The 72,089-nt window shown below is 30.4% G+C and overlaps 5 protein-coding genes and 2 non-coding genes across 9 annotated transcripts; 3 read left to right on the forward strand and 4 right to left on the reverse strand.

The window, feature by feature from the left end:
- The first annotated feature begins 6,439 nt into the window (after positions 1-6,439).
- On the forward strand, positions 6,440-8,939 carry LOC8262620 (protein COP1 SUPPRESSOR 2). Its single transcript, XM_002519317.3, has 6 exons — positions 6,440-6,660; positions 6,758-7,012; positions 7,124-7,244; positions 7,748-7,821; positions 8,090-8,247; positions 8,496-8,939. The coding sequence occupies exons 1-6, from the start codon at positions 6,548-6,550 to the stop codon at positions 8,654-8,656; spliced, it is 882 nt and encodes a 293-aa protein (XP_002519363.1). The 5' UTR covers positions 6,440-6,547; the 3' UTR covers positions 8,657-8,939.
- Positions 8,940-9,280: 341 nt separating this feature from the next.
- Positions 9,281-14,920, reverse strand: LOC8262614 (subtilisin-like protease SBT1.8). Its single transcript, XM_048371882.1, has 3 exons — positions 14,676-14,920; positions 10,969-12,653; positions 9,281-10,067 (listed from the first exon to the last, which is right to left on the reverse strand). Exons 2-3 carry the CDS (start codon positions 12,578-12,580, stop codon positions 9,433-9,435), a joined length of 2,247 nt encoding a protein of 748 aa, XP_048227839.1. The 5' UTR covers positions 12,581-12,653; positions 14,676-14,920; the 3' UTR covers positions 9,281-9,432.
- A 13,801-nt stretch (positions 14,921-28,721) lies between these two features.
- Positions 28,722-28,793, reverse strand: TRNAD-GUC. The gene has a single exon. It is a non-coding gene; the product is annotated as a tRNA-Asp (tRNA).
- Positions 28,794-29,136: 343 nt separating this feature from the next.
- Positions 29,137-29,220, forward strand: TRNAL-CAA. The gene has a single exon. It is a non-coding gene; the product is annotated as a tRNA-Leu (tRNA).
- A 97-nt stretch (positions 29,221-29,317) lies between these two features.
- LOC8262618 (C-type lectin receptor-like tyrosine-protein kinase At1g52310) lies at positions 29,318-33,964 on the reverse strand. Its single transcript, XM_002519313.4, has 6 exons — positions 33,800-33,964; positions 33,506-33,603; positions 33,350-33,407; positions 32,504-32,929; positions 31,782-32,352; positions 29,318-30,182 (listed from the first exon to the last, which is right to left on the reverse strand). Exons 2-6 carry the CDS (start codon positions 33,581-33,583, stop codon positions 29,657-29,659), a joined length of 1,659 nt encoding a protein of 552 aa, XP_002519359.2. The 5' UTR covers positions 33,584-33,603; positions 33,800-33,964; the 3' UTR covers positions 29,318-29,656.
- A 13,838-nt stretch (positions 33,965-47,802) lies between these two features.
- LOC8262619 (disease resistance protein RPV1-like) lies at positions 47,803-53,382 on the forward strand. Of its 2 annotated transcripts, none has more exons than XM_025157389.2 (5): positions 47,803-48,603; positions 49,692-50,820; positions 50,920-51,351; positions 51,436-52,344; positions 52,462-53,382. In XM_025157389.2, exons 1-5 carry the CDS (start codon positions 48,098-48,100, stop codon positions 53,128-53,130), a joined length of 3,645 nt encoding a protein of 1,214 aa, XP_025013157.2. In that variant the 5' UTR covers positions 47,803-48,097; the 3' UTR covers positions 53,131-53,382. The 2 variants fall into 2 exon arrangements, with proteins under 2 accessions (XP_025013157.2, XP_048228075.1); XM_048372118.1 differs by having other exon boundaries at positions 49,719-50,820.
- A 1,304-nt stretch (positions 53,383-54,686) lies between these two features.
- On the reverse strand, positions 54,687-58,314 carry LOC8262674 (ubiquinol oxidase, mitochondrial). Of its 2 annotated transcripts, XM_048372044.1 has the most exons (5): positions 58,156-58,314; positions 57,829-58,095; positions 57,603-57,731; positions 55,733-56,221; positions 54,687-54,963 (listed from the first exon to the last, which is right to left on the reverse strand). In XM_048372044.1, the coding sequence occupies exons 1-5, from the start codon at positions 58,207-58,209 to the stop codon at positions 54,904-54,906; spliced, it is 999 nt and encodes a 332-aa protein (XP_048228001.1). In that variant the 5' UTR covers positions 58,210-58,314; the 3' UTR covers positions 54,687-54,903. The 2 variants fall into 2 exon arrangements, with proteins under 2 accessions (XP_048228001.1, XP_002519357.1); XM_002519311.3 differs by having other exon boundaries at positions 57,829-58,311.
- Positions 58,315-72,089: the final 13,775 nt, after the last annotated feature.

Raw genomic sequence — 72,089 nt, forward strand, 5'->3', positions numbered from 1 at the left:
TTCAAATTTTAAATCATTTTTATATAAATTTTATAATATATATAGATATAATATCTATTTTTTTCATCACAATGGATATTGGAAAGAAAACATGAGGTATGTAAATTCTGATATAACATATATTCTTATACTGAAGGACAGTAAATTTTTAAACCTCATTGTTAACAGTACATAGTATACTATGAGTATATAATTTACACCAAATTTATTTTGAATATATAAAAAGTATCATTAAAGTATATTATGAGTATATTTTGAGTATATAAAGGGTATTATCGTAGTATATTATGAACATATTCAACTTATACTCAAACATACTTATATCTAAAAATACTTTTAATGACAAAAAGATTAACACTTACAAATTTAGATTAAAGCAATAAAGTTTCTAATTATATATAAATCATTTATAATAAATTCAAATAAATAAAATCTACAACTTAAAATATGTCTAAGAGAAAATGATACCTACTTAGCTTAAAATTCTTAAAAATGACTTTATTACATATTCTTTAAGGTTTAAAAAGTTGTAGAAGATGAATATTAGATTTCAAAACTCAGATTTACAGAAAACTAAAAAATTAAATCTGTTTTGTAAAAAGCCTAGGAAACAATACATATGTATATATTTTTAAATTTAGTAAAATTATGTTTATATTGTGCATGTTTTATATATATATTGTGAAATTTTTGTATATTAACTATTATATAAATATAAGTATATAAATGGAATATTATCAATTATATATTATATAGAAAAAATAATTTTCTAAAAGAATATATAAATATAAATTATTTTTAATATATACGGTAGATAGTATATATTAAGTATATAACAAGTTTATTTCAGGTATAACTCTAATTTCTTATTGAATTATCTTGCTCGGAATTTAAAATTATCTATTAATATTCTTTTATATATCAATGTAGAAACAATACATATTATTATATCTTATTACAATGAATATTGGAAAGAAAATATGATAAATATAAACTTTGATGTAACGAACATTTTCATACCAAAAAATATCAACTTCCAAACTTCATAGAAATAATATCAAATCAAATCATTTAATACCCAAAATTTTTTTTAATAATAATTATATTAATAATGATTAATAAATAATTTTTTTATTTAAATTAATTTAATTTTATTTTTATTTGGTTTAAATTGGAATGAATTAAGTGGAATTGTAATGTTAGACAATTAAATGAGTTATTTTTCTATACCCAATTAGTTGGATCTTTAAGAAATTAATTAAGCAGATTATTTGAGAAATAAATTATATTTTGGTGATTCAATTTTTTTCCAAATGTATATATAATATATATAAATAAAATTATATATTGGAAAATTATGGAAGAATTTGTAAAGAATATTTTTATAAAAGAATTTTTGGAGAAATTGATATTTTAATTAGCTAGATGTATTAAATTTTAAGTTGAAAAATAATTAGCAAATTGATTAATTAAATTAATTGCGCGTTAGGACTAAATTGAAAATTTATTTTGGAATGAGGATTAAAAGAATAATTTTATTGTTATGGGGGTTTAATGAAAATTTGTATGTTTGGTATTTTTATAAATAAATGTGTCGACAAGGGTATATATGTAATTGTGTATTTTCAATAATTCTAATTTGGCCCAAATTAAATAGTTAGGGGCTTAATTGAAAGGCTAAAAAAAAGTTTAGGGGTTAATTGATAATTTTACAGGGCGAAATTGTTGTAATTAAAAAAGTTGAGGGACCAAAAGGTAAGAAAGAAAACTTCAGGGACTAAATGTCGATATGGAGAAGACAAAAAGAGTATCGGGGAGAGAGAGCGGGACTGGAGGAAGAAGGGTGGGCACGGCTTGCGCACGTGGCGGTGGCAGTGTCGGCCGGAAAGCGAGGAAGAGGCAGTGACTTCCGGGCTCTTTTCTGACCGTTTCCGGCAACCTTGTCGGCTGATCTTGGTGGTGATCGGCTCCCCTCGGCGAGGGCTCTCTTTTGGTAGCAGCGGCGACGCCAATAGTGGCCGGAGACGAAAGATCCGGTGGAGAGAGAAAGTAGGGGGCATCCGAAATTTTTTGGCTTTTCCGGCAAGCTCCGACGGGGGATGGATGATTGGAGGACATATCTGGACTCCCCTCAGCTCAAGCTTCACAATGGCACCGGTTTCGTGGCGATCGAACTCCGTTTACAAATCGACGACCGAGATCGTCCGCAAATCTCTCCGGATGATCAGGGGTCGGATCGGAAAATCGAAAACGGGGATCGTCATCAGCACGTCATTTTGAGTTCGATGGTGTGTTCGGATCGTCGATCGGACTCCGACGGCTGGAGGCAAGTCGACCGAGCGATCAAGCGTCTCGATAATCTGTCAGTTCGGCTCGCTCCACCCGAGGCAACGGAGCAGAGCTAGGAGGTCGCCAAACTGTGAGTTAAAGTCATATATCTATTATGCACGTGTCATGCACAATTTTAAATAGTTATCGTGATTAATTAATTACAAGTTTAATTATTAATTTAATTATTATTCATATGTATTATGCTTTTTAATTACTATTTATGTATGTTATCCCTTATCATTGATTTTATCATTGCATGATGACTCGGGACGAAACGGTAGTAGAATATAAGAGTTTGATAAGTGTTCCGATATAAATCTGAGAGTGATGGAAAATGGTAAATAGGTAAATTTAAAAAGAAAAGATTAGGACTTGCCTTGGTCGAGCATCGCTCTCTAGGCTTAATAGAGTGTGTTTACCGGAGTAAAGGTCCCTGGTCGAGCATTGCTCTCTGAGCGCCGGCTTATTTAGAAACCTAAGTGACCATACTGGAGGTAAGGTCCCTAGTCGAGCTTCGCTCTCTGGGCGCCAGTCTTATTGGAATAAGAGAGCTGAAAGGCTAAGGCTGATAGCGAACATTAAGTGGTCGGACTGGAGTTAAGGACCCTGGTCGAGCTTCGCTCTCTAGGCACTAGTCCTGTTGGAATGAGATTAGTCCTAATGTTAGAGTTGAAGCTAGTCAAGATGTCCGTATTGAGGTTGATCGAGATGTTAGTATTGGGATTAGAGTTCTATTGAAGTACTCCGTCCTATTGTGTGTGAAAATTATTTTATTCAAGCATGACATGACACGTTTATTTTTGCATGACTTAGTATTTAATTCAAATTAAATAAATGTATTATTGAAGTGTTTGCAACTGTTAGTCTTCCCGCGACTCTTATCTAGTAACCCGCCTCCTTCATCATCGGGTGATGTAATTTATTTGGTATTGTTAACTTGTAAAATCTTAGATTTTCCGCAGTAGAATTAATAGACTTATCTGTTGTAATTCCTTGTAGTTTTGGGTATCGCCTAATTCTTCTGGCAGACTGAATTAATTGTGTAAAATTTAATGGTTATGATAAATTGTGAAATCAATAATATTAAATGAGATGAAATTTATTTAAGTCAGTGAGTATCAGTCTTAGTACGGGATTTGGTGGCCTTACACATACCCATTCCCTAGTGCCGGTCACGGCCCACAGATGGAGTCTTGACAAAAATTAAAATGGAGCGATAGAAAATAAGTATATAAAGGTACACAATAAGGATATATTTTCAAAATCTAAAAACTATTTAAAAAGGTCTATTTGATATATATATATATGCTTTATCACCTCATTTTAGTTTTTTTGTCCAATTTCAAATAACAATAGCCAAAAAGAGAAAATATGAAGTAAAAAACTCAAAAATAGGTTTTAATAGGATTATTGCTGCTAAAACCTAAAATTAAGACGCGTGGACTACTATTTACACAGGATTCGCAAAAAATTATAAGGCCTAAAGGAAAATTAATTAGTTTTTTTTATAATTATGGACCATTATTAGTTATTTATTTTATTTAAGATAATTAAGAGTTGTTAGAAGATAACTCTTAGAGATTTTGTATTTAAAGGATGAGTCTGCAAAAGGAATCTCTACAATGCTAGATAAGTATTGGAGATCATATACAAAACTCAGATAGTCTGCATCTGTCTATTATTTCTCTCTCTGAAATTTTCTTTCTAGTTCATTTTCTCCAAACACTTTAGTTTTTATTTTTGTTATTCTTTCAAGATCTAAGGAGGTTTCCAAGAGGTAGAGAGTGAGGATCAATCATCTTCTTACCTTTTAAGAAATTTTCGATCTGGAGGGAGCTTTTATTTTTAGTCTTATTTTTATGTCTTTCTATTTAATTGCTATGATCATTGGGCTAAATATGTTAGGCTAGCTTCTTTAAGTGTTTAGTTTATCCTTTTTACTTATGAATGAACCTTATTTTCTCTTTTATTTGATGAATGATTTCATATATTTATTAGTTTCAGTTGTTATTTTTAGTTGATCATCATATTAATTCAACAATAATAACTATAAAAATATTTAGGTTGAATTTATTAAAAATATCATATTCACTTCAATTTATATTGATAAAAAAAACTTTAATTGCATAATTAGCTTGAGTAATTCAAGAGAAAAAAACATTACAATATTATTCATTAGATCTGTGCTTAAGGTTGAAAAAAAAGAAGTAAATAATTAGCTAGGCTAAATACTGTTTTTATCATATTATTTTCATAAATATCTTATTTGCATATTTATTTTAGTTTATTTTATTTATTTTATGAATATTATATTTTCTCAAATTATTGGTTTAGGTTTAGATTTATTTTTATTGCTTTCATGCGATAATCAGTCTATATAATAGTGACCTCATAGTTCCTTAGTATAATCCAGATAAATATACCGCTTATTATAAGAACAATTTATACACATACAAATGCGAACTTACAAACATCACTTTTTAAAAATTTCATCAATTCTTATTCAAAAAGAAAAAAAAATCATCAACCATATCTTTTAATACTAAACCTTAAATTCTGAAAAGAATTATGTTAGTTTGTTTTACTCGAACCAAAGAGATTTGAATTCAAGTTATAAACTACTCAAGTTTGATTTTAACCTTATCAAAGTTGAGTTTAAACTCAAGAGTTTACGAGTTGGTTAACCTGAATAAGAAATTTAATAATTATTGTGTTTAGCATTTTATAGTTAAGAACGATTACTAATAATTGAGTTTATTTTAATTTACTTAAATTAAATTTAAGCATTAATTTAGATTAATAATAATTATTTTTCTTTATACTTACTCAAAAATAGGTTTTTATTATTAAGAGAAGGAATGGCTATGTACCAATATTCTGAAAACTATAATGAAATGTTAAGGAAGGTGTGTTCAATTAAAATTTTTAAAAACTTTGATGAAGTTTAAAAGTTAGGATTCATTCAATAATGACTTTAAAAAACTTTGTACAAGTCATATAAGGTATTCAATATAGATTTTTATAAAGTATTTAAAAGGTCATTAACTTTTATAGATATAAACTTTCATATACTTTAATGATTTTTTATATATTGTTATGAATAAAAAGTTTTAAAATTTCTCTTTCCCTTTCATAGATTTCAATAGTTTTTTTTTTTGAAAACTCATTTTTCTTCTTTTTAAAATCTCCTACGTTATCATTTTCATTTTTCTTTACTATATTCTTCATCTTAAGAGATATAAGAAATGATAAAATTTTAAAAATTAAAATTTAATTATTAATAATATTTTCTTGTACTCACACATATAAAATTAATTAAAATTTTTTAGATTAATTTTAAAAGGGTCTTATAAGAAATATGAATTTAAAATGAAACATTTAATGAATTGTTTTGAGCAAACAACCTCACTATATATAGACTTCCAGATTTTATTATGAAGATTATTTAAATAATTTTTCATGTTGGTAAGCATAATTTTCAATTTAAGTATTTATCAAATAATTTAGTAAGCGTGACTATTATTAGTTTAAGTATTTATCAAACAAATAATAAAAAAAATAACGAGTATGACATAAATTTGGTGGTTTAATTAGAGACAAGTTGTAATATGATAATTTTATTTTAAAAAATTATTCTCTTTATAAAAAAAATAGTATTCATGTTGTGAGATAAAAGAATTTAAAACTGGTATGAATTTAATACAATAATGAAATAAAATCTGTTATTTTGCATATAATATTATTTTGCATATAATATTATGTGGAATAATGTTTAAAGTAAACGGAAAAGAATGAAAAAAATAATAAAAGTAAAATAATTAAATTTATTTTTAAATAATTAAATAATAAATAAATAATAATATATAAAGATCAATAAAAAAAACTATCAATGTCTATAAAAGTATTTTTATGTAAAATCTATAGAAGTGATTCATTAAATTATAAACTCTAAAAAAATTATTAAAAATTTAAAAATTTTTTAAAAGTAATTTATTTAAAAAAAATATGTAAAATTTTTTAAAAATCTTAATTAAATACGATGTCCTAAGTTTGTATATATTTACCAAATAATAATTTAAAAAAATGATGTTGGACGTCAAATAAAAAGGTTGGGAACAAAAGTAAGGGCTAAATTGACAAAAACTGGAAAGTTGAGTTCGGGGAGTTAAAACGCAGCGTTCCAAGCAGTTCCAGGATCGAGCAAGAGAAAAGAAAAATGCTGAAAAAGAAGAAGAATTTCAGGAAGAGAAGCATCGAAGAAGCAGAAGATCCTGAGAGCAGCAGAAACAACAATAATGCCACGCCAGATGATGATGAAGAAGAAAGGAGGTAATTAATATTAATTATTATTCTTATATTTTACAAATTTGAAAATTCAGATTTTAGGGTTTTGAATTAAGAATAAGAAATGAATGATTGGGTGCAGATTGGCATTGGAGGAAGTGAAATTCCTACAAAAGCAAAGAGAAAGGAAATCAGGAATACCAGCAATATTGACTCCATCATCATCAGCATCATCATCAGCAGCAGCAGCAGCAGCGCAGCTGCAGCAAAATAGTAGTGGTTTAGTATCTTCCAAAAAAGTAACCGAGAAGAACGATGGGGATGGAGAGAAAGAAGACCTTGTTCTTCAGGATACTTTTGCTCAAGAAACTGCTGTTATGGTTGAAGATCCTAACATGTACTCTTCTTTACTGTCTAAATTGTTATGGATTTTGTTTATCCTAATGCCCTGTTGAAGGGTCTTATGAGAAGTGATTGATATGTTGTGGTTATCTAACAAAACAAACAGGCTGATGTATGTTGAGCAAGAATTGGCAAAGAAAAGCGGAAAGAACGTTGATGCAACACAAGTTGAAAACGAGTTAAAGCGCGCTGAAGATGAATTGTACACAATTCCTGAACATCTTAAAGTATACTATCCCTCAAGATTTTTTTTTTTCCTATTACTTATGATGTTGTAGTAGAGTTGCTGCCTGCTATTCTTGTTTCGATCTTATGAAGAGAAGACAAGTTACCAATATGGTGTTAGGTATTTGCACTGGATAATGGATGCCGAGTAACAAAATATCTAAATTTGAAGCATTTTCTGTTTCTACTCTTCGCTGAACAGATGCGCCTAGTTTATATGTGGCTCCATTTTAATGTAGGTCTCTTTGCAGTCTGCTGCATTGTCCTTCTCGAGTTCATTTGCAAACTTTTATGTGCACAAGTGATGGGAAACTTTTTCTTTCTGTTCCTCCATGTGTGTTCTTTCTCCAAGTCTATGCTTCTGTGTCTGTGTTCTTTTAAGTATTAATTTTTTTGTTTCTTTGATGCTGGGTGTTTAGGCGCTGAAGACTTTCTGCCATTTTCTTTCTTTAACATTTATTATGTCTTTCAATTGATTCCTTCACCTTTTTATTTGTCTTCTCAGGTGAAAAGGAGAAACTCGGAAGAAAGCTCTACCCAGTGGACTACTGGGATTGCAGAGGTTCAGCTACCCATTGAGTATGCCCTTTTCTTTATTTATTTTCTTATTTATTTCTGATTTTTATTTTGGCTCCTTTGTCTCAATGTTTATATCCTTAGAATGGTATTTTCTAAAAGAACATATAAAGTAAAGATTTGCATTGAGCTCTGAAGGATTGTCTAATTGCTGGTTTTACATGGCTGTTGAAACATGATTTGATGTGCATCTTAATGCTGTAGAAAGGCTGTAAAGTCACCTTGCAATTTTTATGGAGGACTTAGTAATACTTTTCTTTCATGGTTCCAGATACAAACTGAAAAATATTGAGGAAACTGAGGCTGCCAAAAAACTTCTACAGGAGAAACGGCTAATGGGTCGAGCAAAATCAGAATTTAGTATCCCATCAAGTTACAGTGCAGATTATTTCCAACGTGGCAGGGATTATGCTGAGAAACTGCGAAGAGGTTGCTTACAGTTCTTTGATTTTTCTCTTTAATTGCTCGAGTGTATTTTATATGTTATTTACCTCATCATATTATGAAAATTAATATAAAGGCTTAGTTAGTTTGGACTGCTTAGATGGTATTATATTCCTATGATTCAAATGACTTTCTCGTATTCTTTTTGGTCCATTCTTTGGAGAGCTTTCTGATGTTTTTCAAACATTTTTGTTCCTTTCTTTTATTTTCTGACAATATTCAGAAACTTGCAGAGCATCCTGAGCTGTACAAGGACAGGAATTCACAGGATGAGAGTGCTGGATCCAAACCAGCTGATAACAACACTGATGCGACTCGTAGAGAAGCTGCAACTGATGAGTTCATGCTAGAGCGTTTCAGAAAACGAGAACGCCATCGGGTCATGCGGAGATAGCATGCACCTTTTTGTCAAGCATGGTTGTCCTGCTGGTTTATCATATTCCTTGGCGCTCTTGAGTGCATTTTTGTAAACTGACATAAATGACCATCTTTATGATAAAACCTACCTGCAATTAGACCATCTCCACAAGGAACAGCTCAGATTACTGATTTTGTGGTTTGGGTGGAATTCAGCTTAGTCCTTGGCAATTATGCTGAAGGGAGGTTGTGTCATGTCAATTTGGATGGACAATCTGTTGCAGTGACTATTACCAATGATATTCATGATTTTTCTTTTTTGTTTTGGCCTAAATACAGTTGTAACATTTTTTTTTTCATTATGGTTCTGTTAGGCTGTTAGCTGTCTAGTGCCTCAAATATTAATATACAATATCTACCTTATTCATTAATCATTTTGTGCATCTAATTGTGGGCAAAAGAAAAATTGAAATGGCCGTTGCCAGGGATCGGAACCCTGGTCACCCGCGTGACAGGCGGGAATACTCACCACTATACTACGCCGACCTTGTTGTTATCCTCTTGTTTAGCAATGCAGAAATAGGTTTAACCACTGATCCAATCCGTTAACTTTTTAAATTTAACAACAGAAATTTGATGCATGGTTCAGTGGCTCTCACCCTACCCAACAGAAGTGCTTTAGCTGCATGCAAAATAAATACAAGTACAACTACGTTCTCTTGAAAACTTAGAGAGCACCAACACAAAATTAGAGGCTAAAACAGCTAGCTAGCAAGCACATGCTTATTAACATGCATTGGACATATTTTTATGTCATGTCCATGCAAATGCAACTGGGCTGCTCACTTTGTATTTGGCATTGCTCCAAACAATTGAACCAAACGCAGCACCCCCAGCTGGCTTTTTTGCATTTCTCTTGGCTGCAAATGTGGCTGTGTATCTCAGCTTCTCCCCTACTTTCTTAAACACAAGCTTAGCTGGTGCCACGGTCACTGCCACCTCAGACGGTGCAGTCACTGCCACTCTGTACGTTGCTCTGGCGGTGCCTACATTTGTCAATTCACGACTGTATCGCACAGCAGTAGTCTTCTTCCCAAACAAGACTGAGAATGATGGGTAATTTAGCTCACCAAGATCACTGAATTTCCTTGGACAAGTGAGATTAAGGTCATAATTTAATGAACATAAGAATGTGACGTAGTCCTGTGGGGAGATATCATAAACAAGGCCAGGAGAGAGGGCTCTCTTCGGGTCTACATGACCAGACCCATAAGCCCATGGGTTCGAAAATTTGGCAGTTACAGCATCCTGGAGAGGAGTGTTGGTGCTGTCAACAGTGTAGGCTGTGGTCATGAGAGCTGATCTGAGTGCGCTTGGGCTCCATGTTGGATGTGCTGCTTTTACTAATGCTGCTATCCCACTTACATGTGGACATGACATGGATGTTCCTGACAAAAGAAAATTTGTCTAAAATGCATACAATATATATATATATATATATATTCTATTAACACCCTATATTTTATAATTCACCTATTACACATTTTTACTTGCAAAATTAATAACTTATAAATATTTAACACACAATCTTAAAAGAAAAAAATTCTTAACTAGTTCTAATATATATATCACAATGTATATATCACGATTAATAAGAAATTGATATATACATATGAGTGTTTTGCACTTTGATATTAAAAAGATGGATACATATTTTATATTTAAAATAAATAAATATGTATCAATCATCTATCAATTTAGTATAAAGATAGGAACATACGTCGGATTTAAATAAAAACTTTTTATGAAAAGATTAAATATGAATATTATCATTCAAATAATATCTTTTTAGTTCTTGTGATTTTTATAAAATATCTTTTTTGATCTTTTTATGTTTTTTAACATTTGATGAATTACGTATAATATCTTTTTAGTCCCTATAAATATCTTTTAATATTTTACAAATTATCTCTTTTATCCCTCTATTTTTTTGAAGAGTATAAAATGTATTTATAACTAAATAGAGACGGTCATCCGCATATAATAAATTTATTAATAATTTAGATTCTTTTAAAAAAATAGTAAAATTATTACATCATCTTATCATATAAAATTTGGATTACATTACAAAATAACATTTTTATTATATGCATAGGAGATTTTATTAAGTATTCCACGTTCTAATTTATGATTTTTTTTTTTAAAAATTAATATATAAAAATTTGAGGATATTAGCCTTTAACATTTGGAATAACCATTTAGTTTTGATTAAAAAAAAATAAAAAATGAAGCAGAATTCTGAACTCAGTGGTAAAGCATTATATGCAAATATATATAGTGGCAAAATACCTGATGCAATGAGAAACTTAGTGATCCTCTTGTCTTCCTTCAACCCAGTTGGACTAGCACCCTCAGAAAATGCAGCTAGAATGTTAACCCCAGGAGCCATAATGTCAGGCTTCAAGATCTGTGGAGTCACTGGATTCGGCCCTCTCGAGCTGAAAGCTGCCACCATCGGTGAAGGCCGGACGCCCACCACCGTTCCACCAAAGCTAAGTAGGACTGTAGGATTAGGGTCAGTCTTAACATACTTCTTAATCAGCTTTCCGCCTTTCTTCCCCACTGCCACAGTCGGCAGCAAGTGGTTATGAGCCACTAACTCCTTCACAACCGTATTATCCACCAGTATCATCCCAACACCTCCGGCTTTATGCACCACTAAACCTTTTTCTATAGGTGAGATTTTCCCTTGATCGCAGATCACCACTTGACCACGCACCAGTGTTGGTTCAAGAGTTCCACGCAGGCAAAAATTACTCGAACTATTACTTCCTTTATGATACACTAGATTCACTGGCTTACGCTTGCCCATCCCCCTTCGTCTTCCTCTGGAAATCGAGACCCCGGCCACCCTCTGTTTGTTACCCAGCAAAGCATAGGCTGGAAAGTCTCTGTCTATGCTTCCAGCAGCTACAGTCATAATCCATGGAGCTACATTACTTACGGAGGATTTTTCAGGTCCCCTGTTACCAGCTGAACAAGAGACTAAAATGCCTGCCTCCATTGCTGAAAATGCACCTATAGCAATGGGGTCAGCATAATATGGAAGAGGTTGAGAAGCTCGAGACTCGAGCGAGAGTGATAACAAATCAACACCATCTAAAATAGCTCTGTCAATCCCTGCAACTATATCAGACTGAAGACAACCGGTGCTCCAGCACACTTTATAGCTTGCCACCCGTGCACGAACAGCCATCCCTCTGGCGGTGCCTCTTGCATATCTAAACATACTTGCATTCGCTACAGGCGAACCAGCGACTGTGCTAGCAGTATGCGTTCCATGCCCGTCGTAGTCCCTGGACGAGACAATTTCCTTAGACTGAGTTGCTCTTTTGTGTCCTTTTACAAAATAACGAGCTCCAATCAGCTTTTTATTGCACAGTTTGTGATCAAAATCTTTAGTAGACTTGCATTTTCCTTTCCAACGTTTTGGGATTGCTGGCAAGCCTTTGTCGTCGAAACTTTTTGACTCTGGCCACACACCAGAATCAAGAACTCCAACAATAACATCCGCAGAAGCTTGCTCAACATCATTAAAATTACGTCCATCACTCAAGCCAAAGTTGGCATCAATGCCGAGGAATTGTGGGGTGTGGGTGGTCTGAAGGGTGTAGATTTCTTCTTCAAATACATTAAGGACAGAATCCATCTCTCTAAGAGCATCAGCTTCTTGAGGGTCGAGATGGGCCGCGAAGCCATGAAATGCGGCGGTGTAAGTGTAGAGGAGGGAATCCGAAGAGGAGGAAGTGACAAGGGATTGATACCAGTGATGGTGTGTGGGGTATGAATTAGGCTTTGCGTTGTGATTCACGTGAACAATGTAAGTTTTCTTGGCAATGGCTGGCAGTGAGAAGGAAAGCACGAGACTGAAGAAGTAAAAAGTAGTAGCCATTGAACCCATTCTTATTCTCCCTTTTAACAGGCCCTAGGCTCTTTGCTTGAAATAAGGCTACAATAATTCAGCTCTGTTTCACCTAAATTCCAAAAAGAAAAATTGATTCTACATTGAAGTAATATATTGAATCTAAGTGTACATTTCAACATAAATATTAGATTGATAAATAAATAGCACGTATATTTATTAATTTTTAAATAATTGAATATGTATTAATTATTTAATATTAAAATAAAAATAACTCATATATATATATATATATATATATATATATATATATATATACATGTTATTCTCGCATAATTGTTACGGTGTATTTACATTTTCTTAATTTAAAGTTTTTAAAAAAAATATTTTCATTTTAGGGTGAAATTATACATAATTTTAATTTTAGAATAATTTTTGATAATTAAAATGGGTTGAATTGAAAAAGAAAAGTTATCCGCCTCTAAGTTAGATAGACAGAAATTTTGCAAGTTCTGTCCGCCACTCTTCTAGGCAGATAGAGGGCTGAATTTTGTCTGATTTTTTTTTTTTTGTCTTTTTGTAATTTTTTTATAGCTTTATTGTATTTGTTTTAAATTTTTTATAATTGTAACAATCTAAAAATTAATATAATTGCAAGATGATTTCTAAATTTTGTAGGTAGATTTAATTATTTATTTTAAAATCTTTAATATATAATTCATTAATAATTGAATAACTTTTATGAATTAACTACTAGTAAAGTATATTTTAAATAAAAAAACTATAATTAAAATTAATATCTAACTAATTATGTATTCATGCGTTACACAACCGTTGTAATTATTTTTTAATTATAAATAATAATATAAATTGAGTCTATAGATAAAATTTAATAAATTTTTAATTTTTTATAATTACTTGTAATATTTTGAAAAATAATAATACATGAATAAATTTTAAACATCTTTGAATATCTTTCTTAAAATTCTTTTAATATTTTAATGTTTCATTCATTTCAACAAATCTTTTATTATAATTATTTTAAGAATATTTATTAATTAATCTTTAGTATTATATAAATTAATCCTATAAATATAATTAATATTACTATTTTTTATTTTTTTAGGATTAGAAGTTATTACACAATTAGAAAACTAACTTATTAATAAATTATTATTTAAAATATTATTATTTTTTAAAATTAGAATCATTATCTAATTAGAAATTGATTCATTATCTATTATGATATTAAAAATATAATTAAAATATTATTTTCTAGGACTAAAGTTATTGTTTAATTAGAAATATAATCTATTAATTAGTAAATTAATAGAAAAATAATAAATTTCATATAAACTTAAATTTCATGTATTACAAATAAATATATATGTCAAAATAAAAATTTATGTGTCAAAATAGTTACACATATCATAAAATTTTATTATATATATGTCACTTTTTTTTCCTTAAAGTTGAAAGACTGTTCGGCAGTTGAACTAGCATACAGGGACTGTTCGCTAGTCCAACTAATGGACCGCTTCTGTCTATCAGTTGGAGTGACGGATAGATCCCTGTACCTTTTGACGTTATCAAAAATCACTCTAAAATGAAATTTTTTTAAACTACCCTAAGAATAGTGTTTTCTAAATTTTTATTCTAAAATGATAAATACTTTTTCTCTAACATCCTAACTAGGGAAATACCCCTGTATCTGCATAGCATAAATAATAATATAATATTTTATAAATTTTTTTTATCTAATTTAGGTTTAAAACTCCCTATTTATTTTAATTACGAGTTTAAAAATTCAACATATATTAATAATTTAATATTAAAATATAAAATATGTATGATTTATCCAGTCGCCGGTTGGCGGTATATATATTCAGTGCAAATAAGAACCGTTCTTCTCAAGTATTTCGTTACTTCCTTACTTCTCTAGTCCCTTGATAAAATATAAATGCCCTTGAAACATACAAACATTTATAATTGCACCCAAATACTCATAACCCAATCTTCAATTCTTACCCTCTACACACACATAGATATATTTATACACACACAATTTGCATAACCATCATCTCACAAGAAATTGAAATTGAGTATAAAGGAAGCTAAAAGGCAATTAACTTACTCCATATTTCAGAAGTCACAAGCAACGAACTCTGTTGAAGAAGAAGTTGTTCAAGAAGAAGAAGAAGAAGTTAAAAGCATAGACAACCAGCAGGGCCCCCTCTCGACGGGTTCAAAATATACAGGCAACAGAAGGGGTTTTTGGTGTTGTTGCATGAAGGACAGCTTTTCAAAATTTATGACACCTCAATGTAAGTGACAGAAAAGAGATGTTGCATGCATGTATTACAGGTGCACAAATTAAGTGTCTATATATAAACACTCTTTCAATTTTATCGTTTTGCTTGAACAGAGAAACCAAAGAAAAGCTGTGTGTCTCTTTCTTTCTTTCTTCTCATGGTAAAGCATAATGAAATTAAATGTAATTAAGTAAGTAATTGAATGAAAGTAATAATAGAATGTAATATGTTCATTATTCTATCGCCCTGTTTGGTTGTGATAAAAAAATAAATATAATATAATGTAATTATAATTTTTATTTTAATATTTAATTATTTATAATAATTAGTATAAAAATAAAATATTAAAAGAAATTATTATTTATAATAGTCACCAAGCGACAAAATTTAATCATCAGTCGTCCATCAAAATTTGGTCATCAGTTACTGGAATATGATCATCGGTCGTTGGCGTTGAAATCAGGTCACTAATTGTCGGATGGTGGTAGCTCGAGTGTTTAAATTATATTAATAAAAATAAAAATAAATATATTATAAATAATTATAATTATATAAATTTTATATATTGAGTATTATATTAAATTAAAAATAATTAGTTACGTTTATATCAAAAAATAAATTTAATAAATAAATAAAGTATTAAAGTATATAATATAGTGGTAATTTTATTACATGTTTCATTACATCATACTAAAACATGAGTATTGATACAAAGCGAAAAAAATAAAATTAGATTTCGTGGTTATATATAGCTTTATAATGTTGGTCAAAGAGTGACGTACATAAGGCAAAGTTGTGTTGTTTTATTGATTCATTTAAACATCATAAACTTATTATGTTTTGGTTTTTTATTTTTTTTCTTTTTTTCTTAAAGAGGAAAACATAAAAGATTTGCATGTTTTCTTATTGTTTTAGTTTCTTTTTTTAAATATATTATCATTATTTTAATTGTTTAGTAAAATTAATCCAAGATTTAATATATTATTGTCATTTTTAGGATGTTGGTATTTGAGTTCTTCTTTCTCAACTTATATTTATTGAGAATGGTCTATTAACACTTTTATAGACTTTTTAATAAATTACTTTTAATAAGTTCGTGAATTTTTTTAGTAATTTTTGTGGAGTTCATAAATTTTATAAATAATTTTTATAAATTTTACTTAAAAAATCTTTAATAGATATTGATAGAGTTTTATTAATTTTCATAGACTATTATTTTTTACTATTCAATTATTTAAAATTAAAATCAATCATTATAATTTTTCAATTTTTTTTTCGGCCTTTACTTCATGTGTTTCACTTGATGTTATTTGTAACTTTATACACAAGTAACAAATTTTATTATTGTTATGTCAAATCTAAATCCACTTTTAAATTTTTCTGCCTCACATCATAAATATTATTTTCTGTCAAGAAAATAATTTTTTTAAAAAAATATATCATATTTTATCTCCAATTAAACCACCAAATTTATGTCATCCTTGATTTCATTACCTATTTAATAGATACATAAACCAACAATAATCACTCTTACCATTACAAACAATTATCTAAATGACTTACCTAATAAAACTTATAAATCTATAGTAGAGTTATTTGTTCAAAATAGTCCTTCAAAAACCAATAGATTATTCATTTTAAAATTAAATTAAAATTTTTTATTAATTATTATTTTGTATTTATGAGTTTAAGAAAATATTATTAGTAATAATTTTCAAAACTTGATTTTCATCTAATCTCTATTTTTCTTAAGCTAGAGAAAATATAGTAAATAAGAATAATGACGATAATGTAAGAGAACTTTAGAAAAAAAATGAATTTTCAGAAAAGAAAAGGTCTATTAGAATTTTGAAGAGAAGTGAAAGAGGATTTTTGAGATTTTTTTTATTCATACCACTATGATTCTAAATATGTAAAGTCTATATCTATAAAAGTTAATTACTCTTTGAATATTAATTTACTTTTATAGACTTTATAAAAGCTATAACTTAATACGCTTTAATTTTGATAGACTTTTTTATTTTTTAAAACTCATGAATTATATAGAGTCTTTTAAACTTATTATTGAATAGACTCAGAGTTTTAAATTCTATCAAACTCTTTAATTCTCTTAATCCAATGTACTTCCCGCAAAGTGTATATTATTGAATACACTAATTGTATGCACCATAATAAATATGTGAATAATAATTAGTTTTAGAATTAAATAATTGCATACTTCAGTATTTGAAATTAATAAATATGTATCAGTCATTTATTCGTTTGATGTATAAGTAGAAAATATGCTTTATTTAAATAAGAATTTTCTATTCTCATAATAATTTGGTGCATTTAGGAGAACTAAACCTTTAGTTTACAAGGAGAAGAAGTAACCTCTTTTACCAACTAGACTAACTCTTTTAATTGTCTTAACTTTTTTTTTTTTTTTGCTAATACTTACTTACATTTAACTGTATAGACCGCAATAAATAAACAAAATAATATGTATAAACATAAATTTTATATTTTAACATTAAATAATTAATACTTACATGCTCAATTATTTAAGACTGTATGCATCAAATTTTAATAAAGTCATTATTTTATTATTTAAATTTTTATTATATAACTATTAGTTTAGAATTCACCATTTGCATTGGGAGGATCTTGGCCGTTGACATAGCCATTATCATCCGATCAAGATATTTAAGAGAAATTCGCTTAGCAAACTTGAGATAAGGTCCGGAAGGATAAGAATTTGACCTTCTTATCCTTTGTTTTATAGCAATAGTTAGTTTTATAGCAAGTTAATTAATTTCTAAAAGAATAATTAATTAATATTATTTTACTTGCTCTAATTTTTAATGTAACTTAATTTTAAAGATTTAAATATTTTTAAAATATTTACATTTAAAGTATAATTATTAAATTACTAACATTAAAATAAAAATTTATAGTTAAAGATATTAATTTTATTATTATTCAGTTAGACACTCTAATTAAACTATATAATAAGTAAGAAAAAAATTCTTTGATTTGATTAAAAAAGTCAATTTTAGACACGTAATAAGAAATTTAAGGATCAATTGTACCTTTTTACTCAATTTGTCATAGGACTGCACTACTTTGGATAGAGGGTTATAGTTAGATTTTCATCAAATTGTATTAATATTTATATAATCTATGCATAATCCTTTTATATTTTTTAATGTTTTGATAAAATTAGCATATAAACCATGTCTAATTATGTACAAGTTAGATAGTTAATTCAGATGGTTAATTCATTTAAATCTGATTTTTTATCATATTATAAATTAAATGTCTAATAACATGTAGATACTTTTGATTATAAAATATATTTAACAAATTTTAATTATAGTAAAGGTCTAACTAGTATAATATAGCAAATTAAAAGGAAAGTTATAATTACCCCTGACGTAAAGCTTATTGCATATATAATATTAGGGCAAAAAATATAATTGTGATATTGAATTTTAATATTTTTTATAATTAAACTCTTCATATTTCCAACGGTTGATTTGGTCTTTATACTTAACGAAGTTGTGTCAATAAGCCTCTAAGTAAACAATCGTTTGTGCGTGTATTCTAAGCACTGGTAAAATCACGTGGGAGCAATAATTTAAATATAAAAAAAAATTAGGATTAATATTTTAGAATAAAATAAGAATGACTCTATTACATTAAAACTCACCGTTTTTATAAAGGCCAACACACTCCGTTTTGAATATAATCCATAATTCTTAAACCTAATCCAAAATCTTTTTTTGTAAATCTCAAAATCGCAAAATCCCTTTTTCTGTTAAAGGAAATCCTTTTCTATTAAAGAAAACTTAAAAGAATTTCTTTAAATCCTAATTCCTGTCGGCTTTACTGTTGGTTGTTGGTATTAGAGCACTAACAGGTAAGGATCGAATTTATTGAATAATGTATTGTTTGTGTTGCTGTGGTCCCCTTTATTCTATTATTTTTCTGCAACTGGGTTATTTTATAAACCTTTGAAATTGATATTGTTATAGTATTGTGAGCTTCTCGTCCCATAATGCTTGTTTTGCCCTTATTTCTTAATGATTCAACATTACTTTAATATCATTATTTTTGGAGTATGTGCTTATTTTTCTTCTGTTTTGTTGTATTGTTGCTTTACAGAATGGATAAGGTCTTTATTTATCTGAATGACCACCATATGGGTAGTTTTATTAGGAATGGCAGTAACACTAAGTATGTGGGTGGGGTACTTGTATGTGTAGATAAAAATTTCAATTTAAATGTAATGTCCTATCCTAACATTATGTATTATATGAAAAAGCTAGAGTATAATAAGATAGGAGGTAGTTATTACAAATGCAAATTAAGTAGGGAGTTTATTTTAAACAACAGTTTCAAATGCCTAATTAATCTAACTAAAAATATATTGAGTGGTTCTGGATTAAACCTTTATATAGACCATTCAGTCCTAACAAATAGTCCAACTACTAGGTGTAAATGAGCAACCACTTGTGGCTGTATTGTCTAGTAACAATCCAACTGCATCTCCTTTTATATATAATGTGAATACTTCAATCGAAATTGAGAGAGACAAGTCTTTGCATGGATGTAATTACGTAGGCAAAAGTAAAGAGGCAGAAATAGGTAGCAATAGCAAATCAGTAGTTAGTGAATATGAAGAGGAGTGTGAGGTAGAAATTGTACCATACAACTTTTGATGAGTTTGTGGTACTAATTGAGCAGTTAATTAATAACGAAGATGAAGAGTTACAGGCTGCTAGGGAGAAAATAAAAGAATTTCATGAGAGGAGAAAGGTGGGTAAGAAACATAATATGACAGAGCCAGTAGTGGATGAACCACCTATGAATGAAGTGTCTGAAATAGAGATTGATGAAGTCAGGGGGATCTTCTTATGAGAGTCATAGAAATAGCTCCTAATATTTTGATAGTTGTGATGATGGTGAGTACTTTAGTGATACTGATGTGGAATGTGGTGAAACTACTTTAAGAAGAAGAAGAAGAAGCACACTAGTTAGGTTTGATGCTGAAGCAAAAATTTCAATTTTTTGCTTAGGCATGGTGTTTATTAATATGAACCAAGTGAGGGATGTAATAGCAAGGTATGTTATTGTTAAAGGGTTAGAAATTATGTTGAAAAAGAATAAGGCACATAGGACAAGGGCTAAGTGTAAGGGTGCACCTAACTGTCCTTGGTTGCTTTTTATTTTTAAAGAATGATATGATGAAAACTTAACTATGAAAACTTATTACCCTTCTCATAAGTGCTACAAGGTTTCAAAGAATAGAATTGCAACTAATAACTTCCTTGCAAAGCTATTAAAGTCTAGGTTGATGACACAACCAAAAATGAAATTGAAAGATTTAAGGGCTTTGAGTAGAACTAAATTAAAGCTATCTATTAGCTTCACAGTAGCTAGGGCAATTAGGAAAAAGGTACATGATAAGTTATTGGGTGACTATAGGGATAAGTATGCTAAACTCTATGATTATATGCTAAGATAAAAGATAGTAACAAGGGTACTACATGTTTTGTCAAACTAGACAAATTTGATGAGTGTGATAGTAAGAAATTTAAAAGATTATATGCGTAAAATTAAAAAGATTTTATATGTGTTTGCAACACTAAAACAAAATTAGGTAGATGGGTGTAGACAAATTTTAGGGTTAAATGGTTGTTTATTGAAGAGTATAGTGAAAGGAAAACTGCTTTGTGTTGTAGGGAGGGATGAAAACAATCAAATATTTCCTCTTGCATGAGTTGTGGTGTAGGTTGAGAATAAATACAATTGGCCATGGTTTTTGAGGTGCTTGAACCCCTTAGCTATGGTGAAGGATACTGCATAATTAGTGATATGCAGAAGATATATGTTTATCCTTAATTAAATTTGAATTCCTATAGTATATGCTACATTAACCACCTATACTAATCATTGTTATTTTTAAGGATCTTGATGCTACAATTGAAGATGAATTACCCAAAAATTGAGCATAGAATGTGTGCTAGGCACATCTATGCTCAATGGGCTAAGAAATGGAGGGGAGAAGAAAGAAAGATAGAATTTTAGAGTCGTGCAAAATCAACTTTTGAAGCACAATTGAAGATGAATATAAGTAAGTTAAAAGAGTTAGGGATTGAAATTGTAGATTGTAGAATTTTATAGAGAAAGGAAAAAAGAGAAATGTTCTCTTATACTTTTTCTATATATCAAACATAGGAGAAATACAACTTATATATATTAGCTAAAGGATAGAAAAAGAACTTAGATAGGAACTAATTTATCTTATCCCTAAACCTTAGAATATTTATCCATATCTCTAACAAACAAAAACTAATTAGTTATTCTAACTTATCAACACTCCCCCTCAAGTTAGAGCAAATATATCTGTCATGCCTAACTTGCTAACTTGAAATTCAAATTGTTGTCTAAATAACCCTTTAGTTAAAATATCTGCCATCTGCTGTGTAGTTGGTACAAATGGAGTACAAATAATTCCTTCTTCAAGTTTTTCTTTTATGAAGTGCCTGTCAATTTCAATATGTTTTGTCCTGTCATGTAAAACAGGATTATGAGCAATCGATACCGCCTTGTTGTCACAATACAACTTCATAGGTAAACTCACGGATCTTTTAAGCTCTTGTAGAACCCTTTTCGACCAAAGAATCTCACACACTCCCTGTGCCATTGATCCGAATTCGCCTCAAAGACTACTTCTAGCAACTACATTCTACTTTTTACTTCTCCATGTGACTAAATTACCCCAAACAAATGTGCAGTATCCAGAAGTTGACCTTCTATCAGTGATTGAACCTGCCCAATCAGCATCCGTGTACATCTCAACTCCTCTTTTTTCATTTTTCTTGAAAAAAGTCCTTTTCCTGGTGTACTTTTTAAATAACGAAGAATTCGATATACAGCTTCAAGATGTTCTTCATATGTGGAATGCATAAACTGACTTACCAAGCTTACAGCGAAAGCAATGTCCGGACAAGTATGTGATAAGTAAATCAGTTTTCCAACCAACCTCTGATATCTTCCTGTGTCTAATGGAACACCATTCTTTACCTCCCCAAGTCTAGAATTAGCTTCAATTGGAGTTTCAGAAGGTTTACAACTACTCATTCCAGTTTCTTTCAAGAGATCTAGAATATATTTCCGTTGTGAGACAACAATGCCTTTCTTTGACCTTGCCATTTCCATTCCAAGAAAGTATCTTAGCTTGCCTAAATCTTTCATTTCAAACTCCTTGGCTAGGTTTTTTTTCAATCTGCTTATTTCAATTATGTCATCTCCAGTCAAAATTATATCATCTACATAGACAATTAAAACAGAAATTTTGTCTTTAATAGAACTCTTTATGAAAAGAGTATGATGAGATTGACTTTGATTATAACCTTGACCTTTAACAAACTTTGTGAACCTCTCGAACCATCTCTAGGAGATTGTTTAAGGCCATATAAAGATCGCTTTAGCTTACATACCTTGGTTCCAAATTTCTGAGCAAAACCAGGTGGAGGTTCCATGTATACTTCCTCTTCTAAGTCACCATTCAAAAAGGCATTCTTCACATCTATATGATTCAAGGACCAATCTAGATTAGCTGCAACAGACAAGAGCACTCGAATAGTATTGAGTTTCGCCACAGGAGAAAAAGTTTCATAGTAGTCCACTCCATATATTTTAGTAAATCCTTTGGCTACTAGACGAGCTTTATATCTTTCCAAGGATCCATCTGAATTGTACTTCACAGTAAACACCCATTTACATCGGACAAATGTCTTCCCATCTGGCATATCCACTTCTTCCCAAGTAGCATTTTTCTCTAAGGCTCTCATCTCCTCCAAAATAGCTTCTTTCCACTCAGGAATATTTAGAGCCTCCTGAACACTATTTGGAATAACCATACTAGACATTTGTGAGATAAAAGCACAATATTTTTGTAAGATACAAAATTTGACAAAGGATGTTTAGTACATGACCTAACACCTTTCCTAAGAGCAATGGGAAGACTAAGTTGACTAGATGGATTATTTGTAGGAAGTTTTGGAGACTTACTATAAATTTCATGATCCAACCTCTGATTAGATTCTTGATGGTGCTGTGGGATGGTGGCTCTTTTTTGTGCTTGATGTTCCTTTGAATATACAAGACCTTTAAACTTTTCCGCATAGATATCAGTTGTTTCAATATTTTGATTTTGAGATGACCTTATCAAAGGCTGTTCAGTATTTTCAATATTTAAATCATTTGTTTCCACACTTTCTTTATTTTTCGACCCATTTTCTTTTGAAACATGATTAGACTCCCAAGAAATACCATTATTTGAAAAAAATTCAAAAGTTAAATCAGAATTTAAATCATAACCAGAATCAGTTGAGACATCTTCACTAGTGTTCTCCCCCTGAAGATGAAATTTGTCAAAGTATGATTGTCCTTCAAAAAAAGTGACATCCATAGAAATAAACATTTTTTTTAAAACTGGATCAAAACATTTATAATCTTTTTGATTTGCAGGATAGCCTACAAAAATACATTTATGTGCTTTTGGATCAAGTTTTGAACGTTTGGGATTATGATTATGGACAAAAGCCACACTTCCAAAAAATTTTAAAGGAATGTTGCTAGTTAGCCGAGTTATAGGAAAACATTCACTAAAAACTTTAATTGGTTTTTTAAAATTTAAAATTCTTGTAGGCATTCTATTAATCAAATATATGGCTGTTAAAACTGCTTCTCCCCAAAGATACTTTGGAATTTTAGTTGTAAAACTAAGAGCTCTAACAACCTCTAGGATATGTTTATTTTTTCTCTCAGCTACCCCGTTTTGTTGAGGCGTGTTACTACAAGAACTTTGATGAATAATCCCTTTTTCAGCAAAAAAATTGTCCTAACACATTGTTAAAGAACTCTTTTCCATTATCACTTCGAAAAATTTTAATTTGAGTATGAAATTGTGTTTGAACCATATTATAAAAATTTTTGAACACACTTTCAACATCAGATTTCTCTTTTAAAAGAAAGACCCAAGTAACTCTATTATGATCATCAATAAAAAGGATAAACCAGTATTTTCCAGAAAATGTCGGCGCTCTAAAAGGACCCCAAACATCACTGTGAATCATGGTAAATGGCTTGGACTGTTTATAAGGTTGCAATTGGTAAACAGTTCGGTGATGTTTAGCTAATTCACAAAATTCACATCGGAAAAACAAAGGATTTTTATTCATGAATAACTTTGGGAACAAATACTTTAAATATTGAAAATTTGGATGTCCTAGCCGATAATGCCATAACATAATCTTAGTGTCACTTGAAACAGAAATAGAATTGAAACAAGTTTGCAGGTCTTGCCTTCCAAAGGTTGACTCATCATTGAAGAAGTAGAGTCCACCATCCAATTTAGCACCCCCAATCATCTTCCCCAAGGTTAAATCCTGAAATTTACAATAGGAAGACTTAAAAATCACTTGACAATTATAATCAGAGGTTAACTTACTGACAGACAAAATATTATATGACAAATGTGGAACATGTAAGACATTCTTAAGAACTAGAGAAGAGGAAATAGGAATTGTTCCTTTCCCAGCAACAGTGGCTAAGGAACCATCTGCAATTTTAACCTTTTGATTTCCTGCACAAGGTATATAAGAGGAAAAAATTTGCGAATTGTCAGACATGTGATCAGTAGCACCTGAATCTAATATCCAAGTGTTATGGGATTTGGAACAAGCTATGGCTGCAATGAAAGAATTACCCGATTGTGCAAAAGAACAAGACAAGTCAGATTTTTCTAAAGTTTGGGACTTAAACATTTTATACAGTGCTCTATCATTCCTTGGTAAAAGGAAGAGATTCAAAAGAAGACTGCCCCGGATTAGTATTGCTAGCTTGAAAAGCTCGTACATCTCCTCCTAACTTGGTGTTATCGTCACTGTTTTCTTCTTCCGATTTTCCATGCAATTTCCAAGTATCTCGAGTATGCCATGGTTTTCGACAATGATCACGGGGTTTCGCTTTCCCCCCGAGTTTGTACCTCGAGTTATAAGAGCAGATCCACAAGATCTATTTTTGGTTCATCATTTTCAACATCACTTTTCGTCGTGCTTCTTCTCTACGCACTTCGAAAAACTTCTCTAATAGTTGGTAAAGGGTTTTTCCTAATATACGTCCACGAACCTCATCAAGATCTTTGTTTAAACCAGCCAAGAAAACAAATACTCGTCCTCTTTCAATTTTCTTTTTGTACCGAGCACTGTCATTAGGATTCTCCCATTGTTCATCTTCAAACATGTCCAATTCCTGCCAAACAGCCATCATATCATTATAGTAAGTTGTTACCTCTCGATTACCTTGTTGCATTTTCCACATATGGGTGTTTAATTCGAATAACTGCGAATGGTTATCCAAATCTGAATAGGTTTCTCGAACTGCTTCCCAAACATCCCGAGCAGTCTGCAAAAACATGAATAGTTTTCCAATAACCGGATCCATTAAGTTAATCAACCAGGCAGTAACCATTGAATTTTCTGAGCGCCACTGCCTATATTTCGAATCATCGGTTGTTGGTGGTTTTATCTCACCATTCAAGTATCCAAGTTTCCCTTTTCCATCAATCACCAACCTCATGGACTGAGACCATTCAAGATAATTCTTGCCATTCAATTTGTGAATGGTGATTTGAAGAGAATTTTCAGGAGGAACAGGTGGAAGTAGCTGAGAAACTCCCCCTGATGGTGTCACGCCACTGCTAGCTTCTGAAGTGGTTGAACTAGAGCCAACCATGGCAGTCTTAAAATTCATGATCAAGCCCTAAGCTCTGATACCATGTAGAATTTTATAGAGAAAGGAAAAAAGAGAAATGTTCTCTTATACTTTTTCTATATATCAAACATAGGAGAAACACAACTTATATATACTAGCTAAAGGATAGAAAAAGAACTTAGATAGGAACTAATTTATCTTATCCCTAAACCTTAGAATGTTTATCCATATCTCTAACAAACAAAAACTAATTAGTTATTCTAACTTATCAACATAGATGATGCTTTAGAGAGACCGATGGAGACATGGCATAAAGCCTTTTTTAGTACCTCCATTAAATGTGATGTCGTTGATAACAACATATCAGAGACATTTAATGGATGGATATTAGAGATTAGGTGTAAACCTATTATAAGTATGTTGGATGAGATTAGGGTTAGTATCATGAAGAGATAATTAAGAAGAAGAAATTTACACAGATCTGGATAAATAATATCTCACCTAGGGTAATGGAAAAGCTTGAAAAAATTAAGGAGTTGTCATATAATTGGTATATGGAGTTTAATGGGGATGAGGGATTTAAGGTGACAAACATTTCAAATGCTGCTAGTAGACATACAGTCCATTTGGAAAAGGCCACATACACATGCAGGGAATCGAACTTAACATGAATTCCCTGCCAGTATTGCATATGTGCAATGTATAGTAAAGATGGTAGTCCTAAAAGCTATATTGCAAGCTAGTACAGAAGGGACACATACTTGAAAGCTTATTCATTCACTATGCAGCTTGTGAAAGGTAAGATGCTAAAGAAGGAGATAAGACTGTTAACAATAGAACCACCAAATGTAAGGAAGATGCTTGGCAGGCCTAAAAAGACCAAGAGAAATTACAAAGATGAAATAAAAGAAGTTGAAAAATTTTGGAGAATGGGAAGAGTAATAACTTGTAAACACTATGGGAGCAAAGGCCACAATTCTAGAGGTTGTCCTATAAAGCCGAAAGCACACAGGTACTCTCTTATTTTATTGTGAGTGAAGCATAAATTTTTCTCTTTTATATTTGTGGTGTATTTTACTTTTGAAATATAGAGTTCTTTAAAACCAAGGGTGAGGAAACCAAAGACACTGACTTTCATTCTTCTAACAAAGATTTAAGAAAGCAAGCTATTGAGAATTTGAGAAATGAGTATAAAGCCAATAAGAAACTCAAAGTGAAGAGGAAGAAAAAATTAAATGAGTCAAACATCAGTAGTAGTGTCACAGATTCAATTTCTTCAAGGTACGACACAAGTGACACTAGAGTGTCTGTTTCAAGAGTGAAGAAGTAGAAAATGCAAGCTTATGGTTGCTATATGAATCCTAATACAGGATTAGGCATCTTGAATGTAAGTTATTTCTAGTAATTTTGTTTGCCTTTCATAATTTATGTGTTTTAGTTGACTTGCTTTTTTTTTTGGTGATTTTTGTAAGTTATTTTATTTGTTGTTTATGTTTGTAGCCTAGAACATCATCCTCAAGATTCTTTTACATTACTAAAGGCAAAGAAGAAGTCCAAACTAGCTCTCAGTTAATCCCAAAAGAAATAGCAATGCCATTTACAATTACTAAGAGGCAGACACAATGAAGATGTATGATGTTTTGGTGATTTTTGTTGTGATATTAGCAATATTGTTTTTATAATGAACAATATATTTTTGTAGTTATGCTCTTTTAATGAAGATATTTTTGTGATTTCTATAACGAACAAGTTGTTTTGCTATATTTGAATAGTCAATAAACAAGTTATGTTGCTACATTTCACCAATCAATGAATAAGTTATTTTGCATTCATAGTTTACATGTTCTTAAAGCAATTTCTAACCAATTATTGACATAAGAAATTCAATAATAACAGAAACACTAACTGTCTTCATCATTAATAATAGAGAATTGGAAGATTACATTATTAATACTAGTTGCTTTAGTAATTAAAAAAGGCAAAAAGATTACAGTAGCATAATAGTTGGGAAATTACAATACATCTACAGTAAAAACTTAGCATGCATTGCAATTGCCAAAGCAACAAAGAATAAAAACTTGTACAAATCCCTACTTCTCTTCAAAGCCTGCATATTTTGAGTAATCTCAATAAGGTTGGCCCTCAATAGCACAGTCTCTTGCTTGATAGCCTTAGTTGCACTTGAAGTGACCATTTACATCTCTTACTTAGCAGCTTCAATTTTCCCCCTTAACTAAAACTCAAACCCCCTAATTTGAGCGTTAAAATCATCCTTCATAAGCTGCCTTTCATTCTTCACATCTTCAGAGTTAAGCATTTGAAACCACTCTAACCTTGCAAGCTTATTCATGTCCCTTACTTCTTTTAGCAGCATCACATTGCACTCACTAATTTAGTTATCATACTATTCAAAATGATCGCAGTAGGATTGCATAACAAAAATAAGAAAAATGTTATTTCTCATTTCTCACTTCAAACCAAAAACTTACAAAATATATAATTATATGTCCTTGCTATGATCAACTTCAATTTCTAGCCACAATTACATTTTAAGCTTAAAGGATTCCTAGAACTACTGTCGAACAATGTATGTGCTTTGACTTTAGCTTCGAAATTTCACTCTGAAGCTAATACTCGAAATCTTCACAAAAGGATTTCAATTTGAAAGCAAAATTATTTCTTTCCTAAAATCAAATAGGTTGATAACCCTAATCTAATTCACTTCTATCTCTTTCCTTTTTTTATCAAAATTTTGAAAAACTATTTTCTATTATAAATTTGAACAGCGTCAGAATTTTTAGATTGGGTGTTAACTAAAGGTCCATATGACACCAATCATGCTTTTTGCCTGATTTTAGTGATAATTAGTTATTACATAAAAAAAAATTATATTAGAAAAATGCAAGTTAAATATCTAATTTTGATTTTATTAAGTTATTATTATTATTATTATTATTATTATTATTATATAGCTTAAATATTTCTTTCACATAAAAATAATATAATTTATTTTACTTGCCTATAATCTAATTCTTTTTATAGTGTACATAAATATTAGTAATTCTTGATTATAAAAGAGAAAAATGAAAATAGTTAAATAACGCCGTTGCCGGGGATCGAACCCGGGTCACCAGCGTGACAGGCGGGAATACTCACCACTATACTACAACGACCTCGATGTCCTCCCGTTGTCATTCATTTATAGCCGATAACAAGGCTAGAACGATTGATAGCAGCTGTTTAGCAGGCTCTCCCTTCTAAGAAAATGCAGTAGACTGTGGCACCACAGGGATGCGTTCACTGTCTTGAAAGAAAATATTGTAAGTACATGCACCCTTTTGTGTCAAACGTTCTCAAAGCAGGGTACGGAACCCTTTCATTCAGTCTGGTTCTGGTAATGTTAGAAGACAGGTGAATTCTAGAAGTCACATCCGGAACACGTACTAATAAAGTGGCTTGGGACAATTTTGTGAAGAAGAAGTATTTATAATACTCAGCCAAAATCTAAGTATAAGTGTCAGGATGGCCGAGTGGTCTAAGGCGCCAGACTCAAGTTCTGGTCTTCGAGAGAGGGCGTGGGTTCAAATCCCACTTCTGACATTTATTTTTTTCATTTTCAAGATATAACAATCACAAAATCTAACGATATTTGGAATTAAAATTCGAATTAAATGGTTGAAAATATGACAAACTGAAATTCACAAACAGTTTTTGCAATTAAAGATAAAGTTTATTGACTATTGATGTGATTCACCCTATAATATTCAAGGGTCTTTCTGGTTACTGCACCTTTTCCTACAAACTGAAATTGCTCAGAATGATCTCTATTCTAAATATACAAGTTACAAGCCAAAGCATTCTTAACTTAAACAAGTGGGAATTCTACAATAGCATTTAAAAAAGAAAATATGTGTTTCTGTCTCCACTACAATCTACGTCAGTGCTAAGCTCTTTGCTTCTGCAGCAGATCAAATATTTCATTGCAGATATCTTTGTAGTTAGTATGGAAATCCGAGTTGTCCCGCTTAAGTTTGCCTCACTTTAAACTAGATGATTGAGCGAGTTGCTGTAGCTGATGAACAACATGAGACATTCTTGGCCGCATCGATGGGACATGCTGCGTGCAGGCATAGACCAGGTCCACCACCTTCTGAATAACACCAGGTTCTGGAATTTCTGAAGAAGACGAATATATCAGAGGATCCAAGAGCTCAGGGTAGCGGTGTGCCTGGACCAAAGGCGTAGCCCACTCGAATATACTCTGCCAACCCACTGAATCAACTGCTTGTGCAGGCCTCCGCCCGGTTACTATTTCTAACAGCAGCACCCCAAAGCTATAAACATCACTCTTTGTTGTAAGCTTATTTCTGTAGACAAATTCTGGTGCAAGGTACCCATATGTGCCGCCTGCCATCACCGTTCCCTCATGCATCACCTCCCATGGCACAAACTTGGAGAGACCAACTCCCATCAAGTGTGCTCCAAATTCTTCATCAAGCAGTACATTACTAGCACGAATGTCCCGATGCACAACATGTGGCTTAACTTTGTCATGCAAGAACCTATTTAAAGGTGAAACCACAAATAACAGTACCAAATAAGTCATTAAAAAAAAAGTTTGCATGGGCTGAAAGAAACCACATATCAAACCCTCAATAATACTCTACATCTTGTTATACTTCTGTTAAGATCTTATTCAATAATGACACTCTTGTCCTTCCCTTAAGCTCCATTGGGGGTCTGAGTTGGCTACTTTTTGTACCTCTAGTTGCAGCCCCATGCCATTTTATGAGCAATTCTCCAAACCATGGTCAATCAGTAGTAGGAGAAGAAAATAATACTAAAAAATAAAAAAAGGGCAGTTTGGCAGAATGAGTTCAAAATAGTTTGCCGTACGGGCACTTATCAGCAATCAAAAAGATACTAATGTTATATGCCCAGCCCAGGATAGCCATGATGAAATCAGCCAGTAGAAATAACAAAAGAAAAGAATCCTTTATGGAAGGAATATTATTGGCAGTGCTAGATTATGTCAGTAGAGAAAAGAGATGTTTGTCATTAAGTTACTTTGTCTTTTAATAGTTTGTTATGCCAGCTGTTATAGGCACAGAAATTGTTATAGATTCTGTTAGCCCTCTAGCCGTTATAAGGAGTATTAGATTGTATTGCGGAATCATCTTGGAATTAATACAATCTCCTTTCCATTCCTTCTCTACTTTCTACAATCTTCTTCTTCTTCTTCTTCCCTATTCCTTCTTCAACCCCTATGTCTACTGTTCAGGAATGCAACAACTAAGCCTAGGAAGAAATTACAAACAAGGCCGCAAGAGATCTCATAAGCCATGATACCAGGAAAATATTATTATCTCAAAATATTCATATTCCTAATAGTGCCCATGAAGAGTTACAATAAAAAAACATAAGTCAAACAGTTCTGGGAACTAGAAGTACCAGCATAAGGAAATATAGATGACATATACAGCCATACAGGTAATGTGGCAAAACCAGTGCATGATGGATGACCAAAACTGACTCAGTCAGAACAAATATACCAAAAGCTGAAGACATTAACAGTACTCGAATAAGTCAAAAAGTCATATGTTACTATCACAATGGATAACCAGATAGAGTAATAAGGCTCCAGATAGATGAGATCAACCAGACAATCAGTAAGCCTAGATAACTTAAGTCAGAATTCAAAAGTAATGTATGGTCAATACAATGAGAAATGCAAATTTAACAGTAGAAGAAGAGATAACATGCGACATATCCTGAAAAGATTCAAACTAGTATGTTGCACTTTTAAAGATTCAAACTAGTATGTTGTATTTTATAATGGATTTTATTTTTACAGTGGAACGGTCCATCCTTCACAAAATTCACATCCTAGCAGAGATTACTAGCAATAAAGAACTCATAAAAAAATAAGGCCTCCATGGGAATATGGTGCAACCGAGAACATACTGAAAGCTTTCCCAAATCAATGATATATTTATACATATATAAGTGCACCAAGTAGTTAATAGGACATTGTATGAAAAGATGTTCACCTTTTTATAAATGACTTAAATCTCAAATATTGTCATTAGAACAGCAAAATAATATTTTTCAACAGTATGCAGTTTGTAAATAAGTTAAAAGCGTTAGTGATATATACGTACGCAATTCCTTGGGCAAGTGTAGTAGCTATTTTCATCCTCATAGTCCAATCCAAGCTCCTACCACCTCTTGATATGTGGTGTAGCCATCTATCCAAGGGTCCATTAACTACAAACTCATAAACAATGTAGCGATCACCGTGATCATAGCAACATCCTTTAATAGCCACCAAATTTGGATGATGAAGCCTTGCAACCCTTCCAATCTCAGAATAGAACTCCTTCTTTCTTTGGAAACTGGATCTCTTCAACCTTTTTACTGCAACCCTTGATCCATCAGGTAGGAGCCCACTATATGTGCCACCTGTTTTAGCATCTCCAGGAAGGCGATTTCCTTCACTAAAATTCTTTGTAATGGACCTTAATTCCTCATTAGTAAAGACTTTCCATGATGGTGGAACTAATGCAGAAGCTGCTGGATTAGATAATTTACGGGACTTTCTACGCTTCCGGCTCCGTCTATATGCAAGAAGCCAAATCACCACTGCTAATGCAGTGCAGAGAATCAACCCACTGACAACTGCAAGGATAATAAGATACTCCCTATGACAATGCATGTGGTAACATTTGTTCTCTGGCAAACAATACAGAAAAAGAAAGATAAAGTATGAGACTTTTTAAAACAATCAAACTATATAATGGTAATGTGAGCAAGTGCATATTTTCTCAGCGGGATAATATATTTGGGAATATCAGTTTATCTATGACATGTTATAAAGTCATACCAGCATCTAGCATGCATATAAACACATGAGACTTGTTGCATCTCTCATCCACAAGATGTGTGGTTCTGTTATTCACCAATGTACAAAATTCAGCTGTAGCATTATTGTGGCATGACAAGTTGGTGCACTTTGAATCGAAAGATGCTCCAGACAATATTGACTCATTCCAATATGATGTATTATCAAACCATTTCCAATTAGAACCAACAGTGGAGTTGATGACTCGTTCACCAACCCAACAGCCATCCACAATTTGGCCACACAGCTGTTTGGCAAAGGTTAGTTCTTGAGATGATGTCAATGCTGCCAAGTGTCCACCATAGCTTGCACAAAGAGCTTCTGAATCGTCCCATGACTTTGATTTCTCAAAATATTTTAAGCACTTTTTCTTATTTGGACTTATGTCCCAGCCAGAATGGCACCATCCTGCCAAATAGAAAAATTAGCGTTAAGAAAAAAAAGACTGCATGTTCCCCTGAAAATCAAAATTCACGAAACTAGGACATGCTGAAACATATAGTACTTTTCAAGCCTTTTTTTTTAAAAAAAAAAAGACTAACATACGGTACTTACTGAGAACTTCATGACAGACATCCAACACATGTTAACACCACAAAATGACACAAAAATTAACTTCATTATGCCATTTTTCTTCTGCAAATCAGTTTAATGAGTCAAAGTATTTCAACAATCCATCTTCGAGAGTTGCATCTTAATGGAATTACTTTTTCTAAGACACTGCTATTTACACTGTTAATGCATCAAAATTGAGCTTATAATGTATGATGGCTTTACTAGTCAAAGTCTTATAAATGAAAATCCAAAGAAAAGCAATATTACTCACACCTTTATTGCTTTCATTCCTGGAGGCTATTAGTGGACTATGAATTGTATCATTAGATATCTGGAAAACCAAAGTATAGATTCAGCATATAAACCCACAAAACCAAAAACATTTAAACTCTCAAAGCTTGCATAATACATTTCATTCCATAAACTTACGTTCTCTGGAGCCACAAAAGAGAGCACAACAGCAATCAAAAGCACAGAAAACTGCAAATGGGTCAATTTCAAATCCATCACAGCTCTTTCCTCATACCCTACAATAGAAATTTAAACCCAAAAAAAGCTGGTGATTTATAGGCAAAAACTGAACTTACCCAATTGAGAAACAAGCTTAAAAGTTCAGAATTCACCCTAACAAAAGAAGGAATAAACCAGAAAAACCCTAATTTTCTGCTTGGCTACCCAGAAATGGAAAAGGAAAGAAAGAAAAAATAAATAATTAAAACTTACCAGCAGAAGAAAGATGGGAAATTTGAGCTGTGAAATGAGATTGGTTAGTAGAAATGACTCATTGTGTGTTGGGATATGAATTACATTCAGTATTCAATATTCATAGTCATAGTCATAGTCATAGACACAGTCAGTTAATACTTTGTAAGGACTTTATGGAGGTAGTTAGGAGTTTCGGACAACATCACCTACACTTTTAAATTTCTCAAAGGAACAACTCATTTTTGGCCCTCGTTAGTTTTAATCTTTTCCGGATTAGGTCCTTGGATTTCCATATTGAATTTTTATATTATTATTATTATAAAATTTAAATCATTTAACTGCGATAGTTACGAGTATGTATTATACGTTAAATTAATATGTATAGAAATAATTTTAGATTTAATAGAAAATTTTTTATATTTTATTTTATGATATTGAGTTTCTATACTTTTATTTACATAATATTAAACCTTTGAATTATTATTTAAAATTTAAATTATAAAAATGATAAAAATTTATTATAATTTAGATCTGAATTATATTTTTATTTTAATAATAAGTTATGAATCTAGTTAGAACGATAATACTTGATTTTAATTATTTAAATTAAAATTTTAATTTGTTAAACTAACTCAGTTATATTAATTAAGACATAATATCTTAATTAGTAAAAGTAAGAGATGAACGAATAGAAAAAAATATATAAGTTATTTTTAACAACATAATTGTGAAAAATTCTAACTGTTAATAAATAATGAAAATTAAGATAAACTATATACATATTAATACTACTTATTAATTTTAGAAATATTTAGTCAGAATGTTAGTCAAATTACATAAATATTAATTCAATATATTCACAATAATGACCAAATAAAATATGTAAATAGTTAAAGAATTTGAATATTTATTAGAAAACACATTCTTAAGATTTTTGTTATTACATAACTGAAAAAGTAACTTTTATTTTTATTTTTAAATAAAGTATATAATTTACTCAAATTTCTAAATTATTAAACTAGTCTTCAAATTAATTTTAAATAATTTTAGTGTGTTAAAGTAAAAATTCTTTAAAATATATAATTAATAACTTAATTGGTTAAAAATTAAGATATAAGAATTTGATAGTAAGATTAAGAAATACATAGACCAAATAACATATTTTGCATACCGAGTTTTTTATTAAATGAAAGTAAAATCTTATTTTTAGTATAAGTTAATTCTAGCGTCTAATTAAAATAAAAAATTTAATATTTTATTTATTTACTTATATTTTTTATTTTTTAGCATAATTTAATTCTAAAAAAATCTAAACATATTAAAAACATGTTACCCAGTAGCGAACTAGGGAGTTTTATGTGCAAAACTAATATAATAACCACTATGCCACACTAATTAGTTAATAAAATTGGAGTAAATACTCCTTTAAATATTTAGCTTTATTAACAATTAGAATCAAATGTCATAGGGACATGTTATCTATTAGTACTAAACTATAATTTTAGTTATTTTTACTTCAGACTTTTATAAATCCTATTAAATCTAAAGCTTTTCTTTTCAAAGGTTTCTATTTGTGGTTAAGAAATTCAGTATATTTTCACTACAAAAGGTAGGATTTATATGGTATGGTCATAATTATTGCAATATTTTTATTCTTATTGGGATGTGATTTTATTTTATTCTTTTGTTGGATATGCATATATAGGTTTGATTTATGGAATGCCCTTTTGAAATAGATGGAAAACTTGAATGGAATTGTTTCCATGCTATTTGTTGGTATGTTAGATTAAAGACACACATGTCCATGTTTCTTTCTTTTCATTTTGGTGATAAAAATACAATTTGTTATTATTATTTTCTAGTTAATGAATTCATCTTATTTGAATGTTTTTTGTTTTTTATTTCTTCTTAAATCCATCTTTCGTCTTGCCTGTGATTTTTTTTTTTATTTGTGCATAAATTTCATAATGTTGCAACGCTAGCTAATTATAATACTATTTTGGGATAATATCATTTTACGATAATATATGCAGGATCAATGGGCATTCGTATTTTCATACTTTTGTTGGTCATACAAATTTAGAAAAAAATTAGTCTATTTTATTTTATTTTTCTAGCATATCTTTTTGTGTGCTTGTTGTAGAATTTTAAAATATTTATTAGCTTTTTTATATGTAAAACAATTTTCAATTTCTATTTCTTTTAAAAAAAAACTCAATGTCAAATAATTGCAAATAACTATTTAATGTAAGCAATGGAAATCATGATATAAACTAGTCTACTATAAATGGTGTGGTATTGTATTGATAACATGTCTATGAAAATTCTAAACCATGTCTTAGTGAATCATTACAACTTTTATTTTGGTAGAAAAGACAAAAGATTATTAAAAGCTAATTGTGAGCGGCTGACTTTTCGTGCTATTTGTTGTTGGTTTAGGGTCCTCTCTTCATACTAAGCCCGTTTCAAAATGAGCTGTTCGGTTGAAGGCCCTAAGATTACGAAATAGCCTTAAGACCATTCAGAGAAAGAGTCGACACTCGATGAGATCATAATAGTTAGGTACGAATAGGAAAGCTCTTTGAAAGCACCCATATCCACCTAGGGGATAAAGCCTAGCCTCCATTAGAGTAGACAAGCCTTTGCCTATCCTAATAAAATCATCTTAGCCTAAGTTTACCCTGTATTCATTTTATTCACCAACCTTTTTTTATCCTATTCGCATGTGAGGTGAGAAAGGCAAGAACAAACCTAAGGACAGGGTGCTTTGGTTCTTTGACTAATCCTAGATGGGAGGCACATTGGTACCTTTACTAGTCCTAATCAGGAGGCTCTTTGGTGTCTTAGGTTTTATCTTTAACATGCCTTAGTGCCCACATCATTTGAAATTTTTTATTAATCCTTATCTAAGTGTCGAATTCATTTTAGCCTTAGCATTTGAGGTAAGAACATGCGAAACGCGGGGGGCTTACTTTGGTAAGCTTCTGTTTTATTATCTTTGTATGTAGGGTGATTACAACAATTATTAAGTCATGTTTTATCCTTTATTCATATGTGAAATGATCCTAAGCATTAAATTATACATACATAGAAAGAGGGAAGAGAATAGAATCGTAAAGGGATTAAGGAAAGCAGGGGTAATATAGAAAATTCTATACATACAAGTGGCCCTAGTGGCCTTAGTACAAATCATTAATTGATCATAAAAGTAAATAAATAAACACTTGGTCCTCCTCGGAGGGGCGAACCTTCATGGGCTAGCTACTCTACATTAGGGGTTAGAATTAAACTATGATAGAAGCACAATAAAGTGAAACAAATAAATGAGTAATTTAATTAAAAATGGAAAAGAATGAAATAAGGTAGGAATAAAAGCAACATAATAAAATAAATTAAAATATCTTATGTCTCATCATAAAGGCTGACCTCGCGTGAGATTAGTCCCCTTAGGGCATAGAGAGGGCTCACAAAGTCGGTTAGTCCCCTCAGGACATAGAGATGGCTTACAGCGTCGGTTGGATGCTAGCCCATTTATTATGGAAGAGAGAGTGAGCTCGTGCGAGCAAAACTGTAAATCCTAATTACGGTCGATATGATATCATTTAACCCTAGAAATCTTTAATTGGGTTCAAATGGTCAATAAACTCGCGCGAGTACAAGTTAAACTAGCACGAGCTCAACCTAGTCCCTGGAATGTACTAAACATGACTCCAAGGGCTAAATGACGTTAGTTTGAGGCCTTGGGATCCCTAACCTCGCACGCACAAAAGGTGATCTCGTGCGAGCTTAATGGTTCAGGTCCCTGTGGCCATTAAACGATATCGTTTTAGTCATGAAGCAGAAGCATATAAATGAAATGGCAAGTAATTTATGGGTGAAGGAGTTTGACCTCACGCGAGTATAGGTTAAACCCACGCAAGCTCAACCTACCGAGAAGATGACAGAGATCATAAATGGCATATATTTATTTTAAATAAAATTATTATATATGGAAAAATGTGCGTGGATAAAAATTAAAAATGATGATGCACAGGATGGAATAAATGGACAACAATAATAAATAAACAAGATAAAAGAAGAAAAAGAAAATAAACAAAATTTAGATGCAATGAGTATGAAGAAAGTGAAAACGGAGTTAAGAGTAATTTCTGCCCTCAAGTGGCTAACTTTGATGTTTGAGAAAGAATTAACCTTCCAAAATCTAAAAGAAAATATAATAACCTTTCATCATGAAAAAATTTCCAAAGAAGAGAATTTAATATTTTTGTAATTTTCCTAAAAAAACCTTCTTTTAGCAATAAATTTTTAAAACTAATAAAAATTTCTCTCTTTTCACAAAAGCTCTTAATTTTTAACACCAAATCTCAAATTTCCAAATTTCCAATGCTGGACACAAATTTTCAATTTGTCTTTTACAGGGTTTTCCAAGTGTTGTCCCTTTATTGGAGGGAAAAATCTCGCCTAAACCTACCAGCCAACGGATGAGCGACACATCAGCTAAGAGTTGTTCTCTATCTAAGCTAAGCTCGCGCGAGCTCAGGGATGAACAGGCACGAGGCCAGATGTCGAGCCCATGCAACCAAGTCAACTACTTGACTCCTGCTCATACACGTTGGTGTCTCGCGAGTTTAGGTTGAGTGTGCGTGAACTTACCTTAAGCACACGTAAGGTTATAGGTCCCACGCTGTCTGGACAGACTTGCGCGAGCTTAGCTTGAGCTCGCGCAAGTACAACCTTCTAGATCCATCACCATTATTTTCGTTGGCATTTTTATTCATTTTAGTATTTATTTTTCCTTCGATAATTTTTCTAAGACATCAGATTGCGGGTCTTTTTTGTCTTTCACTTTTGCGGCCAACTAAATCTTCTCATCATCGGGCTTTATATAACTTTAGTCTCTGATTTCTAATGATAACACCAATATTATATCTCTAGTTAATCATTTCTTTTTCTTATTTTAATTTCAACCAACAGTTTTGTTTTATTTATATTTCTCTTTTTAGCTAAATTGAGATATATAAGTTAGACCAAATGACCAATTGTAAATGTTAATCATAATATTAGAGTACCAATAGATCCATTGATTAATTACTTGCTAGCTCGAAAAGTTAATTAATTATTTTTTAATTAGACAACTCAGCTTGATGGGGCCGTTGGAGTTGAGAGAGTTAGATGCCTAGTAAGTTTAATAAAGGCTTTTATGTAAGCTAGTTTTTATCTTATTCTTGTGGGATGAATTATTCAATTACTTTGGATACTTAAATTTAATTATTTAATAGTTTTATTTTTTAACATGGTCTATTGTAGGGCGCTATGTAAAGATTATTGGAAATAATTCATATTCATAAAAATTGAAGTTTAAAGTTTAAGGCCTAAAAGCTTCTAGACTTTTTTTAAAAAAATTTATCAATATTGAACAAGTTAAATAAGTTACAAATTGTAGTAAATTATATTATTTTTTAAAATTATACTTAAAATTTATATGTTAGTAAAATTTTTTTTGATTGAGAATAATATCATATCAATTGTTTGCTTCTTTTTCATTTTCATTATAAGTTTTGATTTTGATCTTACTTTAAATTGCTTTATGCATAGTATAATCTATTTATGCAAACTAAAATAGGAGATTTTATAAATATATTCATTATTAATGGTCTTTAAGGTGATTATTGTCAAATTATATGACTATTAGCAAAATTAATAATTAAAAAATTAAATTACAGAGACAAAAATTATCTCTAATAATAAAATTCAAAGAGATGATAGTTATCCTCAAAGGTGAAGTAAATATTGAAACCTAAAAAAAAAAATCATCTCCTAAATTAAAGGCAAAAAAATCCCCTAAAGTAGGGACAAAATCGTCTCCAAAAAAAGAAATAAAAATTATCTACTAGGAGGTCAAAATCGTCCCTTAAAGTAGGGACGGTAATTATCCTCAAAGATGAAGGATGAAAATCGTCCCTAAATATAGTGATAAATTTCGTATCCTCAAAGGTAAGCGATTAAGATCAGCCCCAAATATGGGGACATATGTTGTCCATTTAATATGGACGATAATCGTCACTTCTTATAAGTACGATAGTCGTTCCTATAACAAGGGATGATAATTGTCTCATAATATGGAGACAATAGTCGTCCCATCAAATAGGGACGCCATTAATATTATTGGTCCCCTATACAATAGGGGATTAAGGCAATATATTCGATATGTGGGGATGATTTTAGTGGTTTCTAATAGAATTAGAGATAGTTTTTAAAGGTTTAAAGGATAAATTTTATCATCCCTTATTTTATATTTATTTATAGTGACACTTATTTTTTGTTTAATATTATTAAATTATTATATAATTTAATTTAAATTTTTTAAATAAAATAAATAGTTAATTATTATTTTTATTAGATACTAAAAATAAACTATATTAAAAATAAAAATTTTACTCGTATTGATCTCATTTGAATGATTGATAAAAAGTTACATTTTTAATATACAAGATTATCATGATTTTCATCATTGATGGTGGACTTGTCAATTTGGTATCTAGATTATTTCACTAAATTAAAAAATTATTATTTAATCTAATTTTTACTTTTTATATAGTTTAACTATAATATATAATAAAAATAATAATACAATGATATTTTTTAGCTAGAAATATTTATTTTATATTAATAACTAAAATTAAATTATATTATTATTTAATATATTAAGTAGTCTTAAAATTTTTAAATTTGCTTGAATTAGATTTTATTAAATAACAAGATTAGAGAAAGAAAACATATTGAATTTATTATTTTAATTAGACACTAAAATTAACTTGTATTTAAAATAAGATTTTACTCTAATTTAATAATAAAATTAATTTTGGAGAAATTGTGATACTTGATAATAAGTTCAAGGATCTAATTGTAATATTAAATTACTTATTTAATCCTTCGACTAACATGAAAGAGGATAATAGTTAGTTTTATTAAAACTCGAGAGGATTTTATCGTAATAAAATAAATACAAGAACTGACTCATATATTAGACTAAACCACATAAGGTAAATAATATTTAACCCATATTTTAACTGTACAAAATTACTTTATTTGTATACCTTAACTCGGCATCTAAAACATCAACGTTTGACTTAAATGAGGAAGTTGAAATTTAAATAGCATGTGTGAGGGCTTCAGTTTCAATATAACATCATATTTCATGTTTGACGATTTGAATATAATTGAGAGGTGATATGAGTTATTTAGTATTTTAATTTTCTATTTGTCAAATCTTCAAATCATATTTTACAAACTTTAATCCTTTTTTTTTCTCTTTTTTCCTCCTACTTGTTTTTTTTTCTTATCTGCTGCATAATCTTCTCTTTTCTATTCATTATCTATGAAAAATTCATTTGTAGAAAAATCTATGGATAAGATACAGATATTGAAAATGACAAGCTGAAATTAGTCATTCATTCTTTTTTTATGTTCTTATTTTCTTTTTAAGTTTATTATTTATAGAGAAATTGATTGATGGAGCAGTGAATGGATGTGAATTTAAAAATTGCAAATGAACAAATTATTTATGCAATTGAATGCTCAAAGTAAATCTGGATTTATCTTAAAATATAAGTAATTAACATTGAGGTTCATTATGTATAAAATATAGTTTCATCGTTATATTCATAATTTTGATAGCAGTTTTATTTTTGAAATGAAATATGTTCATTATATATGAACTAGAGTATATCATTTTATTTATAATTTTAACAACAGATTTATTTTTAAAATAAAATAAGTTCATTATATATGAACTACAAATTCATCATTTTGTTCATAATTTTGATAACATCTTCAATATTGAAATAGGATAAGTTCATTATATATATAATGGAGGTTCATTATGTGTGAATTATAGGTTTATCATTATATTTAATATGTTTTCTATTTTTACAGTTGATAATCAAAATAATATAACTGTTGAGGATTTACTTGTACTATCTGTCAAATTTACTGATGAAGCTTCTGATTTATACAATGAGTATGCATTCAAGTGGGGTTTAGTATTAGAAAAAGTAAGTAAAGATATAGAGCATATGACAAAAGACTATGAGTGATAAAATTTTATATTATTAGATTTATCAGTTCCACTAAAATCAATAATTTTTTTTTTTTTCATATTACTCAAATGAACATCTCCTCTATATGGTCATTATCATTATTATCAATTCTAGGCTTTTTTCTGCCTTTATAAATTTTTCTTATTAAACATTTTTCTTTGCAATATTTTCCACCTATTTTTCTTCTATAAAATAATAATTTTAAGAAATAAGAACTAATAATGCAAGAAAATAATCTATTAGATGGGTTTTATTAATAATGAACCTTATATCATTAATAAATGAATATACAAGTTTTAAATAATGAATATATCATATGTGTATAAAAAAAATTTATATTCATAGGCTATAATCAACAAATTTATTATCTACAAATAACAAGTCCATTATAGTATGAGTTGAGGTTCATCAAAATTTTAAAAAATATTTCATTAACCATGGGTTATAATGAACCGATTCATCATCTACTAGCAACAGATTCATCAAAGTATCATTTACGATTCATCAAATATATAAGACATGTTCATGCTTCTAAAATAGATTCATTATAAAATAATTCTACATGCTAATTTAATCTATAATAAAGAACTATATAAAAGAATTAAAAATGACATTTTTAGATTTAATAGAAAATTGCATCATTTATATAAATTATAGATACATCATATCTTTTAAAAGCATATTCTATATATAAAAAAAGCAATACATTCATGATTAACATAAATAAATATTACTTTTTTTAATTATAGACTATAGTTTCATAATTTTTAAATCTTAGGTTTACCACTAATTTTGCATGCAATGTGTAATACCGCGAATTTAAATTTTAATTGCTTTAACTTTTATCTGGGTAATTTAATAAATTTTTAAATTTATATTACATTAATTATTGATGAGTCAATATTTTATATTTATAATGAAATAAATAATAATAATAATAATTGGGTCAAAGGTGTCATTGTAGTAACTTTTTGGAGGAGAAACTCTTTTGTATTTTTTCATCTTTTATTATTAAATAAAAAAAACATATCAAATTTTTTTCCTCCCCTCCGTCTCCTCTCTCCCAGTCACCCTTTTCCTCCTTCTCCTTCACTCCCTTCCATTTTCATTGCCGCCTGCCACCCCTTTCTTGTCACTGCCGCTTCTTCTCCCTTCCTCCTCGCTAGCGATGTCTTCTTCCTCTGTTTCTCTCCTTCCCAATGACGCCACCTCCCTCTTCCCTTACACTTTTTTTCCTAGTTGCTTTTCTCCTTGCCGCCTTCTGTTCCTCACCTACCGTGGGCTCCCTCTTCGCCGCCATCTCGTTGCCGTCATCCACGCAGTCTCCAACCATTGAGGAGGAGTTGCTCGCGAGGAGGAAGTTTCCTCCCCTGCTGCCGCTACCGAAGCAACCTCTTGCTAGCATCGTTTCACCGATCTGACGCTGAAAACAGACTCCTACACCCTGATAACCTCAAGGTAGCCCTCGCCTGTCGATTTTCCTCTCTCGGCAGTAGTGGGTGAGTCTCGCCGAAGCTAAAACTTTCCAATATCGATCTAGTGGCTTTCAACGAGTTTCAAATGAAGATGTTTGCATATTTGGACTCCTTGCAACTCAAGCTAGGCGCTTCCGGATTGACCCTGATGTTTTCAAGATGCCCAAAAATTTAGATTTCGAATCGATATAATTTTATTTAGACTTAGATTATTTTGAAGTTATTAGAAAATTTTTTGGTGTATTTATTTGTTAGTTATAATTAATTAATTAGTAGCCTGATTTTAAAATTATTGTAGATTAATTTTCGAAGGAGTTAGTATTTCATTATGTAAATTTAAGCTGTGAATAATTGAATTAAATGTGTAGAATATTATGTGATTGTATTGGAAACAATATTATTATTTTTTCTGGACTGTTATTTTATTTGAATTGTGATTTGAGTTGTGTTGCGAAGCCAGAAAAATAATATAGTTTTAGTGGCCCGACTCTCATTAAATAAATATGAAATATTTAAAGTGTTTCTAGCAGGTTCTGGACCCTTTATATGGGGGGTACATGTCCATAATTTAGGGGAGGTTTTACCGAATTTTCGGTAGAATTTCCGAATCAGAATTTCTTAGGCAGTCTATTCTATGAGTCTAGGTCTAGAAAAAATTAAAAATATCTTATTAATTGAGTTATTTTAGTGAATAGATAATCCGTCCATACAACCAGCTCCACCCAAGGTGTAAGAGCAAATTGCGGAGCGCTGCAGAACTATGAGTTAAAGTCATATATCCTTTATACATGTGCCCTGCTGAATTTTTATATACGATTAATTATTTGTATTATTATTTTATATATTTATTTATTTATTTGTTATGATGAATATTGTTGGAAATTCTTATTAATTCTTATTTTATATTTTGATTTCTAGATTTAAACTATTTATTTATTATTTATCTAATTAATTACTTTATAAATTTTAGATTAGTTATTTATTATTCATCTAAAGAATCATTTTATGGAATTAATTATTTATTTACTATTTATCTAAATAATTAAATTTACGACCGTAATTATGTGATGTTGAATATTATTTAATACGATATTGATTAATAGTTAAGTTGCTTGCTATTTATATATCATTATCAATATTATAATTTCATATTGACTCTGGATGAGACGGTAGTAGAACATACTACCTGATGGGTAGCATCAGGACCGCGTGTGCATCGGTCTTAATCAAAGACATGTAGTAAAAGAATATTTTTGGGAGTTGCTCTAGTTGAGTATAATTCTTTGGACTGTGAGAATTTGATTGCCGGAGGAAAGGTCCATGGTGAGCGCTAGCTTTATTGGAAATCAAGTGATCAGGCTGGATTTAAGGACTCTGTTAAGCTTCGCTCTATGGGCACCACTCCTATTGGAATAAGAAAGCCAAAAGGCTGCTAGTATTATGGTTAGAGTTCTGCTGAAGTGATCATCCTTTATGAGTTAAAAATCAATTATTTTTAAATTATGCTATGATATTTACTTATTAGTTTGTGATGTACCATATTATTTTATCAACCATTGCACATGGATGTTTATGGTTGTTTTACTGCAGATATATGATTTTAACTCACTCCCGAGACTGACAGTCTCAATTCTAAATTTTTTAGGTGACAACTAAGTTCTCCGCCGACATCTTTTGCAGCCTGACTTCCCTTCTCCCTTCGGTCATATTGTAATTAAATCTTACTTTTATATTTTTAAATTATTTAAAATTCTAGACTCTAGTAGTGTACTTAGTATCTTATATTTTAATTTAGTCTGTTAAAAATTATGGGGTATTGCTAGAAATCTAGCTGGAGGATTAATTTAATCATGTGTAGATTTGTAAGTGAAATGTTGGTTTGCTGAAAGAGTATTTAATTAGGTATGCGTTTATTTAGAGTTTTGGCTATTTAAGCTTGCTACGGGTTTCGATAGCCTTAAGTCTACCAATTTCCTAACTCCAGTCATTACCCACAAATCGGATCGCGACACAATATAATGATTTTATTATATTTAAATATCATTTTCAAATAAACGTGGATATATTTATAAAATAATAAGATTTGTATAAATTTAAACGTTAAAAAAATATAATGGGAAGTAAGAAATAGTGTAAATATTTAGATTTTGAAAAAGAAAAATGTATATTAGTTAAAAATAATAGAAAATAAAATAAAAGAAAAGTTAAATAATAGTAAAAACATATACTTATAATAGAAGAAAAAGAGTTTTGGATATTTTCTAGAGTTCTTTTGCGGGAAAAATAATTTGCTGAAGTAGAGAAACAACTATTTTTTAGATTAAATGGGTTATGTGTGGGAAGCTTATGTTTTAACAAGTAGAAAATCGTGTATTTAACGCCGATCTTTTCACTTTAATCGTCCACTAAAATCATAGGTTGCGGCACCCACGTGTTAATAGACCCAGATTTATAAGGAGAATCGTGTCTTTAATGTCAATCTTTTCATTTTAATCGTCAGTTAAAATCGTAGGTTAAGGTCAAATTTTCTTTTAAAATGCGGCTCGCACGTGTTAATAGATCCAGATTCATAATATTAGATGAACTTGAGCCTATGATATACCAATTGGACTTACTTTACTCCTATTGAATATTTAATTAAAACTGTTTATGTTTTGTCATAGTAAGATTTTAAATTTTAGTTATATTGTATTTTTTTACAGGCAGTAAAAAATTTATAGGAACTATATATCTTTATATTTTTATATTATACTATTTATTTCTTAATATTTAAAATTATATATTTTATTTTTATTTTGTAATTTTATACTAAAAAATCCCTTTCGTTGAAATTTCTATTAAAAAATTGTTAACTAAGTCTGATTTAACTATTTATTCTCTGATTTGTAGTATAATATACAAATTCACCTTTATATTTTATTTATTACAGTAAAATCTCTTTACATTTTGAAAGTCAATACAATTAAAAAATTAAATTAATAAAAAGAATATAATTTGATTATCAAATTTTTTATCAAAATTATAATTCGAATGTAACAAAATTAATAATAAGAAAAAAAATTATTTCAAAATTTAAAGTTAAATTATATAAATTTTTAATATTTTAACAAATATAAGTACTTTTAAAATACTTAATCTTACTAGGATTTAATTATGTTATAAATTAGAGTAATTAAAGAACACTAGTTAATTATTTCTACATAAATTTAAAATTAAAGAACACTAATTAATTATTTTTATATAAATTTAAATTAATTTTTGCACAAAAATCAAACAAGAAGTTCTAATATAATAAATAAATTATAGAAGCAATTTGTATATTACATTAAAGATTAGGAGATAAATAGTATAAAGGTAAAAATAATTAATGATTGTTTAATAGAAATTGTGATAGAAAGAGTTTTTAGTATAATATTATAAAATAAAAAGATGAAAAATGAAATATTAAAGAATAATTAGTATAATATAAAAAATATAGAAAGAAAATAATAATTACTCCAAACTTCTACTCAACTGGCAATAATATACTATAAAAATAATTATTAATTATAAAAATTACATATTTAATAAATAAGTTACTTAGAAATAAAAATCAAACTCTAAAAGAATATATTTCATTCTCTTAAAATTATAAAAATAGTGCTCCTTTGAGCCATCCCTAAGCCCCTTAAATTATAAAATAATGAATAAGGGAGAATATACAAAGAAATAATAACAATAAAATATTTTCAAGAATTATTTTCTCACTTTTCAAATTAAAAGAAAAAGTTTTAGCTTTTAAAAAGATGAAAACAAAAATAAAGTCTATTAGAGTCCAAATATTTTTATATTATTTTTTACAATAAATTAAAAATAATATTTAAATATTTATTAAAAATACTTTTATATTATGTTTGGTTAAAATCTATAAAATTTATAGAATTTATTTGCAAATTCAAAGTCTATATTTTTTAATACAATAAAAATTAATTTAAAATTTTTCATATTTAAATTTGTATGAAATTAATTATAATTAAACTAAATTTTACTAAAATATATAGAATTTATAAATAAATTTTATGTTAGTTTGTTAATATATTTCATAACATCAAAATACTTTTTTCAACTTTATCATTACTATTTTATATTTTTAAATAAAATAATTTTTTTAATAAATTTCATCCAAATATATTAGTTTTATTACTTTTAATTATTATTAATTGCAATTTATATATTATTCTTACTCGAGTAAAATAGTTTAGTAGATAAGAATAAAAATATAAGGACTTAATACAACAAAATCGAAATTTAGACAGTTAACAAGGTAAAAACCAAAAAATTTTAAGCTCTGAAGATGAATTTTTATCATAATTATCTATAAATTAAGGTAAACTTTAATTTAATTATATAATTTAATATTTCTTTAGCACTTTTGGTTTGAAGGCAGGGCCAGAAGAAAAATCTCTTTTTCCCCTTTTACCAAGTACTTCACCAAATCTCAGGCAAGCTGAAAGTTCCTGGAAATGCAAGCACAACTTGAAAGTCAATTACTGTTGAAGGAAAAAAAAAACAGTAGAAAGTCAAACTATTAACACATTAGTTAAAGACTAAGCTTCCTTTGTTATTCCTCTCCCACTTGCAATTTGCTCTGTCTTGTTCTTTCTTGATATCTTCTTCATCTATATACATTATTGGTCTTGAGTTTATCCTCAATTCTTCAGTTTCTTGGTCTTTTGAAAGCTTTAATTCTGACTTTCTCTGTAATGGGTGGTGCTTCAAGAAGTCAGGAATCCTCACACTTTTCATCATCATCATCTGGATGGAGTTATCATGTGTTCTTGAGCTTTAGAGGTGGAGACACCCGCAAGAATTTCACTGATCATCTCTACACAGCTTTGATTCAGGCAGGGATTCACACATTCAGAGACGATGATGAGATCAAAAGAGGTGAGAACATTGAGTCAGAAATCAAGAATGCAATACGAGAATCAAAAATCTCAGTGCTTGTGCTTTCCAAAGACTACGCTTCTTCGAGATGGTGTCTTGATGAACTTGCGATGATAATGGAACGGAGGAGAACTGATGGGCATATTGTTGTGCCTGTCTTTTATGATGCGGATCCAACCGAAGTTGGGAAACAGATAGGAAGCTATGGTGAAGCATTTGAAAGACATGAAAAGGTCTTCAAGGAGGAGATGGAAATGGTGGAAGGATGGAGGGCAGCTCTTAGGGAAGTTGCAGACATGGGAGGGATGGTCTTAGAGAACAGGTAAAACCTCTTCTTATTATATCTGCAAATTATGATATGGACAGAGTTTCTGTAGATAATTTTGGTAGATATTTAGACTTACTGTGGGAGCAATTCTAATCTTAGTGATACATATATGACAACCCAAAATTTAGTTAGTCTGACCAAATTGAAATGACAGGAAATGTAATAGTAATTTGATTATACAGGTTTGGAAAATCATTTTGTGATAAATAATATTGAATTTCTAAACTCAAGTATCTTATTGACAGGCTAATTCTAATATCTCAAATTGTATAAAATATATGTGTTTATGTTATAGCAAAAGGAATGAAAAGATGCTAATTGAAATGGTGTCAGAGACAAGCAGATGATCTTTAGTGGACTTGGCAGTGAAATTCTTGAAAAAGGTTGAATGTTTCTTTGATTTCTAGTCTCTTTGTAACTTTTCTTTAATCATCAGTGCGTAACGCAGTTTTGAAAATTAAAAGTGCTTATGAATAAAGTTTTGTTCTTTGGCTTTCTTAGTAGTGTATATTTAGAGAAAACTTGTTGAGAAAAAACCATATAATGATGTGGTTATACTAAGAAATACTACAATCAATATAGTGCCATTTCAATTCATGATGCATAAGACATCTTGTGCCATTGTTAACATGAAGAATTGGTGAGATATTACTTGTGTCCAGTTTTATATAACATACACATGCAACACCTCCCTTGTTTGAAGCCTTTTCTCTCGAGAGACTAAATCCTTGTCTTGGAGAAGAAGTAGCTTGAACCATGATATGGGATATCTTCTATTCCATCCATGGGTATTGGTCTTCTTTTAATCTTCGGGCATTTCTGAATTTGTATTAGGAATGGCATATCTGAATTTATATTGCAGCCTCCTCTCATTATCTCAATTAATCCCCTGCTATTTCTTATTATGCCAATTTCCTGAACCTACCAAAGATGTGCTATCAAATCTCCCAACTGATGCTTTATCATTGTTGTAGGTATATCCTACATTTTCTTATAAAACTCATCAGGGATCTAAAGCTCTAAAATTCTTGTATGGATTGCAGTTCTTTTGTTATGATATGATAATTTTAACATGGTTATAGTTTCTTTTTCCATTTTTATTTGGGCAGGCATCAGTCGCAGTTTATACAGAATATAGTTAAAGAGGTTGGAAATAAGCTGAACCGTGTAGTCCTGAATGTTGCTTCATACTTAGTTGGAATAGACTCTCGCATAGCTGATATTAACTCGTGGTTACAAGATGACTCGAAAGACGTTGGCATAGCAACAATCTATGGAGTTGGGGGAATTGGCAAGACAACTCTTGCAAAGATTATATTCAACCAGAATTTTGACAAATTTGATGGTGCAAGCTTTTTAGCAAATGTTAGAGAAACTTCTGAACAATCTAATGGTTTGGTTCGGTTGCAAAGGAAAGTTCTTTCGGATCTTCTCAAGGGGAAAACAAGCAAAATATACAATGTAGATGAAGGGATTATTAAAATAAAAGATGCTATATGTCGCAGAAGGGTTCTTCTTATTCTTGATGATCTGGATCAATTAGACCAATTCAATTCAATAATTGGAATGCAGGAATGGTTTTTTCCTGGAAGTAAAATTATCGCAACAACTAGACATGAGCGCCTGCTAAGGGCTCATGAAGTTAGTAAACTCTTTCGAGTTAACGAATTGGATAGTAATGAATCACTTCAGCTCTTCAGTTGGCACTCTTTTGGGCAAGATCATCCTGTTGAAGTTTTCGAGCAACAATCGAAAAGAGCTGTGGATCTTTGTAGTGGCCTTCCGTTAGCTCTTCAAGTTCTGGGCTCTTCTCTTTCAGGCAAAAGCATAGAAGTGTGGGAAAGTGCTTTGCAAAAGTTGGAAGCGGTTCCTGACAGTAAAATTCAAAAGATTCTTAGAGTAAGCTATGACTCTCTAGAAGATGATCATGATAAAAATCTGTTCCTTGACATAGCTTGTTTCTTCACTGGAATGGAAAAAAATTATGTAATTAGTATACTACAAGGCTGTAAATTCTATGCAGTTGTTGGAATTAACAATCTTATTGGTAGGTGTCTTTTAACAATTAATGAAGGCAACAAATTGATAATCCATCAATTACTTAGAGACATGGGAAGAGAAATAGTTCGTCAAGAATCACCTGAGGACCCTGGGAAACGTAGTAGAGTTTGGCGTGACAAAGATGCATTTAATTTATTGAGAGAAAATACTGTAAGCGGAATGCTTCTTAATATTTCATGTGAATGCTTCCTTTGTTTTTCAATTCTCCTTTTTTACTTTATCCTTTGCTAAATTCCTTGGGAAAAACAGGGTACAGAGACAGTCAAAGGCCTCACACTAGACCTACAAATGTTAAAAGAAGCCAATACTGGTGAGACATATGCAAAGGAACCCCATTCTGCAAATTCTACTGATGAAGCAATCCTTCCTAACAGAGGAAATAATTTGAAGAGATGCGGCCTTGGTTTTTTCTCGCGGAAACTAGTGAGCAATGGTTTAGCAAATTCAATTTATGAAGTAGACCTGAAAACAAAGGCATTTGGAGAGATGAACAAACTGAAGTTACTCCGGCTCAATTGTGTTAAACTCAGTGGAGACTGTGAAGATTTTCCTAAAGGTTTAGTATGGTTGTTTTGGCGTGGATTCCCTTTAAGATGCATTCCAAATAACTTTCACTTGGACAAGCTTGCTGTTCTTGATATGCGCAAGAGCAGCCTAATAAATGTTTGGAAAGGAACAAGGGTATGGCACTAATCTCCTTTTTTTTCTGGTATCTATACAGACAGTTAGCTCATTATATTACTAATTACTTTTTCTTTTTAACAGCTCCTTGTTGCCTTGAAAATCCTTAACCTCAGTCATTCCCATTGCCTTGTTAAAACCCCCAACTTCATGGGACTTCCTTCTCTTGAGAGATTGAAGCTTAAAGATTGCGTGAATTTGATTGATCTTGACGAATCTATTGGCTATCTTAGAAGACTAATTGTACTAGATTTAAGGGGCTGCAGAAACGTGAAGAGGCTTCCAGTAGAAATTGGCATGTTGGAATCACTTGAAAAACTTAATTTGTGTGGTTGCTCAAAACTTGATCAGCTGCCCGAGGAGATGAGGAAAATGCAATCACTGAAGGTCCTTTATGCAGATGGTACTGCCTTAACTCAGATACGAGCTATGACTGGACAATGGTATTCAACCTTTTGGCCTTGGTTATTACCAAGAAAAAATCCACAATCAATCAGTTTTTCATTGGCTATTCTACCAAGCCATTTGGTAACTTTAAGTCTAGCAGACTGCAATCTATCAGATGTTGCTATTCCAAATGATCTACGATGTCTTCGCTCTTTGGAATCTTTAGATCTTAAGGGAAACCCGATTTATAGCATTCCAGAGAGCATCAATAGTCTCACTACTCTCCAGTACCTTTGCTTGGACAAGTGTACAAGGCTCCAATCTCTGCCACAGCTTCCAACAAGTTTGGAGGAATTGAAGGCAGAGGGTTGTACATCACTGGAAAGAATTACAAACCTACCAAATTTGTTGAGTACATTGCAGGTGGAACTTTTTGGTTGTGGCCAACTGGTTGAGGTACAAGGCTTGTTTAAGCTAGAACCAACCATAAACATGGACATAGAAATGATGAATGGTTTAGGCTTGCACAACTTTTCAACCTTAGGGAGCTCTGAAATGAAAATGTTCAGTGCCATTGCTAACAGAGAAATGAGGAGTCCTCCCCAGGTTCTCCCTCTCCCTTATCAGCTTCATTTTCAATCTCTTTTAGTAACTGTCTTAGTAGCCTGTGTTCCTTATAACTTTATGAAAAATTATTCTGAAGGCAAATATTTGATTGCTTAGGTACTGCAAGAATGTGGCATAGTCAGCTTCTTCCTTGCTGGGAATGAGGTTCCACACTGGTTCGACCATAAAAGTACAGGCAGTTCGCTATCTTTTACAATAAATCCATTGTCTGATTATAAGATTCGAGGTTTAAATTTATGCACGGTATATGCACGCGATCATGAGGTATATTGGCTGCATGCTGCTGGTCATTATGCTAGAATGAATAATGAAACCAAGGGTACAAATTGGAGTTACAGTCCAACATTCTATGCACTCCCGGAAGACGACGATGAGGATATGCTATGGTTAAGTTACTGGAAGTTTGGAGGTGAATTTGAAGTAGGGGATAAAGTGAATGTTTCTGTGCGTATGCCATTTGGGTATTATGTAAAAGAGTGCGGAATTCGCATAGTATACGAGGAAAATGAGAAGGATAACCAATCCAACACTGCAGACATAATACCAAGCAACTCATTCTGGCATCAGAATATCACTGATAGAGACTTGTCACCGTACCAAGTTGGAAAGTCAGTTTATTTTCTACATCATCATCCATTTACAACTCCTGATGAAATTCTGAAACTGGCACCTGTACATCATTCTGAAGATATAGCCGAAAATCAAATGGAATGGAGCAGACATCTCGTCGTAACTGACCCAAATCTGAAGTTTACGTTTACTTGAGTTGGGTATAACTACTTGCATGCTTCTACTCCAAAATGACACTCACTTCTATTTGTCCGAAGCACATACTTATTTGCCACTGGTTTGTGCATGGAGGAAAAACCATTAGAACTAGAATTAAATATTTGATAATTCCATCTTGGTTAGTTGGGTTTTCATCTGGGGTGGACTCTGGTACCATTTAGTACCACAGACTTTTTTAATGATCTATATTAATAATATGGCACTGTTACAAGCGGCAACTTTTATTTATTTAGAGGTTTAAATCAATTTACCTGAAACATGCATAAATGAATGAATAATGATCAGGCCAAAAACATATCAGGCAAAGGTACATAAGATGCATTCTGCAATTGTCATATATATATATATATAGTCTTCCAGTCCAACTCAAGACAAAGCAGCCCAATAACAGAAAGAAAAACTAGATATATTTCATATACATAGAGTTTATTTAATTTTCGATAACATCATTTATATATTTAATAATAAACTCTTATGTGTCACATTGTTTAATTTTATTACAAAGGTTAATTATATTTATAAATATAATGGATTGTTTAGATTAAACAAGTTTAATTTTTGAAAAAATGATAAGAATACCCATGTTTTTTTATTTTTTATAAAAATATAGTGTAAATTTTATTTTTTTTATTATTTTTACTGTGTGAAAGTATCAAAAATATTTTTTTATTTAAAATAAAATACAGTTTTATTTAAAATAAAATACAGTATTGGTTTTTTTTTTTATAAAACAATAAAAAAACAACTAAAGAGAAACCAAAAAATAATTAAAAAAAACCAAAAAAATAACAAAGAAAACAACCAAACCGTTTTTCTGGAAAAAAGTTAAAAAAATAATTTTTTTTTTTTAAAATTATACAGTAAATATAATATTTTTTTATTGTTTTTAGAATATCTCTCAAAAGTTGCCTTAATTTTTAAACCAACTATAGACTATCTATAAATTAAAAGGTTATATAGAATTTAGTATGATTTTCAAGATCACTTAATTGTGTCCTAGACGTGTGTTGTCGTTTACTCTGATCCGGTCAAGGTGGTTTTCATTTACTAGAGGGTAGGTGGTCTTAAGTTTCTATGACCGAGCCTTTCTCAAGATGGCATTTCTAACCGTGGTGACTGTCCATTAATGGCCATTCCTGGCTCGGCTCCGATTGCGCAATTCCGGGAAGAGTAGGCAGTTCGGCACTGAATCCTTTCAGACCTGGAAAATGTGTGGTCTGTGTCTCAAAAATGTCTTTAAAAGTGTTGGTGCTTCTTAATCATCTCTGATGCATGGTTGGTGATCCATTCCAGTGCAAGAAGCCTGATGGCGCAGTATAACTTACAAGGAGCCACCCTGTCCACCATTACTGGTACACTGCATTTTCCACCAATGCTTTTTTATCCTCAGTTTTTACCCTAAATTTGGAAAGTTCTTTGGTAACCAATCTGTATTAACAAATTTTTTGAAATCATACTAAACTGAGTTTTTTTTTTTTTTTTTTTTGATAAAGATCCGTTTAAATCTTTACCTGATGGACATGAGAATGGCATAATGAAGATACTATTACCTAAACTTTATTATTATTATTAGTAACAAATTTACAAACAATTTTCAAATTAGTCCACAATCCAATAATGATCTCGGCATATAGGAAGGATATATCATATTATCTCAAGCTTATATCAAACACTCATATCCATCTCCAATTCTCAGTATACGAAATCAAACCTCAGGAAGAACAAAGAGGTCCTGAAGTTCTCTTATTTTCAGTGATAACCAAGAGGGGCTGGTGCCTCCCTCAATTCCTTACCCTGATAATGAATATCCTGCATAGCAAGAACCGAGTTTCAGTCAGATTCCAGAAAGGAATTTACATATGTATTATTAACAGCAAACAGGTGAGCTAAGAGATCTATTTAGACAAACTTCTTAGTTATATTAATTAAGATCAAAATAAGATTCTCGGAGAGGCTATACAAAACTGATACCCATAGCGCTGTTTGCGAGATTGAGACATCTATAGCAACTCAGGTCTACACTCTACTGTCCATTCATATTTTTAGCTATTAGTTCTAGCAAAACTGGGTCACCTCAAGTTCTAGAAAGATTAGAAATTCTTTCTTTTTTAAAAAAAAAAAAAAAAAAAAAAAGAAGTGATAGAAACAACAGTAGCAATTCTCACTTCACTAATATACTGGGAAAAGTTTTCAACATTCCAACTGCTGATTGGCATAGAGAAGTATTATTGCATAATAATATAAAAGGAACATAAAAAAATTGCAAATGATGGTAGCATACCGATTTCATTTTCAGTGTTTCCTGCAATCCCTATTTAACATGATCCATGTACAAACACCCAATTCTCTAAAAAGTGAATTGGTTTTACAACTGGAGTCGGAAAAAACTCCAATTGCAACATTTTTAATCGGTCTCTAATGAAATTCTAATAGATGTTAAGTCGCTTTTAGGGACATAATCAGTACCCAAGTCCCCTACTGGTAGAAATAAGCTCATTTGTATAGAAATTTGAGAATTTATCAGCGTAAAAAGTGGACAAAAAGAATACCATAAACGGAAGAAATAAGAGATACTCACAGAAGCAAAGTGGTTGACATCACGATGGTGAGCTTCATCAGCACGGATCACAGTGATAACATCCTCAAGGGTTGCATCCTTAGGCAGCCTCCAGTAGTCAATTGAAATAGCAGGAGCTGGGATGTTTTCAATTTTACCCTCTTTGATATCTTTCAGAAACTCGGTATATGAGTGTATAGCCTCTTCCTCCAAATACCCAGTAATTCTATGAGCCAGTTTAGGAGAGAGTAGATAAAGCACAAAATAAGCATTAAAGAAAACACCCTGCACAGCGAGGACCAGTAGCCTCTCATACCACCTGGGCTGGACAAGCTCCACCATTGTCATCAAATGCATTCTCTCATTCTCTGCTTCCTCAAGCAGAGCTTTAATCCAGCCGCCACTTTGCTGGAACTTGCGGAGAGATCTTAAGTGTAGCAGCATCCCTCCGACCATACCAGGGACAGCAGCCACCGTCTCCAACATCATTGCACGACATCCATACCGTCTCTGCAGTACATAGAACATCATATTGAAGAAAACATTAATGGAAGCCATGTACAATTGCAAACATATTTGGGCAATGGAGGGGTGGTTCTACCGCCTAACGCCTCTCGATTAGGATTTTCATTCATAAAAAATTTCATATATTTTATAGTTTAATATTAAGAAAATATTTTTATTAAATTAAAGTTAAGAAAGAAAATCTAAAAATTTTAAAAATATAATTTAATAGAACAGATACAAAATAGGTATATTAGTTTATAAAATAAAAATTGAAAATAAAATATATCAATTATAAACTAGATATATTAATTTACAAAATTAAAATTAAAAATAAAATACATAAACATACTATAAAATAACACAAGCAATAATAACATTGTAATTAACTCTATTAACTTTATTGTATTTTTTCAAAATAATAGCACTATTGTATAATTATTTATTTTTTATTAAAAAAAATTTTCATGTTTTTTCAAAAAAATATCAAAATATTTTTTAAAAAAATCTTAAAATGTTTTTTTTGCTAAAAGATAATAGTACATTGGCATAAGATTTTTAAAATTTAATATTAATTTAATTTTTATTTTAAAAGTTAAAAAGCCTTGCCGTTAATACTTAAGTAAAGCCTGCACAGAATGTTAAGCCACCCAATGGAAAAGAAACTTAGGGCATGTTTGATTAATCTTGGAACTGGAATGGGAATGGAAAAGATGTCTAGATCCAAGTTTAAATCCCACCCCAAGTTTATCTCAGCGAACACCCTACTCCTTGTTTGGTTATTTCAGCGACAATCTTAAGAAGTAGACTTCATCCAGAGTAGAGGCCATTTCATCATAAAATCAAGGCATTCAAATATAAAAATTATAATAACAATAATAAAATATTTCATGTTCATGAGATTCAAGGAGGAAAGAAAACACAAGAAGAATTTTATCTTTTATTTTCCTCCCACTTGTTTGGATTAGAAGAAAATTACTTGTATTCTTTTGGTTTTATGGTTTTAAGTGGACAGTTTTATCCAATAATAGCAAAAAAAATCATTGTGCTTGTAGTGTATTTCACTAATAGTACATTTTCTTTCTCTTATTAAATTTTCTCTCCGAAAAAGAAAAGGAGAAATTCCTTCATATTTTCTTCCTCTTCCAAACAAGGAAAAACCACTATCAACTATTTTCCATCCATATGGTCTCTCTTCCTTATTTTCCATTTTCCCAAACACATGGTTAAGGTGTAAAATCAATTACTCGAAAAAAGCCGACTCCTCTGTTAGTGCTACAAGACAATTACGTACAGAGCAAGTGTACTGTATCCAAACTAAATAAATATTTAGAATATTATACGATTAATTCATAAAAAAAAATTCAAAAAGAAAAAAAGAACTCACCCTGAAGAATATATCGGTAGGAACACGAAGGAGCTTGACAGTCCGATAAGCAACTTTATCAAGAAACGTCTTAGGCACATGATGCTTACTCAGATCTATAGCTGTGTTTGACTGATATGTCTCCCATGGCTATACACACCATTAATCAATTTTCATTAACAATGACCAATTTCTAAACAAATTCAACAAAAATAAATACACAAGTAAATAAGCATAAATAAATTACCATAAAACAATTCCAAGGCCATTCACTTCCATCTTCTCTAAGAACCTTAGGCCTCACTATCCCCCAATAACTCGATACCACCGCTTTACTATCATTCACTTTCACCGACTCTACTCCTTTCACCTCCGACGCCTCCTCTTTCTTCGCCACCGCTTTCTCCGACTGCTCCGTCAACTGTGACGTACTCATCATTCTCCTCCAGCAACACACTCCATAACTATACGCACCGTTTTTACTCCTCAACTCCCTACTCCATATCTCCACGGCGGCAGCGGCAACGGCAGCGGCACCGCCACCACTAGCCGCCGTGGAAATGCACCTCCCGCCACCTCCGTTCACCTGTAAGCCTCGCAGAACCGACCTAATCACTACGCGATTCATTTTATTTTTCTTGCTGTTTGTTGTAGTAGCAAGGTTTTAGCGATGCTTGTGTTGGAGATTTATGAGGCTAAGAAGAGAGAGACAGTTACGCAATAGGTGCAAAAGGCAAAATTGGATTGGATTTTCTGCTTTCGTGTTTCGCGGGTTTATTTGTGCTTGGCCTCCAAGTAAACCTTTTAACGGCTCTGATTTCTCTGATCTAATCTATTGTTGCAGTATTTTACTTATTTTTTGTTTGGTGATGAAATGTCCCCGTGAATATAGCCTGTACTCTTCAGATTAGCAACTGTACTTTTGAGGGAGAGATATGTAATATAATTTATATAAATTTAGGTTTATAATAAATAGGTTGGAGTTATTACTGGTACAGGTGAGTATTCGCTCTTTCACGTTTTTTTGAATCGTACGTTCTTAAATTTTATTAATTCTCCATATTAAAAATTATATTAAACTTTATTAAAAAATAAGAATTAAAACTAATTTAAAAATTATATATTTATTTATTTTATAATATTTTTATTTTAATAATAAATAAATTCAAACCTTAACATCAAATTTAAAGTGAAATATATAAAGCCTAATTAAATATTATAATAAAATATATACTCATTGCTCCAAATTTAAAATAGAAACTAAACTTATATTTTGTTATAATATCAATTATTTTTTAATTTTATCTCGATGTTTTGATAAAATTTTAAATTCATATTATTTTATTTATTTAATTAAAAAATATAAAACCTAAAATCAAATTTTAATAATTAAAAAATTATTATGGTACCAAATATATTATCATTATTAATTTATAATTAAGTTTGTAATCAAACCGAGTCGAGCCAAATATTAACAAGTTCAGACTTGGATTGTTTAATTCTGGTAAAAGCTCGAGTTCGGCTCAAGCTCGATTCAAACTTTTATGATGGAGCTCGAGCTCGAGCTCGTTTGAAATAATTAGGCTTGCAAATCGCTCGAGCTCAGTTCACAAATAGCTCAAACTCAGTTCGAAAGTGATTCATTAAGTGGTTGTATAATAAAAAAAAGTACGACCTTGTTAAGCAGAAATTCGAGCTCGAGCTCGAATTTGTTAAGCTTTTTGTAACAATTAAATTAATCAATTGCAATATCTAAAAATATAGCAAAAAATTATGAAAGTATCAAATTTAGCAAAAAAAATTAAAATTTATAATAAAAATAATCAAAATCGGTTTCTAAGAATATAGCAAAACATGCAAAAATAATATTATTAAAACAATATGAATAATAAAAGTAAAAGCCATTGTTGTATAAAAAAAAAAAGACCATACTAAATATATTACAAGTATGTATTAACTTAAAAATATATATAAACTAGCCTCACTATTTTATTTTCTAGTAGCACTCATCTTTTAATGAATAATAATTATAAAATTTAAAATAAATTTTAAAATATAAAATAGTTAAAATATGATATAATAAAATAACTAAAAAATTCTCATAATAATATATTAACTTATATAAATTACAATCTTGATTTATTTTAGCTTAGTTTTCAATTTGATTACCGTTTATAAATATAAATGTAAATTCAATTCAAACTTTTAATTAAATTAAGATTTTCTCAAAGAAACCGTATGATCCAACATCGATACTCCACTATATTGAAAGATGAGATATCTAAGAAACGAAGAGCATGAGATTGAAAAGAAAATACTTTATATTAAGATTAAGATATATAAAATTTCATAAATAATGACAATACCATTGACTATATTTACTTAGACATAATGTTTAATTTTTTCTTTCTATGCTAATGCCTGGTTAGTCATGACCTATTATATACTAATTAAGATTTTAATAATAAAAGACGATACATTTAGAATATATTTTACTGTCGTATAAATGTAATTAAATTTTAAAATACATAATAATTTATAAGTAAAATAAAATTATATTAGTGAATCAATTTTATTTTATCTAATTGGAAAATCCTCATTTTATTAAATTGTTACAAAATATATTTGTTTATTATTTATTATTGTTATTATTATTCTTACTAATAGTAATAGCTACATTTAAATGTTATAGTTATATTGTTACTATTATAATTATAATTATAATTATATAATTATTATTATTATTTTAAATTTGAGCTCGAGCCTATAAACGAGCTTGCTCACGAGTCTGTTTGTCGAGCTTTATAAACGAGCATGTTCACAAGCCAAATTGTGAATCTGTTCGCGAGCTTTATAAACGAACTGAATTCGAGCTCGAGCTCACGAGTCTATTTCCGAGCCAGTAAATGAGCAAGTTTGCAAGCTAACGAATCAAACTCTTTGAAGCTCGAGCTCGAAATTGAGCTCAAGCTCGGCTCTTTTAAATTAATGAACGACCTCGAACGAGTTTTTTATCGATTAGAGTTCCGAATAGCTTGCGAGATATTTGGTTCATTTATAACCATATTTATAATCATACAGTGTCAATATGGCATTATGTCAAATGATTTTTGTTATAATTAGTAAGATATAGTTTTTATTTATTTCTTTTACTAAAACAATAACAATGTTATGTTGTATTAGAAGGATTGAATGAAATATATTCATTAGTTGGACAATGAAATATTGTAGTTGTTCAGTTTAGTAGATTAAATTAAATATATATATTTATTTAATATATAGTTTTTCTATTAGCTTGGTGGATTGAAAATAAATTTCTAATATGTAGTTATCTAATATAAATATAATGTAATTATAGTGATTTTTATTTTCTATTGTATATATTTTAAATTAATTTCAATTCAGTTGATTTAAACTAAAAAATATCTATTTTTAACTTTTATAGTCTCATATCGTCTTATACCTTATCAAACCATCTTTCAAATCTTTATACTGAGCCGTTCCAAAAAAATTAGTATGATTTGAGATAAAAATTCTTATGCTATAATTTTGAGAATTTAATTTTAATTTCTCCGACACTTGGTACGAATCTAGATGTCTGAATTCTTATAAAGCCGCTCACTTCTAATAATTAGATTATAATGTTATAAATTATATTTATTTAAATAGAATAATAAAGTTTATAAAAATAATAATTTAAATGTGAGTTATGTTGTATTAAAAAACTGATTCTTGAAATTTAAATAATTATTTTTAGAAAATTACTTTATTATTATTCGTATAGTGTAATTAATAAATATATGTATATTTAGATTTGATTGTTCTAATACAATTAACGGATTATATTTGACTTAAATATTCTTTTATATTTACTGCGTATTTGAATATAATTAGACACGTCACGGCGGGTATTATTTTTCCAGGTTTGTGGGAGATGTAGCCATCACGACTCGGGAACTGATTGGTCGTTGATCCTTTTGCAGGTGTAATGACATGTGAAGTGATCACAGCCTCCCACGTTCAGGGGTTGCAAAACAGAATTCAAACTTTGAATATTCTTACATTATTTATTTTGTTTAATTTAAACGTCACGAGCCAGAAACTTCCTGATTTTTCATATATTGAAATTTAAAACATTATCTGTATGACAATAATAATAATAATAATAATAATAATAATAATAATAATAATAATAAGACATTGGAGAAAATATTAAAAAGGGTAAAGCGGAGAAAAGTCTTGGATTCAATTATTTAAGGCGGCGGCGGGTTAGGTCCCAATTTGGCCGCTATTTTTTATTGTATTTTGGATTAATTACGATTTACCCTATGACGTTAGCATATTGCACTAGTTATGTTTTTCGCCTTCTAACCTATTTTCATAGGTCTTTTTATTCGTTTTAAAATATTATTTATATTCTTAATTGTTAGATCAAATAGTTAATCATTAAAAGTTAATTTTAATTAATTGATATAATTCATATATAAAATAAAGTTTTAATTTTTAGAAATTAATTAAAAAATTAAATTTTTTTAATTTATATATAAATTGAAAATGAAAAATACTCAATTAAGTATTATAATAAAACTAATTAGATATACAATTTGTGATATGCTGCGGACTGTATTTATTTGCTTTAGTTTATATACAAATATTTCTTAAAAAAATTTATATAGATTTTTTTCTATATAAATAATTGATACATTGATGGTAGAAAACTACAAACGCAACAAATATATAATTAAAAATATAATAAGAGATATATCTAGCAAATATAATAATATTTCAAATGCTTAATATTTATAATATTATATATAAATATTGTTTCATGTCTAAAATATGAAAGAAACATGTATTTTTATGATTCTACCACCCAGTCAATTCTATTTCACTTAATTCCTATTTTATAGCCACGTATCTTTCCTGGCTACAGAAAATATATATATATATATATATATATATATATATATATATATATATATATAATTAACTTAAAAAATATGTAGTTGCTTACTAAATTTCAAAAATAAAATAAAATAATAATTAAAGCCTAGCCATTGAAATAGTTTGATTGATAAAATAAAAATAATAAAATAAAAGTAATAAAATAAAGGCATTAGTTTCTAGAGATATTGTACTTTATTTTTACTAAATGCATATCTTTTGCCTAGGAGCTCTTTATTCACTAAGTTGGCATTCATCTCATTAACATGAATAAATGCGAGCAGTACAATTACAATCACAGATTTGATAAGTCTTCAGAATGGCTTCCACCTAAGCAGTATGCATCTCAACAACAGTAACCGAAGGTGCTACAACTTCAGTTGGAATAGAAGAATCTGGGATATTGTTCAAATGGCTTTCCACTTTCATCAGAAAAATTTAGGGCTCCTCTCATGTTCTTCTTAGTACTTAGAGTTAATGGTGCTCGCAGAATCGTTCAACTTCTTGGAGTACTTATCACGATAGATGGAGAAGCAGCCGGGATGGAACAGTCGCCGTCTTTAAAAATATATGTCATTTTGAATGATAAATTATATGGATCGTTTGCCTGAGTACTGAGAATGATTTGAAATGCTTTTTACATTCTAATATTTCTGCTCCTAAATGGAGGATTCTAAAACTTATCTTTACGGCTTTGAGCTAAATTACTAGCTAGCGGACTAATTAAATTAGTTGCTGCTCGACCAAAAATTAAAAAAATTATAGATCCAGTCACGCTTCAACAATGGCATTTAACTCGTATCTAACAAATTTTTAATATAAAGTTAATTCATAAATAGATTTATAAATTAAATTGAGAAGTAGAAGGATCTTTTAATACACCACGTGATGTAAATTTAATAAACTTCTTAAGATAATTCAAGCATCTATTAATTCAATAATGAAGAAGTTAGATTCTATATAAAGAGGCAACATTAATTATAGAAACTTATTAAATTTCAGATGTTACAAAAAGAACCTAAAGAGCGGTGATTACTTATGCATTTTCATATGCTATGTAATAAATTTATTTTCCTCTAATTTTGTTGGGTATAAAAGCAAAACCAAATCTATTTATAAAGGGAACTAGAAGGGATTAATCATATTGCTTTGCAATGTAAGAGTTAAATCTCTTTTATTTTAATTTTTTTTTTGACATTTTGAATTTATCAATATTCTTTCTCTTATGGTGTTTTCAATTTATTAAGATTATTGTTCTTATGACATTTTAAACTTGTCAAAGGTTATTCTCGTGGCGTTCTAAACATGACTTATCACTCACCTTCTCATCTTATTCTCGAGTTTGGCGACAATATCCTTCTTTAAATTTTTAGTTCATGCATATCATAAACATTGTTCAAGAATTTTAATAACATTAGTTCTTACTTCATTATGAGTAATGGATCAAGGTTTTAATAATATTGGTTCATGTTTTCATAAGCATTTGGGTCAAGGTTTATTATTTTATTTATGTTTCTATTTTATTTAACAATCTAATTTAGAATGGTCCTTGGCAAAAGAACCTCACTGAGCATTGAGTCTCTTTTTTTTCGTGAGATTCATATCACTGCAATTGTCGCACTAAATTCGATCATTATTGTTTTGCACACTAATCTTGCATTGGGAAATGCTCTATACTAGGGATGAGCAGTCGATCGGTTTAGTTCAAAATCGAATCGAACCAAATATATTGAATAAACTAATCTAGTTTTAAATTTGAACTGAACCAAAACCGATTTTTAAAATAAACTAAAATAATAAATTGTATACAAATATGAAACGAACTGAATCGAATTGAATGTGAATCATAATAACTGAAAGAACCTAAAATCAATATAAAAATTAATCATATTAAAAATTAATTATATTAAAAATAAAAATAAAATTTAATAAATAATTTCAGACTTTTTAGCATAAAATAGAATTGAACCGATATTTTTTTAGTTTTTAAAAAAGCCAAACCAAATAAACTAAATTTACATAAAAATAATTGAACTGAACCGAATAAAAATCAGTTCGGTTCAAATTTCAGAATTTTGCTCACCCCTATTTTATATTACCAACTAGTTGATACATAATATCGTAAATTGTTGTTTTGCATGTGAAATTTATATCCTTGAGAAAAAATAATAATAAATTAACAATTATTTTTTAATATTAACCTAATTAGTGGTAATAATTAAATTAACTCATGAAGTATACCTTATCAATATAAATGTCTAAAGACAATAATTCTTGAATTTTTATGTTTCAATTTTTTTCTACTTTCACATTGTGAACTAGACGACTTTCATTTTGAAGTCGTATAAGGATTTTAACAGGTTTAAGAAGTTGCATTAGTACAATATTATTTTGGTAAATCTAATATCTAAAAATTGATAGATATGTGAATTTGAGGAATTATATTGCGAATAAATTTATAAATTTACCTTTCCTTAAGAGAGTGCACTTCTAGAGTTTGAAGATTGACAAAAAATTTAGTAGCCAAAGAGCTATTGACTAATACACCATCTACAATAAAATAAAAATCGATATAGTATAATTTATGCTTGTATTAATTAATAAACTAAATACACGACAAACATATAATTTACCATTGAGTTTCTTGACAATCACAGAAAGACATACATCAACAACGATACTATTGATTTCCTTTTGTAAAATTTCGTCCTTGGGAAATTGTGTAGTAATTGTATCCTGTAGAGTAACATTCAAAGTCTCAAAATTATAAATTTATATAGATTTCATACACTATAATATTTTTAAAGTAATAGATCTATTTTATGAAATGAAAGTATACCTGCGGTTTTGAATATAGATGCATTGTTTTTGGAAACTCAACCCATGATGTTCGCTTTCTCAATATCCCAAATGAAATATGTTGTTCTGAGACATTTATAAAATATGCAAAATAATATAAATAAGTAAAGGTTTGAGTAAAAGATAAAAATAATTCTTAGTTACACAAATATGCAAGAATAACCTGTTAGATATGTCTTATCACCGGCTCTTCTTCTTATATCATGAAAATCAATGAAATCAAATCTATCAAATGATGCTAGCATATCATCTTCATTAAGAATTCTAATAAAAGTATTTCTTGGCGCTTAAATCGAAATGGATAGTAGCTTATTTTATAGTTTATTTGCACCAGTGTGAGTGGCGGTTTCAGACATTCATCAAAGTATTTTTAGCGAATACGACACTGTAAAGTTTTTCAACCTAATCGAGAATACACTAACTAGTCACTGAGACTAGCATGAAGATGGGAGTCGCCACTCGGGTAATCACCAGGACACTTTTACTAATGAGAGGCGTTTTCTTAGATTCTATAAAGAAGCTTGCGCTACAAATCTAGAGATGAATCCGGAAGCCAACTTCCTTATTTGTGTATATTAGTTTTTAATTTTATTGTTTAACAAATTATTCCCTATAAACACAAGCAGTTCATATACAGACATACTAAATAACACACATAATATACCTAGATCTAGCCCATCCTATTGAAGCTTAGCCCATACTAAAGTTGTTAATCTAAGTTATTAATTAATTATGTATGTAGCCCACTTAGTCTAGCCCAATTATAAATTACGCTTTTAATTTCCAACCTTTAAACTTAATGGACTACTTATTATGATGAAGTTCGCTTTGTGTGAACATATTTCTAATTTAGCCAAATTCAAACTAAAGCATGCCAAGGCCTACTAAGTCTACTTCAGTTTTTAGAATCTAAGCCCAACTAATACTGATTAACCTAATGTAGCACAATTTTCATGTTGGGTTCGATTTTAATCTAAAGTCTATATGTTCATTTTTTAATTAGAAAGTCATGTTACAATTATTTATTCTGCATTAAACAATAAAACAAATAAAAATAAAGAATAGAAATATAAACATAACTATTACAACCCAACCTATAATTAAAATCGCAAAAAGAAGCCCTAAAATCTAATATAGTACACAAAATGAATGAGAGTATATCAAAAACTTGTAAAGAGCGAAAAAAGTGGGGCAAAAAGGTGTAGAGCCAATCGGCTCTAGGGCAGCCATGCTAGCTTTTTAAAATTTTCTATGTATTCCTCACATTCCATAACGGATTTTAACATGCAAAGAAGGTAGAAAATGATTAAAATATGTGAGAAATAAAATAAACATAAAATAAGAATAGCAAATAATAATCGATTGAACAAAAAACTCTAAAAGCTAATACAAAACTCTAAAAACCTATAAATACAGTAAACAAAGATGGCAGATTAATTATCTAATCCTAATAAACTAATTTAATTTTAAAATCATAACGAAAATAGAAATCTAATCAGATAATCCTATGCATGTGATTATTTAAATTCAAAACCCTAATGCTCAAATATTATCATATCGAAACCTTAATGTTCTTATTATCAGATTCAAAAACCAATAAAACTAAAAACATATTAATTCACAAGAAACCCTAATCTAATCATGTAAAACATAGAAAATAGTAAAAGAAATCCAAATCATGTTTGTAGAATCATAAAAACACAAGAAACAGTTGAAGGGAAAAGTGATGTGATAATGCTAGATGTTGGAGGCCCTCAGGTTGTCATTGTAGTTTGCTGATCTGCGAGTCTCTAAAGATGATGAGGCTGTTAAATCAAGGATCGATTAAGAATCTAGTGCTGCTTAAGTTTGGAAAATCTTCTGTCGTTCCACAAAAAGGTCTCAATTGATTTGGAAACCACGCTTGATGATTTAGGAATCGGGTTCGTTGATTTAGGAACCACGCTCGGTGATTTGGGGACTGCGCCCGTCTGATTTGGGAACCACGCTCGTCTAATTTGGGAACCACGCCTGTCTGATTTGGGAGCCACGCCCGATGATTTACGAACCACACCCATTGATTTGGGAACCATGCTCGTCTGATTTGTACTTGCACAGACTTCCCTCTAGCTTCTTGATTACTTTCTGCTTTGGGATGTAATTATATTGTAATTTCCATTTTGGATTGTGATTTGGTATGTATTTTACTTTCTTGAATAATGTTCACTTCAGAATGTGTTAATTCTTCAAAACTTAAACCGATTCTCTACTTTTAAAAAATAGGCCGGTGAGCTTTCGCTTTAGAAATTAAATTGATGATCTTCCACTGATTGTATTCTACTAGGATGATGATTATTCCGCTTTGGGATATAAATTGATGATCTTCAACTTCAAAAACTAAGCTTGATAATCTCTACTTCAAAAAGTAAATTGATAAACTTCTGCTTCGAGAAGTAAACTGATGCATCTTCCGCTTCAAAAGGTAAACTTAAGTGTAGTTCGAGTGCTTTATTTCTTTTTGAATTTCTTTTTTTTTTCTATTACTGGTTAGTGATATATATACAAGTATACATACAAATCTCATCAATTAAAAGCAGTGAAGGTATGTGATATGCATGTTATGACATGTAATGTATTTTTAAAAATTATCTTTTAGTTTGGACATAGGCATTCCGATGCTTATCGGCAACAGATTGACACTTTGACAAGTAGGTTGTCTACTCTTCGGTCATAGGGCATGGAGCCAAATGGTTGATAGAAAATGATGAAGACAACTCAAGCATGCAAGGACTAAATCATTTTATCTTAGGGCTGTTTTTATACTTGTGTAATAGCAATTGGCTTCGCAACAATCTCATGCAGATAGTAACCAAATCTCTTTTCTTTTCTTACTTTTTGCGTCCTAAATTTTGCCTAAGCCGCCTTTTCAGGTTTTCATCTTAGCAGACTAATGTCTTAACTTTTGCCTAAGTTGCCCTTTCAGGTTTTCAACTTAGCAGACTCCATTTTTGTCTAAGCTGCTCTTTCGAGCTTTCAACTTAGTGTATTCTTTTTTTTTATACTTTTTTTTTCTTTTTATAGATTTAGTTGCTAGAGAAGTGTGAACTGAAGAACTCGTAGTCCCTTTTGTCAAGCTTACAGATGATTCTACTGATTTTCAGAACCTCTCTTGAGGTAAGATTTCTTGAATGAAAGCAGAAAGAATCAAGATTGATGGAGACTTGGGTGCTATAAATTCTTGGGTTTTCCCATAAGAAATACAAGAATAAAAGTCGAAGAAAAAATGATCTTACTTCTATTTAGATCTCATAGATTTTGCTTCTTTTTTTATTTTTCTTTCTGGTAGTATGCAAACAATGAAAATTAATGTAAGTTTGATAAAAATTCTAATCAAATCTTATTTATTTGATCTACGCACAAAATAATACTCTCGTTATCAACTAGTTCATTTAGATTTTCTAGTCAACTATTTTTTTCTTACTTTTTCTTTAAATTTTGCCTGACTAGCCTGTACAAGTATTCTAGTCAGCACGATTTATTTTTTGATTTTGATTTTTTTCTTTTTTCTTAAAGATAGTATTTAATACATATTGATTTATGAACTTATTGCCTTCAAGAGTTGAACCCCTTTCAGCATCTTCGAGCATTTGTTATTTGATATGGAAGTTTCTAGCTCCATCTAAATTTCTTTTTGGAGTAAGATGTAATCGGTCTTGCACGTTTCAAGTTTAAAGCACAATTTTTAATCAACTTCTATTTTCGAAGGTTATTATTGTTCTCAAGGTTGTTATTAATGTAATGCAGGATGTACTCGGCCTTCTTGCTTTGCTCCTAGTGTTTTGAATGATTTTGTTATCTTGAACAATCATATTGTATCAAATACTATCTCCTTTTTCTTTTCTTTTTTCTCACTTTTTTTTCTCTTTAAGAGTTATATTATATGTAGTAGAAATGTACCCAGGATTATCATTTGTGCCCAAATTAAATAAATCAATTCCAATGGAATTAATATCAAACATACTCATGTAATAATCATTCCAATATAAAAATACCATTAGGATAAATATTATAAAATAAGCAAAACCTGAGTTATATCACTGATCCTAAAAGCATAATCATGTTTTTATGTTAAAATAAATCAAGTGATAAATCTTATGAAGCTTCATCATCTTCAAATGGTAGGTCTTCGATCTCTCTAGCTTGATTTTTTTCTATGTACTATCCGACTTTATCATATTCAATTTCATTTACTTGTAAGCCATTATCATACAAGCCCGCAAAGGTCTTGTAATTCATCATTTACAGCTTTTCCACCCAAGATAGGAGAACATTTCAAACTATTATCCGAACTTGATCCATTTTAAAAGGCTTATTCTTTATTAAAACTACTTTGTCCCTCCATCTAATCAAGAATTCAGAACAGGATTCCAGGCTTTTACTTTATCAATTCCAAGTCCCTAATAAAGACTTCTAGGTGCGCATTATAGTCATATTGCTTTATAAAAGTATCACAAAGCCTTTTTCAATCAGACTTTATGGGCCTTTCCAATCTATGGCACCAGTTCATATCTAACCCTTCTAATGAAAGTACAAACAGCTTGATTATTTGGGTCTTAGCCAAATGAGTAGTACTTATGATAGTAGCATATTGCTTCAAGTGCACCTTTAGATCTCTAGCTCCATTGAACTTTTACATTTTAGGCATGTGAAATTTGGCAGGCAACTTGTGTTCTCCAATCAGCATCAATTCATCAAAATCAAAGATTGAATCTAAACCTTGATTTTTTAGAATATCTTGCTTCTTGTCAAGCCTTTTAGTCAGATTCTACAAAATCTCAAATTTCATAACAAATTCTACAATAAGAGTAAAATCTTTCTTAGCTTGTTCTAGCATGTAGTCATCTAAGTTCTAGAGGTGCCTACCACATGCTTCCACACCATGAGTAGCTGTTACAGTAGTTACAGGGGTAGTAGTAGTCTTTTGGATAGTATGTTTCCCAAAAATCTCAGCCAAAGTTTGTTGGAGTTCCTCTCGGATCATAAATCTTAGGCCAGCCATGATTGCAGTCTTGATAGCATCAATATCTTGCACATGGGCCATCTTTGTTTCAACTTTTGAAGTACTACTTCTTAGGCTTTTTTCTTGAATGCTGGTGAAATGGGCCATCTCAATATCTATTCTTGTCTTATCCAAAATTAAGGAAGATAATCTAAAATGGCTTCCTAACAGAGAGTTAGAATGATGCAAGAGATGCATGGTATGCATGACGCACGTGAGATGCAAAAAAGGTTAGAAAACACAAAGAAATTTATAAAGTACTATACAATCATCCTTCTAACTTTATTACTCTCTCACACAATTCATGGTGAGTCTTTCTTCCCTAGGATTTTGGACCTAGGCTTCCTACCAATAAGAGATAGTAGGCCTGGTGTGCATGCTATAAACTCACTCATTACTTGTGAGTGATAGTTAGCCTGTATCGCAATTTTAAGGTTCGAGTGGAATAACAGAACCACTAACCGACACCATCAGGGCTATAAGGACCAATGTGCAAAATATGTAAAAGTGTAGTGATGCAAGAACCACCTGTTAAATAATAAAATTAAAGACAGACATGCACTTATTAATTAAAACGGGTCATATAAACTTAGTGCTAAAAAACTGATCCAACATGACTTTGGTCGTCTAATAGGCTAATCCACCTTGATTGGGCCTAAACCTTAAAATTTAATTAGACTAGTGGGCTTTGACATATTTAGTTAGGGTTTAAACTTTGTTAGGGTTGAGAGCACAATAAATGGGCATTCTCATAATAAGTAGTCCAATAGGCTTAAAAACTATAATTCAAAGAGCATAACATGTATTGGGCTAGAATAGGTAGGCCTTATATATAATTTATTAGTAAGTTAGATTAATAATGTAATTTAATAATGTAAATATGGGTTGGACTTGAATAAAATAAGATACAATTAGGTGTATTGTGTGATGTTTTGACATGCCTGTGTATTACATGCTTGCATTTATAGGGAATATTTTGTTAAATAATAAATTTAAATACTAATATACCCAAATAAAGAAGTTAGCTTCCGGATCCATCTTTGGACTCAGTGGCTTAAGCTTACTTATGGAATCTGAGAAAAACCACTCATTAGTAAAAGTGTCCCAGTGATTACCCGGGTGGCGACTCTCATCTTCACACTAGTCTCAATGACTAGTTAGCATGTTCCCGATTAGGTTGAAAAGCCTTACAATATAGTAGTTACTAAAGACACTTGGGTGCACACTTGAAACCGCCGCTCATACTAAGGGATAAAAGAAATTTTAGAGGCCCATTTACAAGTCAGGGTCATAAAGGCCTATATGAGATCCTAACAATGTCGTGGCATGCTCAATTATCTCTTAACCAAGCTATGTTGGGTTCTTTAACCATTGTTGTAGCTCACCATATATGTATTCAATACCTTTTTATCCATATCTAGCTACTGACTATGGTACACAACTGTCATTGTTCACGCATCACATGTGGATTAGTAAATTTCTCACAGTTGGTGTTGTTGCACATGCAGCCATTTTTATGGTAAGAGACTATGATCCAACTACTCAATACAACAATCTTTTAGATCGTGTCCTAAGGCATCGTGATGCAATCGTATCACATCTCAATTAGATGTGTATATTTTTAGGCTTTCATAGTTTTGACACCATGAGTGCTTTAGGGTGCCCTC

This window comes from Ricinus communis, chromosome 3 (genome assembly GCF_019578655.1).
Source record: "Ricinus communis isolate WT05 ecotype wild-type chromosome 3, ASM1957865v1, whole genome shotgun sequence".
NCBI lineage: Eukaryota > Viridiplantae > Streptophyta > Magnoliopsida > Malpighiales > Euphorbiaceae > Ricinus > Ricinus communis.

Coding starts and splice junctions, on each gene's coding strand:
- LOC8262614 (XM_048371882.1), bottom strand. CDS start 12,580: ATGGGTTCAATGGCTACTACTTTTTACTTCTTCAGTCTCGTGCTTTCC. Junction 10,068..10,968: donor TAAGTTTCTCATTGCATCAG/GTATTTTGCCAC, acceptor TTCTTTTGTCAG/GAACATCCATGTCATGTCCA.
- LOC8262620 (XM_002519317.3), top strand. CDS start 6,548: ATGCTGAAAAAGAAGAAGAATTTCAGGAAGAGAAGCATCGAAGAAGCA. Junction 7,822..8,089: donor GAGGTTCAGCTACCCATTGA/GTATGCCCTTTT, acceptor TCATGGTTCCAG/ATACAAACTGAAAAATATTG. Junction 8,248..8,495: donor TGCTGAGAAACTGCGAAGAG/GTTGCTTACAGT, acceptor AGAAACTTGCAG/AGCATCCTGAGCTGTACAAG.
- LOC8262619 (XM_025157389.2), top strand. CDS start 48,098: ATGGGTGGTGCTTCAAGAAGTCAGGAATCCTCACACTTTTCATCATCA. Junction 48,604..49,691: donor GGGATGGTCTTAGAGAACAG/GTAAAACCTCTT, acceptor ACATGGTTATAG/TTTCTTTTTCCATTTTTATT. Junction 51,352..51,435: donor ATGTTTGGAAAGGAACAAGG/GTATGGCACTAA, acceptor TCTTTTTAACAG/CTCCTTGTTGCCTTGAAAAT.
- LOC8262674 (XM_002519311.3), bottom strand. CDS start 58,209: ATGAATCGCGTAGTGATTAGGTCGGTTCTGCGAGGCTTACAGGTGAAC. Junction 56,222..57,602: donor CTACCGATATATTCTTCAGG/GTGAGTTCTTTT, acceptor TATGTACTGCAG/AGACGGTATGGATGTCGTGC. Junction 54,964..55,732: donor ATGTCAACCACTTTGCTTCT/GTGAGTATCTCT, acceptor CTTGCTATGCAG/GATATTCATTATCAGGGTAA.
- LOC8262618 (XM_002519313.4), bottom strand. CDS start 33,583: ATGGATTTGAAATTGACCCATTTGCAGTTTTCTGTGCTTTTGATTGCT. Junction 32,930..33,349: donor CAGGAATGAAAGCAATAAAG/GTGTGAGTAATA, acceptor TCTATTTGGCAG/GATGGTGCCATTCTGGCTGG. Junction 30,183..31,781: donor ACACTTGCCCAAGGAATTGC/GTACGTATATAT, acceptor ACCTTTAAATAG/GTTCTTGCATGACAAAGTTA.